Source organism: Elaeis guineensis, chromosome 2 (genome assembly GCF_000442705.2).
Source record: "Elaeis guineensis isolate ETL-2024a chromosome 2, EG11, whole genome shotgun sequence".
Classification (NCBI taxonomy): Eukaryota; Viridiplantae; Streptophyta; class Magnoliopsida; order Arecales; family Arecaceae; genus Elaeis; species Elaeis guineensis.
In genome coordinates this window covers 14254799-14322541 of record NC_025994.2, presented here as the reverse complement: position 1 = coordinate 14322541, position 67743 = coordinate 14254799, and the positions used below count along the sequence as shown (strand labels likewise).

At 39.2% G+C, this 67743-nt stretch overlaps 3 protein-coding genes across 3 annotated transcripts; 2 read left to right on the top strand and 1 right to left on the bottom strand.

Annotated features, from left to right (window-relative positions):
• Positions 1 to 10804: 10804 nt before the first annotated feature.
• Positions 10805 to 24496, top strand: LOC140855414 (metal transporter Nramp7.2-like). Its single transcript, XM_073251306.1, has 13 exons — positions 10805 to 10964; positions 12975 to 13053; positions 13158 to 13198; positions 13360 to 13438; positions 13551 to 13655; positions 13745 to 13854; positions 14408 to 14589; positions 14676 to 14745; positions 15130 to 15303; positions 15841 to 15945; positions 16166 to 16297; positions 16487 to 16582; positions 24112 to 24496. The coding sequence occupies exons 1-13, from the start codon at positions 10812 to 10814 to the stop codon at positions 24439 to 24441; spliced, it is 1656 nt and encodes a 551-aa protein (XP_073107407.1). The 5' UTR covers positions 10805 to 10811; the 3' UTR covers positions 24442 to 24496.
• A 9631-nt stretch (positions 24497 to 34127) lies between these two features.
• LOC140855220 (uncharacterized) lies at positions 34128 to 36091 on the top strand. The gene is made up of 3 exons (XM_073251098.1): positions 34128 to 34199; positions 34637 to 35185; positions 35273 to 36091. The coding sequence occupies exons 1-3, from the start codon at positions 34128 to 34130 to the stop codon at positions 36089 to 36091; spliced, it is 1440 nt and encodes a 479-aa protein (XP_073107199.1).
• A 29456-nt stretch (positions 36092 to 65547) lies between these two features.
• Positions 65548 to 66191, bottom strand: LOC140855219 (uncharacterized). The gene is made up of 2 exons (XM_073251096.1): positions 65890 to 66191; positions 65548 to 65833 (listed from the first exon to the last, which is right to left on the bottom strand). Exons 1-2 carry the CDS (start codon positions 66189 to 66191, stop codon positions 65548 to 65550), a joined length of 588 nt encoding a protein of 195 aa, XP_073107197.1.
• Positions 66192 to 67743: the final 1552 nt, after the last annotated feature.

Genomic DNA, 67743 nt, shown 5'->3' with positions numbered 1-67743 from the left:
TGAGGATGGAGCAGATCTGCCAGAGTTTTTTGTGGGGGTGCGCATGGTGGTGGACGTGGGTGCACTTGTAAGTATGGAGTTTGATTTGCCAACCAATGAGATGAGGATGCCGGGATATCCGGTTGTTGCCGGTCATGATAGCGGCTTTGATTGTTATATATGCTGCTAGAATTTTGTTAGAACTTGAGAGCTTGTGGAGCACGACGATGAGAGCTAAATATGGACCAAGGACTTCGGTGGCAGATATCCAGCTTAGTTGACACTATTTGTTTATCTGGAGGAAGATTTGTGCGCACACTCCATTAGTGATGATGAATATGCATTGGTTGATTGGTGATGGATGAAGTGTAGATGTGATGATGGATGCTTGGGTGGGTGATAGGGGTGGCAATCGGTTCAGGTTGATGTAGATCGAGTTAAAAAATCGTCAACCCGAATATGACATGTTTATTAAACAGGTCAAAAATTCAGATCTGAACCCAACTTGTTTATTAAACAAGTAACCTGATCCAATCCGTTTAACCTATTTATTAAATGGATCAAGTTAGGTCAAATGGATAAAATAGGTTAAATGAATTTTTAACAGATTAAACGGATTAAGCAAGTCAGGTTAAACGACTCAGAAACAGTTAAACAAGTCTTAAACGAGTTAAATCGATTAAACGGATTATCTGACTCAACTCGATCTAAATATTAAATAGTTAAATCGGTTAAATGGTCAAATATCCAAAATCTAAATCTGATCAAATATTAAATAGGTTAAATGGATTAGCTTGTTTATAACTCAAACCTGTTTAGCCTAAATCCAAACCTACTTATGGTGGGTTGAATACGGATCAGATTGACAGGTCGAGTCATATTTTGCCAGTTTTAGTAGGTGACCTCCCATTGAGCTAGTGGCTAACTACGGTTGATGTAGGGATTGTGGATAGTTTGCGGGTCAATAATCTCCTGCTTCCCGATAGGAGATGGAACACTACTTTGATTACTCGGCTTTTTGGGGAGCAATTGGCCGAGTAAATCTGAGTTGTTGTTGTCCGACAAAATGTCACCCTCGATGTGTGGATTTGGAGATCCAATTCTAGATCAAGGGTGAGGACCAGGGATCTGCATGACCTCTTCAAAGGTAGGCCGGCGCAGGGACGAGATGCTGCATAGATTTGGAGGCTAGGTACCCATCCGATGGTGTCTTTATTTATCTGGAAGGTGGCCAGGGATTGCTTTCCAACCAAGGAGATTTTGAGTAGGAGGGGGATGGACATTCCCTCGACATGCCCATGAGCTATGACCTAAAGGAGTCTTTGAGCATACCCTCTTTCAATGTGAGAGGGCAGTGCGGGTGTAGAGATTGACAGATGCCTTCTAGGAGATTCTTTGCTCGGCCACTCCCATGGGTATGTTCCTAGTACATATACAGTTGAGGAGTAATGTAGCCAAGACACGGTCCAGGATGATAACCATCAGGGGTGCTTTTATTACTTATCATATTTGGCTAGCCAAGAATACCTGGATCTTTAAGGGTAGCACTCAACCGCCGAGGTTCACAGTGGAGAAAGCCTTGATTTAGGCCGCAGTGATTGCCTATTCACATGACATTGGAGAGCTTTTGATAGCTTTGGATTTTTGGGATTCCCTTACTACTTGTATGGCACCCCACATGATCTTCTTCACCTTAAGGTTAACTTTGATGGTAGCATTATTGATAGAGATAGCAAAAGTGGAGCAGGATTTGTGATCAAAAGTTTAGATTCTAAAATTTTGGCAGTGGGAGGGACTCCGATCTATAGCACTTCGATTTCAAGGATGGAATTGAGGGCTACCTGGGTGGGTGTTTACTATGCTCGATGAATTTTGCAAGTGGATTCCATCTTTTTGGAGAGAGACTACTATTGTGATTAGATGGGTGCAGAGTCAATGTAGGAGGACTAGTGATCACCCCCTCTTACAGGATATCTAGCATTTAGCAAGGGAGTGCACGGCTTTCACTACGAGGCATATTTACCAAAAAGTGAATGGGATGGCAGACTAGGTGACTTCTTTCATCGCCGACTATTATGGAAAGATATTGTGGACGGCTTGTGATTCTGCTCTGAGAGCATATCGAGATATTTTATTTTCCAATTACTTTGGATGTATTCATATTAGAACTATGTGAAACACCTGGCTTAGCCAAAAAAAAAGAAAGTGATATAGAAAATGGAAGTTATTATTTTTGTATATTATGATAAATAATAGTTAGGCTACATTTGGTTCATTAATAAGTAAAAGTGGAATAGGAATGGTTATGCTTATCAAATAGTTGGTCAGTGAGGTATTCATACTTTTTTTGGCTAGCTACAATTTGTGGAATAACTCTAGAGTAAAAATGTTTTTATCTATTAAAACAAACTGAAACATGGATAATGAATATTTATATTGTTGGTGCAGAATTCTGCCGACGTCGGAGAAGCTGGAGTCGAGGGGATGCATCCGCCATCGGGACCTGCAAGGAAAGTCTAAACCGGAGTTGGGGGTGCTCCGGCAAGATCCTCCGATGCTCAAGTCAGTACTCTGCATCAACAGAAATGGAGCACTCGAATAAAAATTTTAGCAGAGTTTTGAAATAAAGTTTAGAGCTTAGAGAAGAACGTATCTGGGGGTCCCCTTTAATAGACGGAGAGCGTAACTGATTGACAGCGACGTCTGTAACTGTCTGGTAGTGGGCCGTTCGGGGCCACGCGGAGTTTGTTACGGAGAGTAGTGGCGTCAGGGGGCCGTTCAGGGCCACGTGGAGTTTGTTATGGAGAGTGGAGTGGTGTCCGTTGTCGTGACTTGCCGGAGAGTGGTGGAGCCACGTAGAATCTGTTACAGAGAGTGGAGTAGGGTAGTAGCCATTGTTGTGACTTGTCAGAGAGTTCGGGTCTGATGGCTGAAGGTCGGTCGGGACGTCTGACAGAGCGAAATGGCTCTCTGTCTCAGCAATCTGGGAGAAGCTCGGATGTTTCTAAGATTGCTGATGAGTCTACTGTTGTCAGATGCCTTGGATGCTGACACTACAGGCGGGAGTCATCTGTTGTACAAGCTCGGACGGAGACTTTCTGTTGGTGAAGTCTGGTAGAAGTCCGATTGCCAGAGAAGTCTGTCTGGGATTTGCCTGATGTAGAAGCTCGTCTGAAGATTATCCATCGAAGAGGTCCAGTTTCATGAAGAATCCGACAGGGGGTCGTCCGACAGTGGAGTTCGGGTGGCGTTGTGGAGGTTTGTCCGTTGGAGGAGTCTTGAGGGCATTGTGGAAGGTCGAACGTTGGAGGAGTCTGGGATTCAATTCTGTTGTAGAAGTTCGGACGAAGTTCGACTCTTGTAGGAGTCCGGATGAAGTCCGCTTATTGTAGAAGCTCGGACGAAGATCGATTGTCGTGGAAGCTCGGATGGAGACTTCTTATTATGGAAGTCCCACTGCTGGAGAAGCTCGATCATTAATGAAGTTCGGAAGAAGTTCGGAGTAGAGATCCGACTAGTGAAGCCTGTCCGTTGTAGAAGTTCGTCTGGAATCCATCTGCTGTAGAAGTTCGGCTGGGATCCGACTCTTGTAGAAGCTCGGATGAAATCTGGAGGACGGTCGACCACCGTAGAAACTTGGATGGAGTCTGGTTACTGCAGAAGTCTTGCTGTTGGAGAAGTCTGGAAGAAGTTTGGAGTAAAGATCTGGCTGGTGAAGCCTGTCCGTTTTAGAAGTTCGTCTGGGATCCATCTGTTGTAGAAGTTCGGTTGGGATCCGACTCTCGTAGGAGCTCGGATGAAATCTGGAAGGTGGTCGACCGTCGTAGAAATTTGAATGGAGTTTGGTTACTGTAGAAGTCCTGCTGTTGGAGAAGCTCGGACATTGACGAAGTCCGAAAGAAGTTTGGAGTAAAGTCGCTCGTGGCAGGAAGAAGTCTGGAAGAGATTCAGAGGATAGCCAATCGCTGTAGAAAGTCGGCTGATAATGAAGCCCAGAGAGCATTTGGGGCAGTCCAGTAGATGAATGGAGGAGCTCATTATCGGAGAAGTCCGGATGGTATTATGGAAGCTTGGACAGTCAGGAGAGTTCAAAAAGACATCGCACAAGATCGGAAGCCGGAAGAGCTCATGGAGGGTCAGCCTTTTATGAACTTCGACTGGGGGTATTTTATTCCCAACACCAGTCCCCTCACTTTCAAGTTCGGTTCCGAATGAAGGAAGTACAGAGAAACTTTTACAGTCGAAGTTGCCTCCCTCGATTTCTGTACTCGATTGTTTTCAGATATTTTGGTGTTTGGCGCACTGGTGCTGGAGTCTTTTCAAATCGAGGTGATCCGAAAAAGTTTTTTCAAAATTTCTGCTGGAGCGTTGCTTTAGGTACGGCGCAATAATGACTACAATGGTTCGGACAGTGGAAGAGTTCAAAACCTCCTCCGAGATGAGGGATCTGAAGGTCGAGTTCGGCCAGGCTGCCTTCATCAAGGGCTTTGAGCTCTGCCAAGAGAAGATGGTCGGAAAGTTTCTCGAGCTGAACCTTGGCTTCCTGGATGAGGCGTCCGATGATGAAGTCGGACCTTTTGAAGCCGCTGCCGGTCTTCCTCCAGTCGGAGCTTCTTTGACTGCCGTGGCTGCCGCGACCGACCTTGTGGGAGCGCCGAGCTCCTCCACTTCTGCCATAGAGGTCCGAAACCTCTAATTTTGTATTTTTTTTTCTTTGTTACGACTTTTCCTCATTCTCTTGTACTTAAGAACTATTTAATCAATGAAATCAGATTCTTCTTTACAGAGAGTTTTTTTTCTTATTCTGCATCCTTTTTTTTCTCTTTTATTTTCTTGCACTGATTCGTGTCGTAACGCTCTTGTCTCCCAACAACAGTGCCCTGCTGAAGCTCTTCTCCGACTGAGGAAGAGCCATTCGGAAGCCACTGCGGAGGTTACTTGCTTTCGAGACCTCCACAGAAAGGGCTTCATGGATCACACCCGGAGGAAGGCTGACTTCGTGAAGGAGCTTGAGGAACTCTGAAAATGCGCCAGCGATCGATCTTGGACTTAGGCTTTCAAGATCAGCTCCCTTGAGGGGGACCATGGAAGAACTGTCCATGGCCCTTGGGCAGGAGAAGGTCGAACTGCGGTGGCTGAAGATTCAGCTGGCCTATGAGCAGTAGGCGATCAAGGATGCCGAGGCAGAGTCCGAAGTTCTGAGGAAGAGGCTTCGGGAGTCGGAGGGCGAGAGTCGGCGGTTCCACCAAATGTATCGGGGATGCTGTTAAGAAAGAAAGAATTGAAAGAAGAAGTCGAAAATTTAAAGCAATCCTCGATGATGGCCGGAACCGAGAGTTCGAAGTCTGAAGAAGCCGAGCTTAGATCTTCTTTACCTTTTATTCTATGTATTCTTTCCTTTTCTTATTGTTTTTCTTTTTTGGCCTTCAAAGGCTTTGTAATGTACACTTCACTAATAAAATGAAAAAAAAATTTTTCATTACCTTGTCCATTCTTGTATTAAGTTGTCGTTTACCGAACTTCTTTTGTCTTGTTCGATGTCGACGTTGTTTGAAGGTTCCTGGTCATCGCCGTGTTGATTTGCCCCTTTTATTTATGATCGAAGGTCTTTTCGAGGCCACTCGAGTTTGACGCTTTCTCTCGATGCTCGAGCTTGGGGGCCCGAACTTCTCGTTACCTTGAGGAAGTCGATTTTCTCCTATCAGTGTTGGGTTCCCTCTTAGAGACTGAGGGTTTTTGACAAGAGTCTCCTTCCTCGTTGAGACGAGGTTCCTTGTGTCTTTGATGTAGTTTATTTTTTCTTTATCACTGGCGTGGCTCGTTGCTTTTTCTTTTTCTCTCTCCTTTTTTTTTGTGTTCGAGTGAGGGTTTTCCCTCTGCTCTTAATGGGATCGTAGGGGTGTAGAGGAGCCATTGAGGAGGCTTTCTTCCTCGTCCAATTTTGAACGATCGGATCTTCATTTGTGTCAAGATGAGGTTCTCCTCTTGTTTCTGGCACAGTCAGTTAGGACGAGATTCTCCTCCTGTTCCTAACATGGCTGCGGTGGCACGTAAGGGCCGTTGCAAGGGCCTCTCCCCCCATCCAATTTCTAAATAATCGGGCCTTCGACTTTGCTCATGGGCTGTGGGGGCACGTAAGGGCCGTTGCAAGGGCCTCTCCTCCCATCCGGTCTCTAAATAATCAGACCTTCGATTTTGCTCATGTTAGGGCGAGATTCTCCTCCTGTTCCTAACATGGCTGTGGGGGCACATAAGGGCCATTGCAAGGGCCTCTCTCCCCATCCGGTCTTTAAATAATCGGACCTTCGACTTTGCCCATATTAGGACGAGGTTCTCCTCCTATTCCTAACATGGCTATGGGGGCGCATAAGGGTGTTGCAAGGGCCTCTCCCCCCATCCGGTCTGTAAATAATCGGGCCTTCGACTTTGCTCATATTAGAACGAGGTTCTCCTCCTATTCCTAACATGGCTGTGGGGGCACATAAGGGCCGTTGCAAGGGCATCTCTCCCCATTCGATCTTTAAATAACCGGACCTTCGACTTTGCTCATGTTAGGATGAGGTTCTCCTCCTGTTCCTAACATGGCTGTGTGGGCACATAAGGGCCGTTGCAAGGGTCTCTCCCCCCATCCGGTCTGCAAATAATCGGACCTTCGTTTGTGTCGGGACGAGGTTCTCCTCTTGTTCCTGACACGCTTAATTTCGATTGTCTGAAGGACCTACTCCCTGTCATTACAAGCTTATGCAAATATGAAAGAAACTTTTATTTAAGACAAAGTTATTGGTAATACATTCATAGATTTTTCGAATCCTATAGTCGCAGAAGGTCTGCTCCCCATCAGGGTCTTCCAGAGATGGTGTTGATGATCCTGATTGGAGGCTGATCTTCAGGCTGCTCCTCCCTCCTTGACAGCTTCGGTTGTGGTAGGGCTCTCGGTTGATCTTCCTTACCTTTAGACCGGCGTCGAATAAATCTATCGAGTCGATCTCATCTGATAAGCTCCTCGATCTCATCTCGGAGCTGAATACACTCCTTCGTGTCGTGGCCGTGGTCACGATGATAGAGGCAGAACTTGTTAGGGTTGCGCTTCCCGGGGTGTGTACGCATCCTTTTTGGCCTTGGCAGCTGCTCCCTGACCTCCATCAGCACTTGAGCTTTTGGAGCATTGAGGAGGGCGTAGCTGTGGAATCTTCCTGGGGGAGCGCTCCACCGAACCCTGCGGTCTGGGCTCCTTTGCCTACGAGCTCGGGGAGGAGTGCGGACACGCTTGTGTCTGGGGGGAGTTAGGGAACGTGGCCGAGCTTCACTCAGCCCTTTTTCAACTGCGAACTTGCTGGAGTCACTCGCCTACCGCTCCTTCGCGGCCTCCTCGTCCTTCAGCTTGAAGCTTCCTCTGCTTGGGCATATCCTTCGGCTCGAGCCAGCAGATCAGCGAAGTCCCTGAGATACTTCTTTTTCAGGGAGAACAGAAGATCGTTCTTTTAAAGACCGCTCTTCAGGGTGGCCATTGTAATCGATTGATCCAAGTTTCGGACCTCCAACACAGCGGCGTTAAAATGGTTGACGTAAGTTCGGATGGATTCTTCCTCCTTTTGCTTGATGTTGATGAGGGACTCCGAATCTCTCCGGGGATGCTGGCTGCTGACGAAATGAGCAACAAACTGGTGGCTCATTTGATCAAAGGAGAAGATAGTACCCGACTTCAGTGCTGAGTACCAATTTCTTGCTGCTCCCTTCAAGGTAGATGGAAAAGCTCGGCACAAGATGGCGTCTGGCACGCCATGGAGCAGCATCATTGTCCGGAAGACCTCCAGATGGTCAACCAGATCCGAGGTCCCGTCGTAGCTCTCGAATTGGGGGAGCTTGAAGTTCGACGGGATTGGTTCCTGCATAATCATTTGAGAGAAAGAGGGGTCAGTGCAGATGTCCTCATCGTAAGCAGTGGGAGCATGACGGAGCTCTTCGATCCGCCGATTCATCTCCTGGAATCTTTGATTCAGGAGGTCCTCTCGACTGCAAGTCTCGAGGGTCTTCTGGTGGAATGGAGGTAGGGACCCTTCAGGGGTGGAATCGTGATCGGACGGAGGGTTCTCCGCCTTCTGCTTCCCTTTTTCGGGGAAGACAGGGCGACTGGCCCAAGTGGCCCGCCCGATCGCCAGATTCTGGAACTCCGACGATGCTCTTTCCAGTCGCACTAATGCCTGCGGCTGCTGCGGCTGCTGCTGCATGGCCTGCACTACTTCAGTAAGGCCCCTGACCTGCTGAACCAGCAAGTCGAACTGCTCCATGCCGACTGCCGTTGTCGGAGGAGGAGGAGCCTGAAAAATTGGAGACGAGGCCGGAGCTTGTGGGGCTCACTGAGATCTGGCCGCAGAGGCTGTGGATCGCCTGGTGGATGCCTTTCGGAGAGGCATCAGGTGGAGATCTGGCAGGAGAAGAAGGAGAAAGTGTCGAAGAAGATGATCGAAGACAGTCCCGTTGAGTACTCCTTTAAGAATAAGGGTATTGTGAAGACACAGGCCCCTTCCTCTAGCGCCAATTCTGTTGGTGCAGAATTCCACCGACGTCGGAGAAGCTGGAGTCGAGGGGATCGCGTCCGCCATCGGGACCTGCAAGGAAAGTCTAAATCAGAGTTGGGGGTGCTCCGGCAAGACCCTCCGACGCTCAAATCAGTACTCTGCCTCAACAGAAATGGAGCATTCGAATGAGAATTTTAGCAGAGTTTCGAGATAGAGTTTAGAGCTTAGAGAAGAACGTATCTAGGGGTCTCCTTTTATAGACGGAGAGCGTAACTGATTGACAGAGATGTTTGTAACTGTCTGGTAGTGGGCCGTTCGGGGCCACGCGAAGTTTGTTACAGAGAGTAGTGGCGTCAGGAGCTCGTTCAGGGCCATGTGGAGTTTGTTATGGAGAGTGGAGTGGTGTCCATTGTCGTGACTTGCCAGAGAGTGGTGGAGCCACGTGGAATCCGTTACAGAGAGTATAGTAGGGTAGTGGCCATTGTCGTGACTTGTCGAGAGTTCGGGTCTGATGGCTGAAGCTCGATCGGGACGTCTGATGGAGCGGAATTGCTCTCTGTCTCAGCAATTCAGGAGAAGCTCGGATGTTTTCGAGGTTGCTGATGAGTCTACTATTGTCGGATGCCTTGGGCGCTGATGCTACAGGCGGGAGTTATCTGCTGTAAAAGCTCGGACAGGAACTTTCTGTTGGTGAAGTCCGGTAGAAGTCCGATTGCCAGAGAAGTCCGTTTGGGATTTGCCTGATGTGGAAGCTCGTCTGAAGATTGTCCGTCAGAGAGGTCCAGTTTCATGAAGAATTCGACAGGGGGTCGTCCGACAGTGGAGTTCGGATGGCATTGTGGAGGTTTGTCTGCTGGAGGAGTCTTGAGGGCAATGTGGAAGGTCGAACGTTGGAGGAGTCTGGGATTCAATTCTGTTGTAGAAGTTCAGACGGAGTCCGACTCTTGTAGGAGTCCGGATGAAGTCCGCTTATTGTAGAAGCTCGGATGAAGATCGATTACCGTGGAAGCTCGGATGGAGACTTCTTATTGTGGAAGTCTAGCTTCTGGAGAAGCTCGGTCATTAACGAAGTCCGGAAGAAGTTCGGAGTAGAGATCCGGCTGGTGAAGCCTGTCCGTTGTAGAAGTTCGTCTGGAATCCATCCACTGTAGAAGTTCGGCTGGGATCCGGCTCTTGTAGAAGCTCGGATGGAATCCGGAAGGCGGTCGACCGCCGTAGAAACTTGGATGGAGTCTGGTTACTGCAGAAGCCCTGCTGTTGGAGAAGTCCGAAAGAAATTCAGAGTAGAGATCCTGCTGGTGAAGCCTGTCCGTTGTAGAAGTTCGTCTGGGATCCATCTGCTGTAGAAGTTCGGCTGGGATCCGGCTCTCGTAGGAGCTCGGATGAAATCCGGAAGGCGATCGACCGCTGTAGAAACTTGGATGGAGTCTGGTTACTGTAGAAGTCCTGCTGTTGGAGAAGCTCAGACATTGACGAAGTCCGAAAGAAGTTCGGAGTAAAGTCGCTCGTGGCAGGTTGGAAGAGATTCAGAGGGTAGCCAATCACTGTAGAAAGTCGGCTGATAATGAAGCCCAGAGAGTATTTGGGGCAGTCCGGTAGATGAATAGGGGAGCTCATTATCGGAGAAGTCCGGATGGTATTATGGAAGTTCGGACAGTCGGAGGAGTTCAAAAAGATATCGCACAAGGTTGGAAGCCGGAAGAGCCCATGGAGGGTTGGCCTTTTACGAACTTCGGCTGGGGGTATTTTATACCCAACATATATGAAAAAAATTTTATGATCACCTTTCCTCGAGATGGAGGTTTAAATGGAGTAACATTCCTTTTGGGTCTTGTGCATGCTTCTACAAAGTTGTTTGGCAGCTATATGCATATGTTTTTTTTTTTTAAAAAAAAAAGAGATAGAAAGGGAGAGAGACTCGTGGAGAAGAATCTCAGGGAGTGTAACTACCAAGGCAACTCCAATTCGGGTGCGGTTGTATCTTTGACGCAAAAGAAGGATTCCCCTAAATTTTTAAACTTTATAACAACGTAGAATTAGCAGCACATTTTGTGCCACCTCCGGTCAAGATTTTGGAGGTGCACGTAGAGCAGGTTTAACTAGAGATGTTCAATTGTCTCACATCACTCCAGGACAAAATATTGAAGAAGAAAATCTCTGGTTAGTTTTTGCATTTCTTTTTTGGATAAGGAATGCCAAGTATATTTTAGCACATTTTTTTAAGCTTACAAGGCCTATATAAACAAAGGGAAGTTGCTTATCAGAAGTCATCTCTTGTTAGTTTTTGCATTTCGTGGAGACAGAGTCAGGGAGATGGAGGTGGGTAGTGAGGGGAGAGAGATCAGAAGAGACGGTGCACAAGGAAGAGGGAGTAACAGAGTTGCTGCTGCTGAAGTAACAGAGCAGACGCCCACAGCCACAGCAATAACACTGGTTGGTGGTGACAGTGGTGATGCCAAGGAGCAGGTTTCTCTAGAGCTTTCCCACCCCTCTTCCTTTGATCACTCCCCACACCCTCCTTTTATATGTCTTCTTCCCCGCCAATAGCTTGTCCATCTCACTAACATTTCCTTTGTTTTACTTTTCTTTGCTTTCTTTTGTGATGCTTCTGCATAAAATTCTTGCCTAAACAGAAAATATAAGCAAAGAATTTTACCTAGGAGCTAGGACACACTGTAATTCCTCTAATAGAAAACACAAGGAGAAAAAAATATTAAGTTACAATATCGGCCACCAAACACAACAAGTTTGCTGTAAATCTATCCTGCCACAATTTGATTATCTCTAGTTCCACCTACTTCTCCTATAACCTTACTCTAGTAATGTTAGCACGATTTTAGAGATTCATATATCAACCTATAATAATTTTTTTTATTAACGCAATCCTATAATATTTTTCTTTGTTAGTGTGATTCTATATCATTTTTCTTTATTAGCATGATTATGTATCAATTGTTATTATTTTTCTCTGTTAGTAAAATTTTATATCTTGTTATTATTTTCCTTTGTAAGCATGATTCTGTATCAGTTATTATTATTTTTCATGTATTGAGTTTGTACACTATTATAAATAATCCCTAAGATGAATCGAATGAAATTAAAATAGAGATAATAAAATTCTTTATCTCTCTCTGATTTTCTTTTATTTCTATAATTATTTTAATATAGTATTAGAGCTACTGATCATTGTCAATCTATCAGTCTCTGTTTTCCTGTAGATCCTCTATTTTCAATGAATCTGTAGATCATCCATTTTTTGATAGATGACTAGAAGATCTTTTGTTTTTAGATAAATCCGTAACTGTTCTTCGCCGCCTTTTCCTTTATTTTTGATATTTTTCTATCTTAAACTTCTTCATCATCCAGTTTTAGCCATTTTCCTTTTTTTGGATATTTTGCTATCCAGTTTTAAATATTTTCCTTTTTTTTGGATGTTTTGCTACCCAATTTGAAATATTTTCTTTTTTTTGGATATTTTTCTGATTCTAGCTCGTTCTACACCCAATTTAAGGTCTTTTCCTTCTTTTTGGATATTTTTTTTGTCTTTGGCTCCTTTGCCACCAAGTTTGAGGCCTTTTCCTATTTTTGGAACATTTTTCTATCTTACCGCCTAGTTTGAGGTATTTTTCTTGTTTTCTATGGTATTTTTGTCTACAAACATTATCGATTTTCAGCTGTCTTCTATTTAAGTGCTAGCCTTCTCTTATGTGGTGTTTTTGTCTATAAGGATCATCGATTTTTGATTGTTTTTACTTTGAGTGCCGGTCTTCTTTTTTGTGATATTTTTATCCGCGAGGATTATCAGTTTTCAATTGCCTTCTCTTTGAGTACCGATCTTTTCTTCTATGATATTTTTATCTATAAAAAAAAAAATAATTTTCAAACTCAAGTTGGCACCTACAGTACCACCTTGAGTTTGAGGAGAAGTATTAGCACAATTTTAGAGATCACATATCAATTTATAATAATTTTTTTTGTTAATGTGATATTATAATATTTTTCTTTGTTGCGTGATTATGTATCATTTTTTTTTTGTTAGCACAGTTGTTATTATTTTTCTTTGTTTTATCAGTTGTTATTTTTTTTTTTTTTGTATGAAGTCTATACGCTAGTACGTATAAATAATTCCTAAGATGTATCGAATAAAATTAAAATAGATTAATCTCAAATGTATGGAATGAAATTATTTTAACCAGTGATCTTGTAGATTAAAATACACAAGAAAATCAGATTACATTCAAATTAATTATCTTGAAATTTCATTGAATCACTTGAGTTGGTCCATCCTTTTACTACAATGATTTCTGTTACATGACTATCATTAGCTGGACAACTGGGCAATGCACAAAATGTTTTCCTGTGAAAGAGCTGGCTCTCTATATGCATTTGAGCAAAAACACTTGGCTCTATATACCTAGTATGCTTCAATCTGTATAACTATCTTCTTTTCTCTATTAAATAACCATTTTGTGACAGGAACCCGAATGGAAAAAGTTTCTAGCACATGTTGGACCTGGATTTCTTGCGTCCCTAGCTTACATGGATCCTGGGAATTGTATCTCTCTCTCTCTCTCTCTCTCTCTCTCTCTCTCTCTCTTTCACTCTCTCTCTCTCATAGTCATTCATGTCTATGAATCTAATGCTGGAATTATGGAACAGTGGAAACCGACTTGCAAGCTGGAGCTAATCACAGATACGAGGTAAACTTTAAAACAGAGAATGACAGCCATGGTCTAGACTAGCCAATTTATCGGACCACTGTTCTAGTCTTTGCCATTATTTCTTCAATTAGTTATTTACTTCCTATCTCAAATTTAAACTGATATTATTTCACCAATTCTTGGAAAACTTACGACAACAGCTCCTCTGGGTCCTCTTAATTGCACTTGTTTTCGCACTAATTATACAGTCCTTGGCAGCAAATCTTGGAGTAACAACAGGTATCACATCTGTAATAATGCATGCCAATCTCTAAGCTTCACACTACCAGAAAGTCTGTATTGCAATCAAATTAAGCCTATATTTTGATATTGATCATTAAATTTAAAACAGGGAAGCACCTCGCCGAGCTGTGTAAAGCTGAGTACCCAAAGTATATCAAATTCTGCTTGTGGTTGCTTGCAGAGGTGGCAGTCATCGCGGCTGATATCCCTGAAGGTTGATTTGGAGCTCAACCTTTTATGGGATTTTCTTTCTTTAATCAATTCTGCTCATGGGCATATATCTGTTTCTTTGGCTTGGTGCAGTGATTGGAACAGCCTTTGCACTCAATATACTGTTCCACATCCCTGTGTGGACGGGAGTCCTTATCACAGGATTGAACACTCTTTTACTTCTCGGACTACAGAGATACGGGGTAATTAACGAAAATTATACCTTTATTTTTGTTAAAAAAAGGGATAAGGATAGGGTGATTGGCTGATTGCTCCACTAATGAAGCTGCTAATGAGCTGGTTACCTCATTATTACATAGTAACTTCGACCAGCAGTTATATTTTTACATACCATACCAGAGTAGAAGCATGGTACTACCACACTTGGATAATTCATTCAATTGTTTATTGTGATACATGATGTATACCATCCTTAAATTATTCAATTGAAACTGTTGCAATTGACATCTTAAATTAAAACTTTTTTTTTTTGAAGGGAACAGGGAGAAGCCAAGGCTTCCCCCCCATTTTTATTAGCTATTATTTACAAATATACATCAAGAGTATTTACTAAAATTAAAACTTTTTATCATAGCCATAAACCCATTTGACAAGATTGAGATCCTCAAAAGACATGGATTCATCTTAAACCTCGCCAAGGACAAACCATAGAATCGCAGACAAATAATAATTAAGAAATCAATTTGCCTATAATATATTATAATAAACAAGTTGCTAAACTATATGCTTGTGCAGGTTCGGAAACTTGAGATTCTTATATCTATGTTGGTGTCCGTCTTGGCGGCCTGCTACTTTGCAGAATTGGGCTATGTGAAACCCCCTGCATCTGAGGTGTTAAAGGGATTATTTGTGCCCAGGCTCAAGGGCAGTGGAGCCCTTGCAGATTCCATTGCTATGTTGGGACAAAATGTCCCACCGTAAGCAACTCATCTTAAATTACTACAGCTTTGTGGTTGCTAAGTCACTCTGTTGATCGCTTCGAAATAACTTTTTTTGCTTGCAGGCATAATTTATTTTTGCATTCAGCTCTCGTGCTTTCAAGGAAGACACCACGGTCCGCTAAAGGAATCAATGTAAGACCCATGCATCTTGGCCAAATTAAAACAATTACACCATCATTCCCTATCAATCATCCCAAATTATTGGAACAAAAAAGTCAATGGCTCATAGCTTTTACTTTATGTTTGTGTTGATGGATTTGAAAGTAGAACATTTCTCATTCCTATTATGATTCAAAATTGATGCAGCAAGACCTGTCACTTGTTCTTCATTCCTATACTTTTGTGACTCCACTTCTTGGCATCATGTAAGCCGTTGTTTGTAACAAATTGAACAAGTATTGCCATGCACGTTCGATGTTTATATGATTGTCATATGTAACAAACTACCATTCTCCAAGTTACTAAATTAATTAATTCCTTATGTCGATTGTTTATATGGTGACATCTTTGTATTAGAATGCCTGTCGTTACTTCCTATTGGAGACCGCATTTGCAATGTTCGTTGCGTTGCTCATCAACGTCGCTGTTGTGTCCGTCTCCGGCACCGTGTGCGCTGCTGATAGCCTATCGCAAGAGAACTCGGACAGATGCAACGATCTCAATCTCGACTCAGCATCTTTTTTGTTCAAGGTCTGCCCTCATGCTACAAACTCATACAGGATACAGCTAGTTCATTATCTCTTCTCAGAAATTATGGATAGAATTTTCAGGAAATAAGGCCATTTTCTTAAAAATTACAAAATACTTAAATTCCTTTTTTACTTTTGATAATACAACTATGCAAGTTGGTAAAGTCTTTAATAATTATATCAAATGACCCGGATTCATATCTTGCTTTATCAGAATTTGAAAGGTTAGGGGTGATTAGAAGAGCTATCTATCTGAATTGCAGGAATATAAAAAAATAGATAAACATCAAAATATTTTTTTAATGAATTAGTAGCATACTTTTATGTTTGTTAATATTTTCAAAGCACATTTTCTCCCAAAAAAACATTTTCAAAGATATACAATAAAAGGAATATAAATCTTGACCATATTGTATAAACAATGAACAAAAAAGATCATGTGAATGAGAAGTTTTTAAAAAATTTGTATATGTACAATATTCAAAAAAAATGTAATCTATATGATATTGAAAATTGATTCATCATGTGTTTCTCATAGAATGTCTTGGGGAAATCAAGCTTTGTAGTATATGCAATTGCATTGCTAGCTTCTGGACAAAGCTCCGCCATTAGCTGTACATCTGCTGGTCAATACATCATGCAGGTAGAAGTCTAAATCTTATTGTAATCTTTTCCTCCTTTTTGCATTAACTCTCAGTTTTCTATTTTTTTTCCTGAATATTGCTTTCGAGAACCTTTATTAATTCCATCAATCGTGTAGGTGGCAGGCAGAAGGGACACGTAGGATTCTTTTGTTTTAGGAACCATCTTAGATACCAACTTGCGATTGAAAGCTCTTCTTGATCTATTGTTAAATAATGCAGGGATTCTTGGACATCAAGACGAGGAAATGGTTGAGGAACCTCGTGACACGGTGCATCGCTATCGTTCCCAGTCTTATTGTCGCAATCATTGGGGGCTCTTCTGGAGCTGGACGGCTCATCATTATAGCATCGGTACCCTTCATTAACCATTTTAAACTCTTCCCTCCAAAAAAAAAAAAGTTAGGAGAACATCATGCACCTCTATCTGAGAGGTGCCACACTCAATAGGGTGTTAATTTTTGTAGTCATGTTTATCCTTCCCAAAGAGTGCTCATTACCATTTTAAAGATGATCTCTCTAACTAATAATTAAATTGTACAGATGATTCTCTCTTTCGAGCTGCCATTTGCTCTGATCCCCCTTCTCAAATTCAGCAGCGGCGGTACGAAGATGGGACCTCACAAGAACTCAATCTTCGTGAGTATTTCAGCTTAACCAATTTGTCTTGTGACATTTATTAAACACCATTCAACCGGCCAACAGTTCGAGTCTATCTACCATATCAATAGCATACTCATGAGGTGCGTGTCAGTGCTGAAGTCCAGTCACGTATGCAACACAAACTTCGGAGCATTGACTTTTCAGATCTTATATATATTTTGTGTCAACTATGAGGTAGGATTTTTTTTGTCAGAGAGTTAGGGGGAAAACTTAAAATTCTCTTTTCCTTGGAAGTTCTTTAAAAATTTTGACATAAATTTAATCTCATATTAAATTTTCTTTTTTTTTTTGATATTTATCTATCTCTTTTCTTGCCCCACCTTTGCTTAGACTAAAAAGAGAATTGGATTTTATACCACACGCACACGCATCGGCACGGCTCGCATGTGCATGATAGTACAATGGCATATCTTCCAGATAGACGTATATCTCTTTGACCAGTTGCTTTTCAATGTGATCAATCAGTCAAAGCATCCTTTTGTTCGTGTCTTCCCATAGTCTATATAAGACGACGAGTTCGAATGGCATGGTGCACACTCTTACTTCCTCTCTTTGGTGTTTAAATACTCTTATACGTCTATTCTCTTTGCTTTGAAAAATCTATTAACCCTTTCCATGATCATGCTTCAAGAGAGGGCATCTCAGTCGTATCTTGAGACAGAATTTCTCATAAACATGAAGATCAGAAATTTATTTTAGGATAGCGATCGTACACTTCCATGTTTTCTCTTTCATCTGCATTGTAAATTAACAAGCCAATCCAATCAGACTCTCGGTAAATCAATTTCTTATTCTTAATGTTATAAATAGTTTTAAATAGAATTTAAGCTCTTTCGATTTTATCAATAACACTACTTTACTAAAACTCTTATCTGACTAAAATCCTTTCACAAAGAAGAATTTCTATATAACATTCTAAGGCAAAGTTTTCTTTGATTACTTTGTTCCGATTTTCATTAAACTATTAATAAAAAATCATTTTCAGTATTCTAATTCATTTGAAACATTGAATTACTAAAATAGCATTTGTTCTTTTATTATTCTAAAGGCCGACTACTAACATCTGCTTATGGGTTTCCTATGTCTGCTCTAACGGTCCCAATATTTTATAAACTCTATTTGCAGCTCTATTCAAATCCTCCAAAATTAAATTACTTGTAATCTTAATTGTACATCAATGGGTACCGAGGAAGTTTTGATCCATAAGCCTGAAAAGTTTAATGGCCATGGGTTTCTTAGATGGCAAGAATAGCTTGAAGCTTGGTTAATCACATTAGGCCTCGTAACTATCATTAAAAAAAGGTTACCATATGATGTGTCCTCTTCCTCATCTAGATCAAGATCTTTTACCAAATCATCTGATTCCTCAGACACCTCTAGAATTGATAAGTCACCTAAAGAAATTGAGTTTCATTGTAGGGTTAAAATTCTTAATTTTCTATCAGATGACCTATATGAGATTTATAGAAAATATAAAACTGTTAAGAAACTTTGGATTGCCCTAAAAGATACCTATAGTAGAGACAATGAAGAGGCCATGAGATTTATCATTAGTGATTTTAGCAGCTTTAAGATGGTAGACAATATTCCTATTAATGACCAAATCCATTATTTTCAAAATTTGGTCCAAGAGATTCATAAAGGGGGCTCGATATTACATGAAAACTATCAAGTCTCTTGTTTAATTAACAAGCTCCCACCATTATGAACTAATTTTGGATATGTTTTTAGAAGAACCCAAGGCAACCTTACCCTTAGATCAATGATCCAAGGCATTAGAATAGAAGACCAATACCGAATTAGAAAATTGAAGAAAAACCAAATGAAAGCCAAAGTAAACCTGATCGATTCTTAAAATCTAGAACAAAAATCTAAGGGTCATAACCATTATGATTTAAACCAGATCTTTAAACCTAAGAACTTCAAAACCAAGGGTAAGAAAAAAAGGGACAGATTCTAGAACCAGCCTAAATACAATTCTCAAACTATAGAAATCAAGAAACTTGTTGATGGGAGGTTTTACTTTGTTTGTAGCCATGACAACCATCTTGCACATTAATACTTCTACTGAAAGAAGGAAATGGTTGTGACCTAGAAGTAGAAAAATCAATCTCAAACTAAACCTTCGTTCAATATGGTTGAAGGAGAACCATCCAACTTTAGGTCAGTAATCTTTATCCCATTAGTTAACTTTACCTATAAAACCACTGATTGGTGGTTAGACTTCGGTGCCAATATCCATGTTTGCACTGATAGAGCATCTTTTTCTTCTTATAAGAACTCAAGTGGAGGAAGTGTGATCATGGTAAATGGAATAGCTATCAATATTTTGGACAGAGAAAATATCAACCTAAAGTTTACCTTAGGAAATAAGCATTATCCTTTAAGACGTACAGCATGTTCTTTACATTAGAAGAAATCTCATCAGTAGGTCCTTATTAGTACAATTAGAATATAAAATTGTATTAGAGTCCAATAAGATTGTAATTTCTAAATATGATATATCTATTAGGAAAGAAATTATATCTGAGGGATTGTTCAAACTCAATGTAATTTCTCCTTCAGTTAATGAAAATTCTTCTTCAAATCCTTCTCAATCAATCTTATTAAATTTAAATCTTATGATATTTGACATAGTAGACTAGGACATATAAATTTCAAATCCATTCAAAAGATGTTTCATCTTAATTTTATTCCTAAATTTAAGATTAATCATAAATCTAAGTATGAGATCTGTGCTCAATTCAAACAAACTAGAAAACTTTTCAAATCCATCTCTCATCAACATACTCAACTCATTGAACTAATTCATAGTGATGTTTGTGACTCTTGTAGAAATCTAACCCTTGGAGGTAGTCAATATTTTTTAACCTTAATTAATAGATGATTTCTCCAAATACTGTTATTCCTATCTCTTGAAAATCAAGGATGAAATCTTTAATAAGTTTAAGATTTTTAAAGCTGAGGCTGAAAACCAAATTATAAAAAGATCAAAATCCTAAGGTTTGATCATGGAGGAGAGTATACTTCAAATAAATTTGCTAATTCTATAAAGAACATGGTATAATTTATGAAGTTACTGCTCCTTACTCTCCTCAATCCAATGGTGTTGCTAAATGGAAGCGTAAAACTCTTTTGGACATGGTTAATGCCATTATTATTAGTTCTGGTGTTCCAAAAAAACTTATGGAGAGAAGCTCTTTTGACTTCTATTTTCATTCTTAATAGAATTCCATCAAAGAATAAAGAAAAGACTCCCTATGAGTGTTGCAAGGGACATACACCAAAGTTGAGTTACTTCTGAGTCTAGGAGTGTTTAGCTAAGGTTGTTGTTCTTGAATCTAAAAAAAATAAAATTGATTCTAAAACTATTGATTCTATCTTGATTATTTTCTTGATAGTAATACCTATCGTTTCATTGTTAGTTATTTTAATTTTATTGATATATCCATTAATACCATAATCGAATCTAGAGATATAATTTTTTTTGAAAATATATTTTCTTTCAAGAGTCAAATTCCTAGAATTACACTTGATTATAACTCTTGTTCCTTACCTAGTTCATCTTCAATTTCTAGTCCTCTGATCACTATGGATCCTACTTCAAATCAACCTAATCTTCCTTCTAATCCTAGAAGGAGCAAAAGGGTTAGGATCAAAAAGAACTTGGGTGAAGGTTTCTTTACCTTCTTAGTTGAGGATATACTTATCTTATACTAGGAAGCTATGAGATCTCCTGATGCTCTACTCCAGAAGGAGACAATCAATAGTGAGATTGAATCGATTATTGAAAACTTGTTTCTTACTAATTTATCTCTTAGAACCAAACCTTTAGGTTATCAATGAATCTTTAGAAAGAAATTTAAGTTTAACAGATTAGTGAAAAAATATAAGGCACAGCTTGTAGTCCAAGGATTTGAGCAAAAAGTTGATATTGATTTCTTTGATACTTATATACTTGTTGCTAGTATTACGACTATCTATATCCTTCTTGCTCTCACTTTCATCCATAAAATCTTTGTGCATCAAATAGATGCGAAGACAACCTTTCTTCGTGAAGATCTTGATGAAGAAATCTATATAATTCAACCTAAGAGCTTTATAGTATCTAGTCAAGAGCATAAAGTGTGCAAGCTTATCAGATCTTTATATAGATTAGAGCAAGCACCTAAACAATGGCATAAAAAATTTGATAGTATTATTATTTCTTATGGTTTTTAAATCAATGAATCAGATAATTATCTCTATCATAAAAGATTTGATGATCGATATGTCCTTCTTTGTCTCTATGTTGATGATATCTTGATTTTATCTTCTAATCTTGATTTAATTAATGATGTCAAGATATTTCTTTCCCAACACTTTGATTTGAAAGATCTAGGTGAAGTTGATCTAATGCTTGGAATGAAGATCATTTGATCCCCTAATTCTATTTCTTTATCTCAATCTCATTACATCCAATTGTTGATCGATAAATTTGGTTACTCTGATTCTTCACCTGTTTCTACTCCCTTTGATCCTTCTATCTATCCAACTCTTAAAGAACTCTAATCAACCTATAAATCAAGAAAGATATGCTTAAATAATTGGATCTCTAATGTATCTCTCCAATTGAACTAGACCTGACATTGTTCATGCTATTTCTAGACTTAGTTGATATACTAATAATTCTAGTAGGATTCATTGGATTGCTTTTGAAAGAATCTTTAGGTATCTTGGAGGTACTATTCCATATTGTTTTTGATTTGTTGGCTATCTAGCTATATTGGAGGGATACAATGATGCCAACTGAATTTTCGATTCATCTGATGTTAAATCTACTTCTGGCTATGTATTCCTTCTTGGTGATAGTGTTATTTCTTGAAAATCAGTCAGCAAACTATTCTAGCTAGAAGTACAATAAAATTTGAACTTACTGCTCCTAATTCTATCTGCTCCAAAGTCGAATGGCTTAAAAATCTTTTATCTGAAATTCCTTTAATTTCATCTCCTATTCTCCCTATTTCAATCCATTATGATTTTAGAGCTGTAATAGAGTTTTGCAGAAAGAAACTTATAAGTTCAAAGATTAGTAGACATATAAAAATAAGACAAAAGCCTATAAGAAAACAAAAAATCCGTGTTATTATTTCTTTGTCTTTTGTAAAAACTAACTATAATCTTGTAGATTGCCTTACTAAAGGCCTAAATAGGACTAAGGTCTTAGAGTTATCGAGGAAGATGGGACTTAGCATATAATGGGTCCTTCAATAGTGAAACCTAATATCTGTGATAGGTGACCCCTTGAAAGAGGTTCAATGTGATAATAACAAGCTGATTGGTTCATCAGGGAGTACATATTCTTATGTATCTATAAGAGTCTTCACTTTACCCCATCCTTATGATGATTAGTGCTCCTGTGTAGATGTTAAGGAAGAGAATAGCTTTGAATGAGTTTTGAAGAGATAATCTTCTCAAGATATGACTCTACACATATCCCTAGAGGGCTCATCTATATAACAGCTTCCACATACGACTACGGCTAGAGGACATGGACAAACCCTAAGTGCTCTCACAAACAACAAGATACTTATGCATGGTCAATAAAGCACAACCTCACGATAGATCTTTCTGTACTACGTATGATAGTTGAAGTCTAGATCAAAGGAATATAGTTCAAGATCTAGTTCACTCCGATTCTTTTAAATCAACACTATCTATACTAAGTAAGGTTAAAGCACTTCGCCTATTGCATAGTCTAAATAATTAACAATAAAATTTAATTATATTAATATTAAATAATCAGTATTATTTATTTTAAAATTTTAAAATTTGAGTTTTGAGAGAGATTGTTCGGGAGTTGGAGGGAAAGCTCAAAATTTTTCTTCCCTCTAAAGTTTCCTAAAAGTTTTGGAATGAGTTTAGTCCCATATTAGAAAGGGACAATCTTTTTTGATGTTGACCTTCTTTTCTTGCCCACCTTTGCTCGGACTAAGGAGGAAAATGGGTTTTACACCACACACGCATGTGCCGACTCGACTCGGCCTGACTTGCATGCGTGCAAAAATGTGGCACGATGTGGCATGGCACACACCATGATGGTACAATAATTTTATATTTTAGATTATCATATTTTATTTTTTTATTTTTTATTTTATTTTATTTTAAATTATATTTTAAATCGTCGTTGCCATATGCGATCAAACGGTCAATTATTGACCAGATGGACATATCTCCCAAATAGACATATATTTTTTTAACTAGTCGCTTCCCATCATGGTCAACCAGTCAAAGCATCCCTTTGTTCATATCTTTCTATGGTCTATATAAGACCATGAGTTCGAATGGCATGGCATACTGAAAAACAATGATCGTATTTCTCTTCTCAAGTCTTTGTTCTCTCTCCTACTTTCTCTCTTTAGTATTTAAATACTCTTCTATTTCTATTCTTTTAGCTAAGTTTTGAAAGATTTGTCAACCCTCTCCATGATCATGCTCTAAGAGAAGGCATCCCGATCATATCTTGGAATAAAATTGCTAATAAACATTGGCATGAGGGTCGAAAATTTATCTTAGGATAGTGATCACACATTTCCAGATTTTCCCTTTCATCTGCATTGTAAATCATCGAGCTAATCCAACGATGCTCTCAATAAGTTAATTTCTTATTCTTAATCTTATAAGTAGTATTTAAATAGAATTTAAATTCTTTCAATTTTATCAAAAATACTACTTTATTGAAACTCTTGTTTGACTAAAATACTTTTACAAAGAAGAATTTCTACGTAACATTTTTAACTGAAAATGTTCTAAACTCTATCTTCTGGATACATATATGCATGTATACCATGCATGTATATATATATATATATATATATATATATATATATATATATATATATATATATATATATATATATATATATATATATATATATATGCATACATGCAAACATGCATATATATATATATATATATATATATATATATATATATATATATATATATATGCATGTTTGCATGTTTGCATATATGTATGTGTATGAGTGTGTTTGCATATATATATACCCATACATATACATACATACATACATACATACGTACATATATATATATATATATATATATATATATATATATATATATATATATATATATATATATATATATATATATATATATATATATATGTACGTATGTATGTATGTATGTATGTATGTATGTATGTATGTATGCATGTATGTATGTATGTTTGTTTGTTTGTATGTATATGTATGTATGTATGTATGTCTATGTATGTGTATATGCATATGAAGCAAGAAGACTATATATTTGTATATTTGTGTATGTACTTATGTATGTATACATACAGATATGTAATACATATTGTACACATACATATGGATATGTATTATGCGCACACACACACTAAATCCTTGTCAGGTAAAAATCCACAATTATCTTTCATATACAATAGGCATCACATTTTATACTAACTTAAATTATGTTTACATTCATTGATGCAGATCATTGTCGTCTCATGGATCCTCTGTTCATGCATGACTGGAATTAACATCTACTTTCTAAGCTCCCAATTTGTTAAATGGCTGATCCATAGTAGCCTGCCAAAGGTTGCCAATGTTTTTATTGGCATCATTGTCTTCCCTCTCATGGCCATTTATATCATCACGGTTATCTACCTAATCTTTAGGAAGGATACAGTTGTGACATTTATCGAGACACCTGATTCGCAACAGATTGAGATAGAGAAGGGAATGCACTGTGCTAAAGGCGACAACGGGATTGGAGCTATACCATATAGAGAGGACCTGTCTGATATCTCTCTTCCTAATTAAACAAGAGTACTCATCTTCGAACATATGCTACAAAAGAAAAAAACTATCATGTAATAGTCTAGTTGTACCATGCATGATATATATATATATATATATATATATATATATATATATATATATATATATATATATATATATATATATATATATATATATATATATATATATATATTTCTTTATGTATTTGGAGGGAGAAATGATTTGTATTCATAGACGAGCATCCCCATCAATTGTGTGTTCCGAAAATGAAAAAAAAGCAATAAAAAAGAAAATATAAGAGGTGGATTGGAACGTTAAGGATCTATTTGGTTGCGCAAAGTTATTCTAAAACATCCTTCTTTGTAAAACAAGTTTTATGAAAAATATGACCTCTTGTTTTTCACTCCTAGTAGTTAGGGATGGAATCCTAAATTACCTTCCTATGTAGGCTGATAGACCTTGTCCAAAGAAATCATATGCACCCTCTTTACATCCCTCTAGCAGTACCAGGCCCATAAGAATCTATTGAACATCTCTCCAGCTTATGAATGATATATTTTGGAATAATAGTACTGGCGATGAGGTAGACTCGTATAGCACAGCATGGTCTTAATAAGGGTAACCTGTTCATTATGGAAAGAGATTTTGATTTCCATCCCTCCAATCTATCATGGATACTCTATTCCAATGAACTACATGCTACCCTGGTCAATCTTCTTCTAGAAATGGGAACTCCAAAAAGTTTTCGTGGGCTGCAAGGTTCCTAGATTTTCAAGGTTTCCTTGATCACATGCTTCATGAGTGTATTAATCCCATGGCTGAATCGGATAGCCAACTATACTGGTTCATGCGCTGGCAGGATGCATAGCTCTAGTCCTCCAAAATCTGCTTAAGTATATCTACATTAGATTTTGTTGCACAAGCGAGGATGAGACAATCATCATCAAAAAAATAGATGAGAAACTGTTGGAGCATCAGGGGTTGATTGGTAGACCGAGCCTAATCTAGTGGTAGATTTGAACACAATCTAGTTCATATGTGAGCTTAATTCAGAAATTTAAGATTTAATTAGATTACAAACTAGTTTGCTAATTGATTCCATGAACAAATCTGATCCAATCTGTTTACTCAACTCTACTTCTAGGTAAGTCCTATCATGCCCTGAACATGTCACCTGGGTCGACCATATAATACGGCTATATGAATCATAGGGCAAGTCTTGAAGATCATGCAAGGCCTATAAGATGACTCCATCGCTCACACTCTATGCTTAAACCTACCAAAACTATATATTCTGCAACTATCTACCAATTTCAGACTCAAGTATAGTAATTGATCAATCCCTTAATCTACGTACTCAAGGACCAGATATTCTCTTTGAAAAGGCAAGTCTAGCTTAAAAAGGCTTCTCAACAAGTTAAATTGTTTAAAAATTAATTTTAAGAAGGTAAGTCTAACCTAGAATATCTTTTAATAAGAAAAGCTAGTCCAAAATTAAGCTTGGAATGAAGGAAAATCATTTCTGGCATGTTGCTCCTTAGATTGATTTTGATGATTACAAAGCAGTTGAAGGAGTACTAATGATTTTCACTTGAAAAAGACTTATTACTTTTCAGGAGCAAAATTATAATTTTATCAAAACCCTGATTTGAAAGCATCAAATGATAGAATAAAAGATTTGTGATCCATTGATGAAAATTTCATTGTTTTTGAACTTGTATTTTGAAAGATATGCATGTTTGAAAATCATGAGTCGACCCATGAGTCAACTCATAGCACAATGAGCTGTTTGGCACGCAGATTTTTTGACTTGGCACAACCTGTGAGTCGACCCATAAGTCGACCCCCAAGTCATGAGTCGACCCATGAGTCGACCCCTGCTGTTTTTAGGCCAAAAATCACAGAACCTTATCTTCTGGTTATTTTCTGTTATTCTTCCACAGAGGTCGACCCATGAGTCGACCTCCAGGCATGAGTCGACCCATGAGTCGACCCCTGTGATGGAATTTTTCCACAACGGTTAGTTTTTAACCCATTTTAAGTACTTTTAATGCTCATTTATTGTGGTCTAACGGCTCTTTTTCAGTCTAAAATATTTTCCACTATTTTTTAAAGCTATAAAAGGAACAAAAAGGTGGAAATCAATAAGAAGAATATAAAGAAGAAAAGAAGAAGAATCAAGAAGAGAGATTTTGAAAAAGGGATTTCAAGCAAACTTTTCAGCCCTAAGCAGAAGCTCACTCAAAGCATTCAAGAAGCCTTTAATCCAAGCTCACCAACTCCTTAAGTGCACATTCAAGTCTCCATCCACCTTGAGGAAATCCAAAAAGGGTCTTCTTCTCTTGAGTAAAGTGTATTTAAAGTTATATTCGCTCATTGAAGGAGCTTTCTTTGTACTTATTTGTGCTATAAATTGTTATACTCAGTTTGAGTGATTGATTTTATTTTGGAAGGGTTCCAAAACAAGGGAAGGTTGATCCAAACCTAGAATCGGAGTGTATTGGGTTGGCTTGTACCCATGAAACAAGTGGTCTAGATTGAGATAGCTAGAGTCGGAGTTTCCGATGTTTGTATTCAGGTTGAATACAAGATTAGTGGATTGAAATTTCCAAGTAGGAGCTTGGGGAGTGGATGTAGGTGTAAGGTTGGCACCGAACCACTATAAATCTTTGTGTTTGGTGTGTGTCTAATTGCTCTTCTTTATCTCTTCATTATTTTCTTGCATTCTTGCTCTTGCTATCAGCCTTGAATTAATTCTACTCACTCTATCTATTTAGCTTTGTCAAACATTTCTCATAAGTCATTAGTTAAGCTTAAAATTTTTAGAAACCTAATTCACCTCCCCTCTTGGGTTGCATAGCTGGACAACAAGTGGTATCAGAGCCCGGTGCTCTAGCCCTTCTTTGATCTAAACAATCAAAGAGCAAAAGATCTATGGCAACTCATGTCAGCACTTCTCTAGCCGAGGGGTAATCCACCAACCGACCTCCACTTTTCAATGGGTCTAATTACACCTATTGGAAAGCTCGGATGAAAATATTTATTCAAGCACTCAACTATGATATGTGGAGTATCATAGTGAACGATCCTCACACACCCATTAAAATTATAGATGGTGAGGAATCAACCAAACTCGAGAAAGAATGGGATGAGGTTGATAAGAAGATGGCCCAATTAAATGCTAAAGCAATGAATGTTCTTTATTGTGCTCTTGATGCAAATGAATTTAATCACATTTCTACTTGCTCATCTGCTAAAGAAATATGGGATAGGTTAGAAGTAACCCATGAGGGAACCAATCAAGTAAAGGAGTCTAAAATCAACATGCTTGTGCATAAATATGAATTGTTTAAAATGGAGCATGATGAGTCCATAACCGGAATGTTTACTCGCTTTACTGATATTATTAATGGTTTAAAGAGTCTTGGTATGTCCTATACTAATAGTGAGCTTGTAAGAAAGATTCTCAGGTCCCTACCAAGAACTTGGGAAGCCAAAGTGACTGCCATCCAAGAAGCTAAGGACTTGAACATTCTACCCTTGGAAGAGCTTCTAGGATCATTGATGACTCATGAGCTGAGCATGAAGCAACATCAAGAGGAAGAAGTCAAAAAGAAAAGAACCATTGCCCTCAAATCCACAGCTCCACCAGATGAAGAAACTGATGACACTGAAGATGAAGAACATGATGAAGAGATGGCACTCATTACCCGAAGATTCAAAAAATTTTTGAGAAAAAGAAAATAGGGGATGAGGAAGAGGTCATTCACAAAAGGAGAACAGAGCAAAGAAAAAGAAAAAGACCAACCCCTTATCTGCTACGAATGCAAGAAACCGGGACACTTCAAATCCGAATGCCCACAACTGAAGAAAGGTCCCAAAAAGTACAAGAAGAAAGCCATGATGGCCACTTGGAGTGCGAGTGATGACTCAAGCTCCGATGAGAAAAACTCAACCGAACAAACCAACCTGTGCCTTATGGCACACGAAAATGAGGTAATTTCTGAAACTCCTAGTGACTTTACATTTGAAGAATTACATGAAGCTTTCTATGATTTAGTTGATGAATTAAAGAAACTAGGAATGAAGAACAAAGAGCTAAAATTGAAAAATCAATCTTTATTGAAACAAACTGAAAACATTTCAATTGAGAAATCCACCCTGCTTCAAGAAAATCAAAGCTTAAAGAATGAAATTGCCAAGCTAAAACCAATAGTAGAAAAGTTCACCTTGAGTTCAAATAAACTCAATATGATTCTTGATAATCAAAAAATCGTGTATGATAAGGCTGGACTTGGCTATAACCCCTTGAAGAAATAAAAATATCTGAAAAATATTTATGTAAACTCTTTAAATAACAAGTCTTCTAATATTACTTGATTTAAATGTGGTAGAGTAGGACATAAGTCATACACTTGCTTCTCTAACAAGTCTGCAAACTCAACTATAAAGAAAATATGGGTTCCAAAAGGAACCATTATGACTAACCAAAAAGGACCCAAGAAAGCTTAGGTACCTAAAACAAAAACTTGACTTTTACTTGCAGGTGTATCTAGCATCCCAAGAAGGAAACAGGAAATGGTATCTTGACAGTGGATGCTCGAGACACATGACTGGTGATGAATCCCAATTCATCACTGTTGATGCTAAGGATGGAGGGATGGTCACCTTTGGAGATAATGGCAAAAGAAAGATCATCGGTATAGGTAACATTGGTATCACTCCCTCCAAATACATTGAAAATATTTTGTTAGTTGATGGTTTAAAGCATAATTTACTAAGTATTAGTCAATTTTGTGATAAAGGATATAAAGTTATTTTTGAATCGTCTGTTTGCATTGTAACTAGTCCTATTAATGATGGCATTAAATTTATTGGACATAGACATGGTAATGTTTATATGGTAGATTTAAATGATTTAGCCAAAATAAACATGCAATGCCTAGTATCCTTGAATGCTAAAGTTAATGAGACTAGTTGGATTTGGCATCGCAGACTTGCACACATTAGCATGCATTCTCTTTCAAAATTAATTAAGAAAGAATTAGTTCTCGGTTTGCCAAAACTAAATTTTGAAAAGGATAGAATTTGTGATGCATGTCAACTAGGTAAACAAACAAGAATTTCATTTAAATCCAAAAATATTATTTCAACCTCTAGACCTTTGGAGCTTTTGCATATGGACTTATTTGGACCTACTAGAACCACTAGTCTAGGAGGAAAACGATATGATTTTGTAATTATAGATGATTACTCTCGTTTTACTTAGATTTTTTTTTTTAGCACACAAAGATGAAACTTTTCATGTTTTCACTAAATTTTATCGAAAAGTCACTAATGAGAAAGGATTTTCAATTCAAAACATTCGAAGCGATCATGGAACTGAATTTGAAAATCAAGACTTTGAAAACTTTTGTGATGAAAAGGGAATTAGCCATAACTTCTCTGCTCCTAGGACACCCCAACAAAATGGGGTAGTAGAAAGGAAAAATAGAACCTTAGAAGAAATGACCCGTACCATGCTTTGTGAAAGCAACCTTCCAAGATATTTTTGGGTGGAAGCAATCAACACAGCATGTTACATTTTAAATCGTGCTTTGATTAGACAAATTTTAAAGAAAACCTCCTATGAGCTTTGGAAACAAAGAAAACCTAATATTGCTTATTTTCATATTTTTGGTTGCCGATGTTTTGTGTTAAATAATGGTAAAGAAAGACTTGAAAAATTTGATGCAAAATCGGATGAAGCAATCTTTCTTGATTACTCCTCCACTAGTAAAGCTTTTAGAGTTTTTAACAAAAGAACTTTAGTAGTAGAGGAGTCCATACATGTTGTCTTTGATGAATCTAACGATCTTTCTTCAAGGAAGAATGAAGGTGTTGATGATGCAGATCCTCTTATAGAAGGAATGAAGGAGATCACTCTGAAAGATTCAACAATTCAAGAGGATAAGGAACATGAAGACAAACAGGATGAGGGAGGTGAAGAACATCAAGAACAACCTCAAGGTACAAATGACCTACCCAAAGAATGGAGGTATGTTCACAATCACCCTAAAGAGATAATTATTGGTGATCCTATGTATGGGGTAAAAACTCGTTCTTCACTTAGAGAAGTATTTAATCATTGTGCTTTTGTATCTCATCTTGAACCAAAAATTATTGAAGAAGCTGAAAATGATTATAATTGGATTAATGCAATGCAAGAGGAACTTAATCAATTTGAAAGAAATAATGTATAGACTTTAGTTTCAAGACCTAAAAATTATTCAATAATTGGCACAAAATAGGTCTTTAGGAATAAATTAGATGAACATAGAAATGTAATAAGAAATAAAGCAAGATTGGTTGCTAAAGGTTATAATCAAGAAGAAGGAATTGATTTTGATGAGATCTTTGCACCTGTTGCTAGATTAGAGGCCATTAGACTTCTACTTGCATATGCTTGCTTTATGAAATTCAAATTATTTCAAATAGATGTCAAAAGTACATTTTTGAATGGATATATTGCTGAAGAAGTCTATGTAGAACAACCCCCAGGATTTGAAAATCATGCTTTTCCTAATCATGTTTTTAAATTAAATAAAGCTCTATATGGATTAAAACAAGCACCTAGGGCTTGGTATGATAGGCTAAGCAAATTCTTACTAAATAATGGTTTTTCAAGAGGTAATGTAGACACAACCCTCTTTATTAAAAGAAATCAAAATGATATGTTAATTATACAAATTTATGTTGATGACATAATTTTTGGGTCTACTAATAAATCTCTTTGTCAAGACTTTGCTAAGCTCATGCAGGGGGAGTTCGAGATGAGCATGATGGAAGAACTTACTTTCTTCCTCGGACTTCAAATCAAACAAACAAAAGAGAGAATCTTCATCACCCAAAGCAAGTACACCAAGGAATTACTCAAAAGATTTGGAATGGAGAACTCCAAACCAATTGGCACACCTATGAGCCCCTCATGTAAGCTTGACAAGGATGATGAAGGTAAATGTGTAGACTTAAAGTATTATAGAGGTATGATTAGCTCTCTATTATATTTAACTGCAAGTAGGCCTGATATCATATTTAGTGTTTGTTTGTGTGCTAGATTTCAATCTAATCCTAAAGAGTCTCACTTGAATGCTGTTAAAAGAATCCTTAGATATTTAAATGGTACTCAAACTCTAGAATTATGGTACTCTAAGGACTCACTAATTGATTTATTAGGATATTCAGATGCTGATTTTGCAGGATGTAGATTAGACAGAAAGAGCACTAGTGAAACTTGCCAATTTCTTGAAGTTAACCTAATCTCCTGGTTTAGCAAGAAATAAAATTCGGTAGCACTGTCTACAGCTGAGGCCGAATACATTGCAGCCGAAAGTTGTTGTGCTCAAATCTTGTGGATTAAGCAGCAACTCGAAGACTTTGGTATCAAACTTAATGAAACACCCATAAGATGTGACAACACTAGTGCCATAAATCTAACTAAAAATCCAATTCAACATTCAAGGTTAAACATATTGAAATAAGACATCATTTTATAAGAGAACATGTTCAAAACAAAAATATAATTCTTGAATTTATTTGCACTGAAAATCAATTAGCTGATATCTTTACAAAGGCCCTTAGTGAGGATAGATTCTGTAAAATTAGAAGAAATCTAGGAATTCTTGATCCTTTTGCCTAAATGTTTCTTCAATTTCAAGAAATCGATGTCAAAATTTCTTTGAGCTCAATTTTCATCATCTCTCTTGGACCTAAAAGCTCAAGATTATTATTCTCACAACTTGTCATTGAGCAAAATTTTTTCTCCCAAAATGTTAAATTTTTTCGAAATTTATTCATATTTTTTCTGAATTTTTGTGATTCATGAGTCGACCCCTTAGGGTCGACGCAATGGCATACTTGAAATTCTTGGCAAACTTCCCGCAGGCTCTTTTCTTTTTAACTTAAAGCCCGTTCATGAGCCGACCCCTTCTTCTTCTTCATCTTCCTCCCTCCAAGACTCGTCGTCCTCATTTTCGTTCTCTCTAAAACCAAGGATTTAGCCCAAAGATCATTCTCCCTTCACATCTCCACCTCAAATCACCCCTTGGGAAAGGAGCTTCTCGCATCTTTCTCCCTTGATTGAAGTGGTTGGAGCGTGCCCTAGCTTCCACCATTCTTCTCAAAATCATCATTTCTCTCCGCCAAAATCTCTTTCCATCCTCTAGTAACCTTCCTTCTCCTCACCCATTTGATCTTCCGAGTCTCCCTGCCTGCTTTTGTGGTGAGAATGGCCCCAAAGATGAAACTCCCTCAAAGAAGGAAATCAGTCCGTGCGCTGGAAGAAGGCGTCCGCAGAAAAAGACAAGCTTCTCTGACCTCCTCTGCTCCCATTCCAGCTTCAGCGTCTGCACCAGGTCCCTCTCAGTCTTCTCTTAGCCCTAGCAAAATTTCTCTCTCTGACAGAAAGGTAGAAACCGGCAAGAATGTGGACTTCAGGTTTTTTGAAAAAGAGGGTTTCTCCTTTGGTTCAAAGATAAAAAATCAGGGTTGGGGATTTTACTGTTCTCTCAAGGAAGTTACATATGTAGACTTGGTTAGAGAGTTTTATCTAAATCTGCACTATGGCAATGGAACAGTAACTTCTACTGTTAAGGGAATTGATATCTGCTTAGATCTTATTATTTTGGGAGAGATTCTGCATTTGCCCTGTGAGGGATATTCTAACATGGAACTCCCAGTGAAGGAAGAAGTGATGTGCACCATCATGAAAAAAGAGATGATCACATGCCATATATGGATCCAAGAGCCAAATTAATGATTTTACTCACGTGCGTAGAAGGATGATATGGTGCGAATCAGATTTGGCAGGAATTTGAAAAAAATTATTGCTTGAAAAAAGAGCCGAGTTTAGAAGCTTGTTATGTTCTTCCTAATTCACTATGATCTCCAGCCACCATCATTTTCATAATAGCAAGACGCAATCAAGGTTGTTTTGTTCTTCCTAATTCACCATGATCTCTAGCCACCATCATTTCTATAGTAGCAGGATGCAGCCAAAGTTATTTTGTTCTTCCTAATTCACCATGATCTCCAGCCACCATCATTTTCATAGTAGCAAGATACGGCCACTATTATTTTCTTTGTAGCAAGATATAGCCATCATCATTTCTATGATAGTCAAATTCTGTTATTTCCTTCCATTTACTGAATGTCTTATGTTCCCTCTCTTATCTATATAAAGGGAGGCGATCTATGTATTCAATTCAGATTTCAATGAATGAAAATGAGTGTTGCTGATTTCTCTTATCTAACCCCTGTGTGTTAGTGGCGAGTTATAAACCTTAGAACTTATCACTCATATTCTTCTTTTCTTGAGTGTGGCGTTCTACCCCTTTGTGATCTGATTGTGGCAATTTTCTTATCAATCAGATTTCAAAGGTTTCTTTTATTTTTTTTCTCTTTTTCTTATGCTCCAATCTTTATTCTTACCTACACAAGATAGTTATTTAGGCCTGGGCACATCAGTTTGGTATTAGAGCCTGAGGGAGTGTTTGACATCCAAATCATGTCTGGAGGAGATGAGGCCCATGTCATTCCTAGAGGCATGAGTTTGGAACAAGCTCAGATTATGGGGCTCCAACGGCGTCAAGAAGAGATGATGGAGCAACTCAATCATCTAACACAAGCGTTTGAGCGGTTGGCAACACTTCCCCCACCACCACAGCGGCATGGCCATCCAGCACCACGATGAGTTGATCGCAATGATGAAGAGGAGTATGATGAACTCAGAGATGATGATGGTGTGGAGGAACATCCATGGCAAAGGCGGCAGCAAAGGAGTTTGGGAGACAATATTAAGATGAGGATCCCATCCTTTAAAGGAACCAGCTCACCCGAAGAATATCTGGAATGGGTGCAACGTGTGGAGAAGGTCTTTGAATGTCAAGATTATTCTGAGGTAAAAAAATGTAAACTTGCTGCCCTTGAATTCACTGATTATGTTAATCTTTGGTGGGAGAATGTGAAAGCTCAGCGTAGGAGGGATGGAGAAGAGGAGATCCGGAACTGGAGGCTTATGAAGTGGATCATGGAGAAGCGATTTGTTCTTCAATATTATAAGCAGGAGCTGTACATCAAGTTACAAAGCTTGAGACAAGGGGGGATGTGTGTTGAGGATTATGTCAAAGAATTTGAGATGCTGATGATGAGATGCGATTTATGAGAACCTCAAGAACAGACCATTGCAAGGTTCTTAGGAGGCTTGAATAAGGAGATTGCTGATACGGTGGAGTTACAATCTTATGTGTTCCTTGACGATGTGATCAAACTTGCTGTTAAGGTGGAGAGACAGCGCAAGCGTGGTGCAAGTAAGCCAAGTAAGACTACCAACTCATCTTCCTTATCACCATGGTCCGTCCCTAAGACGGTGCCAAAACAAGTAGAAAAAGGTGATTCTAGCAAGCGAGTCACAGATACGGCCAAAGAAAAAGAGGTGAAAAATTCACAACCTTCCAGACGAAGTCGAGATATCAAATATTTCAAATGTCTTGGTTACGGTCATATAGCCTCTGAATGTCCAAACAAGAGGGTGATGTTCATTCGAGAGTCACAAGAAGAAATTGAAAGTGAAGATGAGGCTATTTTGGAAGAGGTAAAAGAAGATTATGTGGAGTTTGCAGATGAAGGAGAGCTGGTGGTTATTCGTCGCAACCTGAACCTACAAGCCAAAGTAGATGATGAGCAGCACGAAAATATCTTCCATACCAGGTGCACCATCCATGATAAGGTATGTGGTGTTATCATTGATGGAGGTAGCTGTACCAATGTGGCTTCTACTATTTTGGTAGAAAAACTTAATTTTATGACTATGAAGCATCCCCGTCCTTATAGATTGCAATGGCTTACTGACGATGGTGATGTGAAGGTTACAAAGCAGGTTGTAGTACCTTTCTCTATTGGCAAGTCCTACAAAGATGAGGTTGTTTGTGATGTGGTTCCTATGAAAGCCAGCCATCTTCTTTTGGGAAGGCCTTGGCAGTACGATCGGAGAGCTATTCATGACGGCTTCAAAAATACCTATTCATTTTCCAAGAATGGGAAGAACATAGTGTTGGCACCACTTAGCCCGCAACAGGTCCAGAAGGATCAGCTTGTGATTGAAAAGGGCAAGAAAGAGAATCTATTTGCCAACAAGGGGGAAGTGAAGCGAGTTTTGACTAACCATGAACTTATTTTTGTTCTTGTAGCTAAGCAGGTTCCAAGTGAAGAAGTCTCCCTTCCACCGCAAATGAAGGAGATCTTGAAGGAATTTATAGATGTGTTTCCGGAAGAATTACCAAAAGGATTGCCACCAATCAGAGGGATCGAGCATCAGATTGATCTCATTCCAGGGTTTGCCCTACCAAATAGACCAGCCTATAGATGCAATCCCGAGGAGGCCAAGGAGTTGCAGCGGCAAGTTGCGGATTTTTTGGAGAAGGGTTATGTGAGGGAGTCTATGAGCCCATGTTCAGTACCAGCTCTGTTGGTACCAAAGAAGGATGGATCTATGCGGATGTGCGTGGATAGTAGGGCGATAAACAAGATCACAATAAAATATCGCTATCCAATCCCGCGACTGGATGATATGCTTGATCAGTTGCATGGAGCTAAGGTCTTCTCAAAAATAGACCTTAGGAGCGGATACCATTAGATTCGCATGAAGGAAGGTGATGAATGGAAAACCGCATTCAAGACCAAGTTCGGATTGTATGAGTGGACGGTCATGCCATTTGGCTTGTCCAACGCACCTAGCATATTCATGAGATTGATGAATCATGTGCTGCGTAAGTTTATTGGTGATTTTGTGGTTGTATATTTTGATGATATTCTAATTTTTAGCAGAAATCAGGAAGAGCATATGGAGCACCTCAGGAGTGTTTTTGAGGTTCTGCGACAAGAGAAGCTATATGGCAACCTCAAAAAGTGTCATTTTTGTCAGGATCGCATAGTCTTTCTTGGCTATGTTGTGTCACAACATGGAGTGGAAGTTGATGAGGAAAAGGTGAAAGCGATCAAGGAGTGGCCTGTTCCTACTAATGTATCTGAAGTGAGGAGTTTTCATGGTCTAGCATCCTTTTATCGGAGGTTTGTGAGGAACTTCAGTACTATTCTTGCTCCTATCACTGAATGCATCAAGAAAGGAGGAGAATTCAAATGGACTGAAGCAGCCCAAAGGAGCTTCGAGTTGATCAAGGAGAAGTTGAGTTCAGCACCCATTCTAGCTCTACCCGATTTTTTCAAGACTTTTGAGGTAGAATGTGATGCCTCCGGTGTGGGCATTGGAGCTGTTCTGATGCAAGAAGGGCGTCCCATAGCATATTTCAGTGAGAAGTTGAATGGTGCAAGCTTGAGCTACTCTGTCTATGACAAGGAGTTCTACGCTCTGATTCGGGCTTTGGAGACTTGGCAACATTATTTATTGCCAAAGGAGTTCGTCATCCATACTGATCATGAGTCTTTGAAACACTTAAAAGGACAAAGCAAGCTGAATCGTAGACATGCCAAGTGGATGGAATTCTTGGAAACCTTTCCTTATGTGATCAAATACAAAAAAAGAAATGTCAATATCGTGGCTGATGCACTTTCCAGGAGGTATGCTTTGATTTCATTGCTTAATGCTAAACTAATGGGATTTGAGTTGATTATAGATCGATACAAGGACGATCCAAAATTTGCAAATATTTATGAAGAGTGCGAGAAAGGAGCTGTAAATGGCTATTACAGGCATGACGGATACTTGTTTAAGTCAGGTCGGCTGTGCATTCCTAACAGTTCTATTCGAGAGCTTTTGGTGAGAGAAGCTCATGGTGGCGGATTGGCGGGTCATTTTGGAGAGAAGAAAACATTAGAGATGGTGAAAGAGCACTTTTATTGGCCAGCTATGATTCGTGATGTGCATCACGTCATTGAGAGGTGCGTTACCTGTAAAAAGGCAAAGAGCAAAGAGACTTCACAAGGGTTGTATATGCCGCTACCTGTACCAGATCAACCATGGGTAGATTTGAGTATGGATTTTGTGCTTGGGCTGCCAAGAACACAAAGGGGGAAGGATTCGATTTTGGTGGTTGTGGATCGATTCTCAAAAATGTCTCATTTCGTGCCATGCCACAGAACCGATGATGCTTCACATGTTGCAGAATTATTTTTCAAAGAGATAGTACGTCTGCATGGTGTACCAAAGAGCATTGTGTCTGATCGAGATGTCAAGTTCTTGAGTTACTTTTGGAAGACCTTGTGGAAGAAGCTTGGTACTAGATTGCTCTTCAGCACGACTTGTCATCCGCAAACCGATGGTCAGACCGAAGTGGTAAATCGTACCCTCTCTTCTTTGCTTCGCACTGTTGTTAACAAGAATATGAAGAATTGGGATGAGTGTTTGGCTTATGTTGAGTTTGCTTACAATCGTAGTATTCATAGCACTACTAAGCATTCTCCTTTTGAAGTGGTTTATGGGTTTAATCCTATCACCCCACTTGATTTGGCACCACTTCCAATCAGCGAAAGAGTTTGTATGGATGGAAAGAAGAAAGCTGAGTTGGTTAAGTCCATGCATAAGAACATCAAGGAGCAGATTGAGAGGAAGAATGCGGCTTATGAGAAGACAGCCAACAGAGGAAGAAAACAAGTTCGCTTGGCTCCAGGTGATCTTGTTTGGATACATCTTCGCAAAGAACAATTTCCAAACCAAAGAAAATCTAAGCTCATGCCGCGTGCTGATGGTCCATTTTGAGTTGTTGAGAAAGTGAATGACAATGCTTACAAGATTGAATTGCCTGATGACTACCATGTGTCCGCTACATTCAATGTTCGAGATCTTTCTCCTTACTTGGAGGATAGTTTGGATGATGAGGAAGACTTGGATTTGAGGACAAATCCTACTCAACAAGGGAGAAATGATATGCACCATCATGAAAAAAGAGATGATCACATGCCATATATGGATCCAAGAGCCAAATTAATGATTTTACTCACGTGCGTAGAAGGATGATATGGTGCGAATCAGATTTGGCAGGAATTTGAAAAAAATTATTGCTTGGAAAAAGAGCCGAGTTTAGAAGCTTGTTATGTTCTTCCTAATTCATCATGATCTCCAGCCACCATCATTTCCATAATAGCAAGACGCAATCAAGGTTGTTTTGTTCTTCCTAATTCACCATGATCTCTAGCCACCATCATTTCTATAGTAGCAGGATGCAGCCAAAGTTATTTTGTTCTTCCTAATTCACCATGATCTCCAGCCACCATCATTTCCATAGTAGCAAGATACGGCCACTATTATTTCCTTTGTAGCAAGATATAGCCATCATCATTTCTATGATAGTCAAATTCTGTTATTTCCTTCCATTTACTGAATGTCTCATGTTCCCTCTCTTATCTATATAAAGGGAGGCGATCTATGTATTCAATTCAGATTTCAATGAATGAAAATGAGTGTTGCTGATTTCTCTTATCTAACCCCTGTGTGTTAGTGGCGAGTTATGAACCCTAGAACTTATCACTCACATTCTTCTTTTCTTGAGTGTGGCGTTCTACCCCTTTGTGATCTGATTGTGGCGATTTTCTTATCAATCAGATTTCAAAGGTTTCTTTTATTTTTTTTCTCTTTTTTTTATGCTCCAATCTTTATTCTTACTTACACAAGATAGTTATTTAGGCCTGGGCACATCAAGAAGGGATCAATGTAATTTTAGGAGGAACCTACTCGGAAAGTCTAAATAAATTAGAAGCCAAAATCTTATCAATTGAAATGAGAATTCTACATCAATTAGTGACAAAGCTTTTCTTTCCGAGGAGTGGTAGGCATGATCTCATTTCTGGTCGAGACATTTGTATAATGTTTCATGTGATCACTCAAACCCCCTTAAACCTCCCTGCTTTAATGATTGAGGCCATGAGAGAAACACTGAATAGATCCAAGGCACATCTGCCTTTTGGTATGGTCCTCACACTGGTTTTCAGGAGGTTTGGAGTCAGTTTTGAGGGGGAGGCATCTGCTAAGCTTTCTCACGCAGACACCATCAACTAACACACTCTGCACCGCATGAGATTCACTAGAATTGATGGTGGTTGGATCAAAGGTACAGAAAAAAGAGCTGAGGAGAGAGCTGAGGATAGAGTTGCAGACAGAGTTGAGGAAGAAGGTCCCTCATCACCTCTTCATGACTTCAGGGCAGCATCTCCAGACATCCAGTTTGTTTCAGATCCAGAGGCTGGCCCTTCAGAGTCCACCAGGAGGTACACACCAGTTCAGCAGCCAGACAGCAGAGCACCTCCCTCAGAGTACAGATTGGCTGATGATCAGATTGAGCAGATTTCTCAACGTGTGGCTTCCTTGCTTTCTCGTCAGTGGAGCACTTCTACATTTGCACCGGGATCCACATCATTAGATACATCTGATCAGACCTTGATCCCCCATATCTTCACTGTATTTCAGATGATCTCAGATCAGTCTGTTCGGATTCAGCAGCTCGAGGATTGAATTTTGAGACTGACTGGGAGAGTACTTGACTTGCAGGGGCAAGTCTTAGCTTTGGCCCATCCTCAGCCACAGGAGTGCACTATTGAGGTCACAGACCTAACTGCGGAGGCTGGCAGACTCAGAGGTATTTTGGAGGGTGGTTTTGATTTCTTGAGGAGAGAGATCAGAGGCTCAAGTGAGCATGCTTCTACACAGTTCACTGTACTGCTTCAGTCTGTTTCGAGAGCTTTGAACGTTCTTGATTCTATCAGGCTCTCTCTTGCAGTCCAGTCTTTGATCTCTGAACGTTCTCAGCCTTCAGGATCATCTCGCCCACCTACTCGTGCCAGCACCTCCACTCGTGGCAGAGGCAGACGGGGTAGAGGACGAGCTCTTGGTCGTGATCCATCATCTCTCCACCCCATCTCTGATACATCTGATTCTGATCCATAGAGTCATGTGTTCTACTAGATCCTTGTTGTTAGTCATGTCTGTTGTTCTTTCTAGGATCTATCATTTGGGCCATGTAATGATGTTAACTAGTTGACTTTTATATTATGAAATATGTATTGAAACAACTATGGTTTTAATCATCTTTTTATTATATATCTACTCTTTGTAATGGTATCAATCATCTCTTGATTATATATCTTCTCTTTGTTGCTAATTCATATTTATGGTACTCAATGGCATATTTTGTTTTATGATTACTGTATTCAGAGGGAGCAAACATTAATGATAAGCACAAGAAGTTTGAAGAAACACTAGAGAGAAAATGTATTCAAAAAAAGAGAGGGAGTTAACAATGTTTGATGATGTCAAAAAGGGAGAGAAATTAAAGAAAAATATCAAAAGCAAGATTATTAAATGACTTAAAAATACAATGAGTGAATTGGGAGGCAAGATTATTAAATGACTTAAAAATACAATGAGTGAATTGCTAAGCAAAAGTATCAAAAGAAAGATAAATAAAAGACTTAAAAATAAAATGAGTGAATTGGGAGAAATTAAAATATCAAAAACAAGATTGCTAACAAAATGAATGAATTGCTAAGCACAAAGCAAATGAGCAACCTTTAAAATAAGACATGCTTTGATATGCTTTAAAATTAGACATGCTCTGATACATCTTAAAATTTGACATGCTCTGATATACTTTACAATTAATTCTTAGACATGCATTGATACACTTAATTGTTAAACTTGCTCTGATACTAAAACTAAATAATCAAATGAGAATGAGCAAATTTTCAAGATGCAACTTGCTCTGATACTAAAACTAAATAATCAAATGAGAATGAGCAAATTTTCAAGATGCTAACAAATTTGAAAAATAAGCAAATGAGCAAATGAGATATTTTCAAACACGCAATTTTCAAATCATAAGGTAAATTCTGCTTTGCTCTGATAACAAAAATAAATTTTTTACTCTGATACCAAAATCACATAATCAAATGAGCAAATTTTCAAATCATTAAGCAATAGGCAAATTACTTATGCAAATGGGTACATGTATCACATGCCAAAAGAATCAATCTTCTTTTCAAGCAAATGCACTTATAAGTAATTTTCAAGTTGGTAGTAAATTTCCTATTTATCTTCATACTACCTATAATGCATTTCATTCCTTTAAAATTCATGATCATTGATTCACATAGATGCTTTTGTTCAAGTGTTTTGTCATTATCAAAAAGGAGGAGATTGTTGCTCTTTAGATTGATTTTGATGATTACAAAGCAGTTGAAGGAGTACTAATGATTTTCACTTGAAAAAGACTTATTGCTTTTCAGGGATAAAATTATAATTTTATCAAAATCCTGATTTGAAAGTATCAAATGATAGAATAAAAGATTTGTGATCCATTGGTGAAAATTTCATTATTTTTGGACTTGTATTTTGAAAGATATGCATGTTTGAAAATCTTGAGTCGACCCATGAGTCAACTCATAGCACAATGAGCTGTTTGGCACGCAGATTTTTTGGCTTGGCACAACCTGTGAGTCGACCCATGAGTCGACCCCCAAGGTATGAGTCGACCCATGAGTCGACCCCTGCTGTTTTTAGGTCAAAAATCATAGAACCTTGTCTTCTGGTTGTTTTCTGTTGTTCTTCCACAGAGGTCGACCCATGAGTCGACCCCCAGGCATGAGTCGACCCATGAGTCGACCCCTGTGATGGGATTTTTTCGCAACGGCTAGTTTTTAACCTATTTTAAGTGCTTTTAATGCTCATTTATTGTGGTCTAACGGTTCTTTTTCAGCCTAGAATATTTTTCACTATTTCTTAAAGCTATAAAAGGGACAAAAAGGTAAAAATCAATAAGAAGAATATAAAGAAGAAAAGAAGAAGAATCAAGAAGAGAGATTTTGAAAAAGGAATTTCAAGCAAACTTTTCAGCCCTAAGCAGAAGCTCACTCAAAGCATTCAAGAAGCCTTTAATCCAAGCTCACCAACTCCTCAAGTGCACATTCAAGTCTCCATCCACCTTGAGAAAATCCAAAAAGGGTCTTCTTCTCTTGAGTAAAGTGTATTTAAAGTTATATTCGCTCATTGAAGGAGCTTTCTTTATACTTATTTGTGCTATAAATTGTTATACTCAGTTTGAGTGATTGGTTTTGTTTTGGAAGGGTTCCAAAACAAGGGAAGGTTGATCCGAACCTAGAATCGGAGTGTATTGGGTTGGCTTGTACCCGTGAAATAAGTGGTCTAGCTTGGGATAGCTAGAGTCGGAGTTTCCGACGTTTATATTCGGGTTGAATACAAGATTAGTGGATTGAAATTCCCAAGTAGGAGCTTGGAGAGTGGATGTAGGTGCAAGGTTGGCACCGAACTACTATAAATTCTTGTGTTTGGTGTGTGTCTAATTGCTCTTCTTTATCTCTTCATTATTTTCTTGCATTCTTGCTCTTGCTATTAGCCTTGAATTAATTCTACTCACTCTATCTATTTAGCTTTGTCAAACATTTCTCATAAGTCATTAGTTAAGCTTAAAATTTTTAGAAACCCAATTCACCCCCCCTCTTGGGTTGCATAGCTGGGCAACATGGCACATTCTTATGCACATAAGCATTTCTGCAATCTATAGTCTTCGAGCCGACTCTAAAAGCCTCTCGAGTCAACACCATTTTATATCGAGCCGATGCTAATATCTTCTCGAGTCGACCCTTAAATAGAGCCGACCCTAATATTTCAAGAGCCAACTCGATTGTGGTCTTAGAATGCTAGACAGAGAGCTATATTTTGGAGTCCTATTATCTCGAGCTGACTCCAGAAGTCTCACGAGTCAACCCTGAAAGTTAGCCGACCCCAAATATTCAAGAGTGGACCCTGATGGTGTCTCTGAGTAAAAAAATAGAGACCTATAAAATTTGAAGTTTTTAGTTAGAGCCGACCCCTGAGTTTTCATGAGTCGATCTTGAAATTGAGTAACCCTAGATATTCAAGAGTCGACCTTACTAATATCTCAGGATACCAAACAAAAAGCAGTATTGAAGATAAACAGTGAACTCGAGTCGACTCCAAAGTTTTCATGAGTCAATCCTTGAATCGAGTTGATTTCAGAAGAAGCCGAGTCGACCCTACTGAGTTCTGACAGTTTAAATACCTAATTTATTAGCTTTTCTTTTAACAGCTATAAGTGGCTAATTCATGGCTTTTAACGATCATTTCAAGTTTTCTAGCCATCTATGGACTTATTTAAGCTTGAAAAATAATTTAAAAATAAAATCTTTTAGATTATTCTATTAAAAATCATCTGAGAAAGAGAAGAAGAAGATAGAGTACTTAAAGAGAGTATTCATTGCCTTCATAATTGAGAGTTAAGAGCTTGAGTGCATTAAAAGAGCATACCTACTATAGAGAATCTTCATCAAGACTATTTTCCAGCCTTCACTCAAAGCATTAAAGGAGGAGATCTTTGTTATTGAGCTGTAACTTCATCAACCTCCTTGAGTTTCAAGACTTTTATATTTATTGTGCTTTAAATTTATTATCTCTTGTACTCATTTGTTGTAACAAGTTTTTTGGAATAAGAAAATTGAACAAAAAGCATAACCAAGCCAGTAATTGGTTGATTGTATTGAACTAAGTCGAGATGACTTAGTGTGGAAAAGGTTTCATTTGGTGAGCCTGTGAAAACCAACTGGTTTGGATTGTAAGCCCGAAAAAATAATCCGACTATAATCTTAGAAAGATTATGGTAAAAATTTTTAAGGATAAGTTTGGAAAGTAGATGTAGGTGCAAGGGCTGGCATCGAACCATTATAAATCTGCTATATCTATACTTTTGTGCTAATTACTTTCTTACTTTTTTTCTTTTTAGTTTTATTTATTTTGATTACTTTCATTATTATACTTGTCATTCTGACTTTTCTGAATTATCTGTTGCATTCATCTTGTCACAGTTCCTGTAAGATTGTTAAAAATTTTAATTTTTCTCATTACTCGGATTTGACTATCATTTTGTCTGCACACACTATTTCATTATTTTTCAAACATAGCCAAAGTTTTCTAAAAATCAAAAAATATTTTAACAATCTAATTCACCCCTTCTCTTGGGTTGCTATCTCTAGACAATATTTTACAACTTTCTACTGATTTCAAACTCAAGCAGAGCAATCGATCAACCCCTCGATCTATGAACTAAAAGACCAGATGTTCCACTCCACACCTTATCCCGACAATTGCTCACCTCATCTCTAGCGAGGTATTCGAGGTGACTCACTTAGAGATCTTGACGGAAAATTAAGAGAAGCATAAGGGATTTTGCTGGTAGTGGATCGAGATGAGTGGTGAGATGCTTAGAGGGGAAGGGAGGGCTTGTTTATAGTGTCTAGAGTTTCGATGGGCCCTAGTCTCCCGATCCCAATCGAACTCAAAAAGAGGAGACGGACTCCATCGGGAGTCCTCCTCTTCCATCTCATGAGCCTAGAACATGAGGTTCTAATTTTTTTTTCTTCTTCTTTTCCTTTTCCGCTCTTGCTTTAAAAGTCATGTGGCTTCTTTTGGGCTAGCACAAGTTCTTGGGCCAGTCAATGGACCCTTACAACCCATGTCTAGAATTATTATTGCAATCTGGTTTTAGGTGCAATCATTTAATGTTAAAACTAGTCCATTCTAAGTTATGAGCCCATGTAATTTTGTTTATAGTTTGCTTAAATGTCTTATAGGTTGTTATATATATGGACTATATCGGTTACATCCAAGATATATGAAAATATTTTGACAAGTGTTGGACCTAAGATTCACATAAATTATGTTGAGCATGTTATCAATTTGGTTTGATATTTTACCTATGTGGATAAAAGTGCTAATTTATGCATTCTTTAGACTAGCAATTGCCTCATGATATTCTAAGAGTTTCTATCTATATATCATGGCATAATATTTAATATTGCTTATACATGTATCAATTAGTTTTGGAATATTTATAGCATTGCTTACATATTTATTTGATTATTTTAATAGCATTATGTATTAGATTAATTATATTTGGGATGTTTATGGGTGAATTTTAATATGCATCTAAGGTGATATATTTATTATGATTATCAAAATGATGTTGTGAAAGAGATCACTTCTTGAACTTTATCATGGAGATAAATATGTTGTTATTTTGACTAGTTTAGTTACCATTGAAGTTTCTTCCAAAGAAGTTGCTTTCTTTGTTTAATTGACACAAGCCTGATGATGCTTTGATGCATGTTATAAATTTACTTTGAATGTATGTAGTACCCAAAGACATTTTACAAGTTATCAATTCAATGTAGAAAATGGTGCTGAACCACTGGTTGTTTCTGTACCATTAATTCAATGTAGTACCCAAAGATACTTCTACATTGTTTCTGTTAGTTTCTGTGCCATTAATTTCAATTGCATGAATTTTGTTTGCAGCACTTTAAATCTCAATTGCATGAATTTGTTTGCAGCATTTTTATTAATAGTAGGGGTGAAAATGGATCAGATAATATTTGTCTGAATATATTTTCGTAATCAAATCTATTCAAATATGGATAAAAATTTGAGCATCCGACTAATATCCATATCCATACATGTCAAAAAAATATGGATATAGATATGGATAAATAACTATTTGATCTGTATCTAAATATCTAATTTTATTTATAATTTTATTTAATTTGATATAATACTCATGAAATTTTAAGAAAAATATATAACCACATTAACGTACTATTAATTTGATTTACCATTTATTTTGTAATAGCTTTAATTTTATGATCGTAAAGTTTAGCCATCTGTCCTATATCCATATTTTTGATATCTAACTTACATTCATATTCGTTTAAAATAAATATAGATATAAATTTTTATATCTAACTAATATCTACATTCATATCTATATTTATTAAATAAAATAAATATAAATATAAATATACTGGGTTTCAATCCTAATCAATAGTGAATGAATGCTATAATAATCACTTGTTCCATGGATAAGCCCAAGTTGAATTGAGGACTCTATGGCAGTCTCCATTGCCCAGCTTCATTCTATGGCCTCTTTTAATTGCACAGGCCTTGCTGTTAGCGGCTGTCCGGGCCCACAAAATGTCCTTTATCTGAACCGGACCACATGGGTCCAAGTTGCTGTACGCATGTCCCGACCAACATAATGTAGCACCCATTTTCTTCTCCGAAAACCATGCATACAAGATTATTAATCTAACTTTTATTTTCTTTCTTTGCAAGTGCATGTCAGGTATTGTTGCGGTCAACTCCCTCGTCATCTATCATCGAGAATGAGTATCTACAAAATAGCATCCGTACTGATTAGAGTTATCTCCGACGAAAACTCTCCGATGTTTAAGTCAGATAGAGAGACTGGACAACAGTATTTTTAATAAGAAAGATGGTAAAGCTCAGCATCGAAGAGGCTTACGATACTGTTTCCTTATCCCCTTTTTATAGATAAGATGGTTGTAATCGTCGGATATAGTCCCATATTTTATGGCGTAGAATCATTGGGCTATAATCTCGTAGCGGGTTATTAATCTCCAAGGATTACGCTGTGATATTTGAGGGATAACCGTCCGTGATGGTTATGGTAAGTTGAGCGAATCGGTTGACCATGCGTTGGGAGTTGTCCGTCGATTAGTAACTCTGAAATACCGATGGTTGAAGTAGTCCACTGTCTGTTGTTTCCGAACATCGGCTGCTTACCGATCTTGAATCGGTGCGGTGTGTTCGGTTGGATGATTGAAAGTAGTGTCGGTCTGCATGTTCGGTCGGTAGTCACTTTCAAGATCATCTGTTTGTGGGGCTAGAGTCAGATGTCGGTCAGTCTGTGCTGGAGATTGATCGGTTTATGGAGGTTGGTCAATTTATGGAGGTCGGTCTGTTTATCCCAACAGTTGCCCCCCACTCCTGAGTCCAATAGTGAGTTGCCGTGTGCATCGCCATGTGGTCTATTGTTTTGGATGAAAGGAGTTGTTGTCCGTCATGTCAAATCCCGACTCTGCCGCCACATTCTCTAGAGTACGGCCGATCAACCACTTTGTCATTTTTGAGTTGTCATATCAGCAAGAAGATCTGGTGTCAGGCGTCATTTGTGGAAGGTGAGCCGGCGCCAGGCGTTATATCGGGAAGGCGAACCGACGTCGTGCGATTTAATTCTGGCATGTAGATTTTCGCCACGTGTCGAGGTGTCATTAGATCAGAGCTGTGTATGCGGATGGAGGTGACGTGGTTTAATCTGGTGTAGGTGCGTTGAATTGTCGGGTTGATGATGGGTCCGAATGCTACCACATGTCATCATCCGATGTTGTCTCAATCTGGCTGCTTTCATGTAGGCTGTTGGGTGTTCCTCTATATAAAGGGCTGCTGTCAGCCAGGTATTTATCTTTCATTTTATCTCTTCTGGTGGGAGAGCCCTGTCAGAGAGCTGCTCTCGTGCGAAAATATTTTTTGTCGTTTTCTTTTTTAAGTTCCCTTTGATCTTTGACGGTTCTTCCGAAGGGTGAGATTTTTGTAGGGGGTGGTTGGTTGAAGATTCAGGCCAACGACTCCCTGTCGGGCCTGAAAGTTCTCTTATTCTCGGGTCCGATTGTTGGTCGGTTTCGGAAGCGGTATTATGCTTAGAGCTGACGTTAGCTTTTCACTCCTGATGTCGATGGTGGGGTCAACGACCCATTACCGTATATCCCGCGTCTCTGTCTCAGCTGCACGATCAAGGTCATATTTAACGGTGGATGAAAATCTGAAGCTCTGCTCTAGCTCTTCTATGAGAAAGGTACGGTCGTCGATTGGATGAGACCCTCTCTGTTTCCATACGAGTGGGTCAAGCTGTTGATGTGGTTGGCTGAGCAATGTGATCGATCAATCATCTTCATTGCTCAACTCGAGTTGTATCATCCCCGAGGTGGAAGGTGGAGTTTGTCAGAGAAATCGATCCAAGGTGGGCCTGCCGATTCTTCAGTGGAATGAAGAGCGGCGACGAAGATTAGTTGGTGTTTTTGATTTTTCTTTTTGTAAAGAAAGATGTGTAGTCGGACTTCAGTCTAATTTTGTAATCTTTCTTTTTTGATAATGAAAGAAGTATTTTTCTTCTGAAATATTTTTCTGCATCGTCGAGTCTGCAATGTCTGTTTGTAGAATATTCTCTAAATGTAGATCGTAGATCTGACCATTTCGCAGACTTTGTAGAATCTGCTAGTCGTGTAGTTTTTGATATATTTAGTTAGGATAACAATGGTAAGTCGAATATCCATCACTCGAAGCTTGATCGAGATTATACGTCATATTGTTTGATAATCGATGGAAAGCCGAATATCTCTCGACTGACCGTGGCCATATCGGTATAATTCCAATCCGATCTTGGTTGTCTTGGCATTTTGCCTTTCTTAGTTGACACTAAGTCGGCAAATTAGCCAGCTGCTTTAATGGAGAGCTAACTATGAGGGCAGTACGGCTTTTGTGGAGAAAGTCTGCATCGCCGGTGCTGGCCTCTAGTTGAAATCGATAAGTCGGTTCTACAAGGGAACTGGAATGTAGTCGGTGGTTTGGCCGTTGGTTTCTGATTTCTTCAGAAAGTCAGATCCCAAGTTGCAAGATCGATGATCCAGCCTCCTCAATGAGGACTGACGTTTCATTAGAAGATAGGTGTTGACTAAGCTTTGTGATTCTGAAGCCGACTCACATTCTAGGTGTGTACAAAGATTATTGATAGTACAGCTTCAGATTGTCGGCATTCCATATTCGAAGAATAGCCAACCCTTTTAGAGTCTCGAGCTGATAAGCGCCCGGTCTGAGTGTCTCCGATATCTTGTAGGGTCCTTCCCAGTTTGGAGATAGCTTTCCTTGATCTAGGAGTTTTGAGATTTCTGCCTTCCTCAGAACTAAGTCTCCCGGTCGAAAAATCTTCGATTTAACTTTGGCATTATAGTATCGAGCTATCCTCTATCGATATGTGGCCTGCAAAGTTGAGCTTGGTGTCGGAGTTCTGGTAGGAGATCTAAGTCGGCTCTCCGACACTCAGAGTTATTCGGTTCACGATATTGCTTAACTCTTGTCGATGATAGCCCAATCTTAAGTGGGATCATTGCTTCCGTCCTGTAGGCTAAGTTGAAAGGAGACTTTTCAGTCGGTACATGGAGAGTTGTCCGATATACTCATAAGACTGGATATAACTCTTCGACCCAAAGGTCCTTAGCTTCGTTCAGTCGGATCCTCAGCCCATGCAGGATTGTTCGGTTGGTTACTTTAACCTACCAAGTATGTCGATTCTTCACTAAGCGAAAGGCCAGGGTGCGACAATGGATGTCAGCTGACTGACGGGCTGATGTTGTATGTTGGCATACCTTTGGCATGGTTCGCACCTCCGAACCAACTCGGTCGCATCATTTTTCATGGTGGGCCAGTAGTAGCCCTGTCGCAAGACTTTATAAGCCAAGGACTTGCCCCCCAAATGGTTTCTGCAAATTTCTTCATGCACTTTCTTAAGTGCATAGTCGGCATCTGTCGGTCCCAAGCACTTCAGCAAGGGAAGGGAGAATGATTTCTTGAAGAGACGATCATTCATCATCACATACTGAGAAGCTGTCCATCGGAGTCATTTTGCTTTTGTGGGATCCTCAGGGAGGACCCCGTCTGTAAGATACAGGATGATCGGATCTATCCAGCTTGGTTCGGTTGCCAGCTGCAACACTTCTTCGACTTTATCGATGCTAGGCTGTTCGAGACATTCCACGAACGTTCGGCCCAGTGAGTTACAAGCGATCGTTGTTAGTCGAGAGAGTGTGTCGGCTCGAGCATTCTCGATCCTGAGAATGTGAAAGATCTCAAAGTATTTTATGTTCGTCACGAGATCTCTCACTTTTTGAAGATATTTCACCATGATCGGATCCCGAGCTTCGAATTCACCTTTGACTTATCCCACGATCAGTTGAGAGTCGGTGAAGATCTTTAGATTGTCGATCTCGAGCTCCTTGGCTATTCTCAAGCCGGCTAGAAGAGCTTCATATTTGGCTTGATTATTAGAAACTTTGAAGTCAAACTGCAGGGCGTATTCAGTGACTACCCCTTTTGAGTTTGTAAGTATGAGACCGGCTCCACCGCCTTGTGTGTTTGATGCCCTGTTGATGTGCAGCACCCAAGTCGACTTGGAGTCGGGTTCAGGAGTCGCAGCCTCCTTCATATCTACATCTTCCAACTTATCGTCGGCTATTGTGCATTCCGCGATGAAGTTGGCTAGAACTTGCACCTTCATGGACGGTCGTGGTCGGTATTGTATGTTGAATTCGCCTAGCTTCACTGTCCACTTTGCCATTCGTCCTGATGTATCAGGACGGTGCAAGATTGCTTTCAACGGCTGATCGATGAGGACCACAATGGTATATACCTGGAAGTACAGATGAAGTCATTGTGCTAATATGATCAGAGCATAGATCATTTTCTCCGCTCTTGAGTATCGAATTTCGACGTTGTGGAGTACTTTGCTGGTGTTGTAGATGGGTAGGTGAATTCAACTTTCATCTTTCCGAACGAGTACCGAACTAACCGTCTCTGTCGAAGTCGCCAAGTAGAGATATAGTGTTTCTCTGACCTCTAGTTTTGTAAGCAAAGGTGGAGAAATCAAGTACTTCTTTAGATCCTCCACTTCCCATTGGCCTTTTTCACCATCACTACGTTGGCGAGCCAGTCGGGATATGCGGCTTCTCTGATGAAGCCTGCTGCGAGTAGCTTGTTGACTTCTTCATCGATGGCCTTTTATCTCTCTGAAGCAAAGGATCACTTTTTCTATCTCACTAGCTTAACATTTGGGTTGATGTTGAGTCGGTGAGTCATTATTTTTGAGAGAATGCCGGGTATGTCTATGGCCGATCAAGCAAAAACATCGACGTTGGCTTTGAGCAGTTTAATTAATTATTGTCATCCTGAGTCGAACAGTTACGACCCAATTTGGACCGTCTATTCGGAATTTTCTATTATCGGGATGGAAGTCAGCTGTTTGGCTGGCTCACCCCTCTTCTGGTTCTCTCTTTGGTCTAATTTATCGACCGACAGGGAGTCTTCAGGTTTATTATTTAGGATGGAGATCAGAAAGCAGTGTCGGACAAGTTGTTGATCTCCGCATATTTCTCTGACCCCATTCTTAGTTAGAAATCAGACCAACAAGTGGTAAGTCAAGACTATTGCTCTTAGAGTGTTTAGTCCGAGACTTTTGAGTATGGCGTTGTAAGCTGAGGGTACTTAGACGACTGTGAATGTTATGAAGATGATGCTCTGCTGTGGTTCGATCTTAGTGGTTAAGGGGAGAGTGATTTCTCCTTCCACTATGACTGCATCTCCGGTGAAGCCAACTAACGATGTCGAGACTCTCCTGAGTCGGTCAGTCGGTAGTTGCATTCAGGAGAAGGTCGAGTAAAACAGAACATCGGTTGAACTTCCATTATCAACAAGTATTCTTTTTATATTATAATTTGCTATTATTGCCGATACAATAACAGCATCATCATGGAGAGTTTGGATTCTCTGAGCATCTTCTTTCGAGAAAGTTATTACATCTTGGAGCCGCAGTTGTTTCGTCCACTCCTCATCAGAAGTTGCCCCCCGATCCAGTCATCGGGAGATCAAGTTGATGACTCCTATAGTTGGCTGGTTATTAATAGCTTCCTCAGTCGGTTGGGGTCGTCGATCGAGAGGAGGTTGAGTCGGTGGATCTCTCTAATATTTTTTGAGGTAGCTTCATCATATCAGGGCCTCTATTTCATCCCTGAGCCGGATGCATTGTTCGGTGTCATGGCCGTGGTCATGGTGAAACCGACAATACTTCCTTCGATCGTAGTTCCTCATTTTCATTGGTGGAGGGTGCTGTAGATATTCCACCCCTTTGATCTCCATGAGGATCTGTGCATGAGGAGCCGAAAGAAGGGTATAGGAGTCATACTTGTTATACGTCGGCCTTAGATTCTGTCGTCGGGGTAAGGCTCACTTATTAGTCGGGGGCCTACTTGATTCGGACGGAGCCCCACTCTTCTTCTATTTCTTCTTCTGACCTTTGCTTTCGGTTTGGTGCCGGTCAGAGGCTCCTTCATCTGCATGCATGTACTTGTACGCACACTTCAAGAGTTCAACATACGTCTGAGGGAGAGTCTTGTCCAGTGAGTACGTAAATCGAGACCCTCTCAGACCTCTTTTCATGATCGATATGGTCATGTCTTCATTGAGGTCCCTGATCTCGAGTGTGGCCGTGTTGAATCAGGCTATAAAATCTTGAAGTATTTCGGTCTCTCCTTGTTTGATCGAGAAGAGACAATCCGAGGTTCATGGCGGCCACCGACTTGTGCTGAAATGGGCCACAAAGGAATATTTCAGTTGCCCGAAAGAGTGGATGCTTCTCGACTGAAGCCTGGAGTACCACACTCGAGCAATTTTCCGAAGTGTGGTTGGGAAGCTGATGCATAGAAGAGCGTCGGTTGTTTCTTGAATTATCATGAGAGCCTTGTAGCTCTCAAGGTGATCAACTAGGTCAGTGAAACCGTCATAGGGTTCCACATGCGGCATCTTGAACCGAGTCGGGATCGGTTCGTCCAAGACATGTTGAGATTTCTGATCGAGATTGGGTGGTATGGAAATCAAAATCGTTTGAAGATTTTTGACCGTCCACTTGTAGTTAGGCAAGTCGGCGGTCGATTTTTTCAAACTTACGTTCGTAGTCTTCGAGTCGCTGGTGATGGAAAACTCCAGGGGTTGAACCTCCCGATGAGTTAAAGGGAGAAGCAGATGGTGTTCACGGTCGCTTTCCCTTCCTTGCCTGATCCAACTGAGAAGGAGAGGGGCACCATGAATGGTGGGTGGCGCATCGAGAGCACTGCGAGCACTGCTACTCATCCCGATGAGAGAGCCGAGACGGCCGCTCTGGAGGAAGAGATGGAGATTGCCGTGGATGACGACGGCTGTGCCTGGATGGCACTGAATATGCTGCCGGTTGCTCCGCCGACGGCTATGGTGGCTGGATCTACTGCTGCTGGAGGTTTCTAACCACCTCCGTAAGAACGTTCATTTGCTTCACGATCACAGCAATTTGGACATCCGTGGTGACCTTGGGTTTCGGAGAACTGGACTCTGCTACCGGAGGTAGGGGAGGAGCCTCTTCTCGATGGAAAGAGTGCCTCGCCACTCGCCGGTCCGGTTGCTGTTGATCGTTGAGCTTTGGTTTTCATCATCGCGAGTTGTTGTCCCCCTACTTGGCGTGCCAATCTGTTGCGGCTAGCTCTCTCATCGTCTGTCGTCGGGAGCGAGTACTTGTAAAACAGCATCTGTATTGATCAGAGTTATCTCCGATGGAGATCCTCCGATGCTTAAGTCAGAGAGAAAGACTGGGCAATAGTATTTTTAATGAGAAAGGTGGCAGAGCTCAGCATCGAAAAGGCTTACGATGCTGTTGCTTTACCCTTTTTTTATAAATAAGATGGTTGTAACCGTCGGATATGGTCCCATATTTCATGACGTAGAATCATTGGACTGTAATCTCGTAGTGGGTTATTAATCTCTAAGGATTACACCGCGATATTTGAGGGATAATCGTCCATGACAGTTATGATAAGTTGAGTGAATCGGCCGACCACGCATCGGGAGTCGTCCGTCGGTTAGTAACTCTGAAATACCGACAGTTGAAGTAGTCCGCTGTCTGTGGTTCCTGAATATCAGCCGCTTGCTGATCTTGAATCGGTGCGGTGTGTTTGGTTGAACGGTTGAAAGTAGTGTCGGCCTGCGTGTTCGGTCGGTAGTCGCTTTCAAGGTCGTCTGTTTGTGGGGCCAGAGTCGGATGTCGGTCGGTCTGCACTGGAGATTGATCGATTTATAGAGATCGATCGGTTTATCCCAACAGGTATAAATATATCCACGAGAGTTAGCACCTATAAAATTTTCAGAAAAGAAGCTAGAAGAATAGAGTCAGGATCCTCTAAGGTAACGCTAGTGTGGTTGGCCATGTAACATGCGACCCAACCTGTTGCACCATTTATCTCTGAAGGTGTCAGCTACCATGAGGGAATCGAGAGAGTTCAACATTCGCCTATAGTCCATGGTCCTGGAACTAAGGTGAATCTAAGCTCTTTTCCCTTCTCTTTATTCTTTTTATATGTAATCGCAACACGCACTAGGATGATTTCATCCTAGGCCACTAGTGGATCTGGTCATCTAATAATTTCTCCAAGTGAGCCAAGTCCCTATGGCAGCTAAGAAAAAGGGAGGACACCATCATAAAAAAAATTTTACAGGAGATAAAGACTACAGGGAAGGGTCCTTGCTCTGGTAAATTAAACATTTGCTTCTAGGTACTCCTTAAGATAAATTGCTGACTGATGGATATTCTTTTTTTTTTTTTTCTTTTTCTAGTTGTTGTGGCGGAGCCAAAGAATCTGACAACCATTTACTTCTAAGATGTAGTTACGTTTCCTCAATATAGAATCACTTTCTTCACAACATGGTCATTCGCAGAGCCAATTTTGATGGAGGCAGCCTGGAATATTGGAGGAATGACAAAATTTACAAGTTATCAATTCAATGTAGAAAATGGTAACCTTGTGTCCTTTAGGCTGAACCACTGGTTGTTAGATGGGCCGCTTAGAGACCTCTTTTCGGATCTTTTCATCTTATCTTTGAACGCAACACTTTCAGTTGCAGATTTCATTTGTACAGCGAACCCTAGAGGGCATTTTAGACAGGTGATGAGCGACAAAGGACAACAATATTTTCAGCTTCTCTCCAACCTTCTACAAAATTTTACATTACTTGGCAATGCTAACCAGGTCATTTGGAAATGGGATAGAAATGGTATCTTCTCAACAAAAAATTGGTATAACTTCCTCACTCACGGAGGCATCATTTCCTGCACTGTACCTTTAATTTGATCTCTGCCTGTCCCCTCAAAAATGAAGGTTTTTGCTTGGCTTCATCATCAAAATAGAATACTCACCGGTGAGAACCTGATTAATGAAACTTTTATGCCCGGATCGTGCTTTCATATTCATGCAAAATCAAAATCAAGAAGATCATACCTTGCACCATCGCTGTCCAATATGCTAATCAACCATGGGGTGCCTGGCTTCAGGTCCCTGGTCTTCTCTCTCCTCACCCTCCTCCTTAACATGAACGATTAATGAAAAATCATTGCACACCTTTTAAGACTTGGAGATAAGGACCAGGGCATCTCTATTTATACCTGCACATGCCTCTCCCATCACAAGACTAAAACCTAATGAGAGTTTAACTACAGTTCTACTTGTTTAGGAATAGGACTCTTTAATTAATTGGGCTTACCTTAATTGATTCAGTACATGTGGTTGAGCCAACGAGTTAAACCCGACTAAGTGCTAATTAGGCCATCTAAAAGAGTCAAATCCAACATTCTCTCACTTGGCCTATATATTATCACTTAAAAATAACTCTTTGGTTCTCCCAAAACTTTTCGCTTGAAACAACAAAATATTTTAATTTTTCAAAAAAAAACAAAAATAGCAATAACAATACTGAATCAAAATTTTGAAATTGACCCGACGAGTATGCACTCATTTTAAAAATTTATCCAATTATCTATTTCTTGAGTAAACCCTTTATATTTTGATAAAGCAAAAACCATTAATGCAGATCATCGCGGTTATATATCTTAATTAACATACTCTCTTCCATATATCATGACATCAATAATTCTCACTTAACCCAGTCTTATATACTGGAGTACATAGGCTATAAAATCATAATATCTATGATAATAGTCCCACTATTATATCATACTTTTGTTTACTTTAATTTGGATAAAAGTCAACCATAATGTATACAAAACAATGATTAAAAAGAAGTAATAGGAGTCAATAAACCATTAAGAGATCTCAAAATAAATATTTATTACAAATTAAATATTTTAATAACAAATGCCCATAACTTTTATATGCTCTTTGATAATTTGGGCACTAAACCTTCAGTCAAAGGATTAGTTATCATACAAACAATACCAATAAATTCAATAAACACTTGATGACTACTAATTCTCTCATTTATAGCAAGATACTTAACATCAATGTACTTATTTGTATTGGTAATCTTGCCACTATTTGAAAAAAAAACTGTAGTAGAATTATCATAATAAATTTTCAGCAGCTTGGAAATAGAATCCATAACCTCGAGCCCTGAGATAAATTGTTTTAGCCATAAAGCATTTGAAGAAGCCTCGTAATAACTTAAATATTTAACTTTCATAGTAGAGCAAGCAATAATGTGTTATTTTGCACTCCTCCATGAAATTGCTCCACCAGCCAACAGAAAAATATAGCTTGTTGTGGACTTTCTACTGTCGAGGCAACTGGCATAATTTGCATCTGGATAACCAATCATCTCAATTGATTGGTTATCCTATAAGTAAGTATGTAGTCCTTAGTCCCCTAAAAATAGTGTATCACTTTCTTGATAGCTTTCCAATGGTTCATATCTGGATCACTCTGATATCTACCAAGCATTTTCAAAGCAAAACTGATATCAAGATGAGTACATACTTGAGTATACATCAGATTACCCACTGCAGATGCATAGGGTATATCCCTCGTCTGATTTCTCTCAATCTCATTTTTGGGATACTGAAGTTTACTGAATTTATCTTCTTTAACAATTGACACCTTACTTGATGAGTAGCTCGACATTCCAAACCTTTCTAAGATCCTAGTAATATAATTCCTCTGAGACAAACTAAGTAACTTTTTACTCCTATCACGATGGATTTCTATACCAAGAATATAAGAAGCGTCTTTCATATCTTTCATATCAAAATGTTCAAAAAGAAAATTTTTAGTTTCATACAAGAGACCTAAATTACTGCTGGCTAGTAAGATATCATTCACATATAGAATCAAAAATATAAACTTACTTTCACTCACCTTCAGATATATACATTGATCAACAATATTTTCTTTAAATCTGAAGGAAACAATGATATGATATAACTTTAAGTACCATTGTTTGAAAGCTTGTTTAAGACCACATATGGATTTCTTTCATTTATATATCAATCTTTTATTTTCTTGCACTGAAAACCCTTCAGGCTGTTCCATATACACCTCTTCCTCTAAAATTTTATTCAAGAATGCAGCCCTGACATCCATTTGATGTAGCTTTAAATCAAAATAAGCTACTAATGTCATAATGATTCTGGATGAATCTTTTTCAGAAATAGGAGAAAATGTTTTAAAATAATCGATGCCCTCTTTTTGAGTGAATCCATTTGCAACAAGTCTAGCCTTATACCTTTTGATATTGCCTTTGGAGTCTCGTTTGGTTTTTAAAATCCACTTACAACCAATAGGCTTAGATCCTTCTAACAATTCGATAAGTTTTCAGACTTAATTTTTACTTATAGATTCCATCTCATCTTTCATGGCATCTAGCCAAAGTTCAGAATTATCTCAATTCATGGCATCCTTAAATGAGACTGGATTATCCTTTATCCTAATATCATAATCACATTCTTATAAGTAGACAATATAATCATCTAAAATGGCTGATCTTCTAATTCTAGTAGATCTCTCCAAAACTCTAGATTTCATATCATTATTGTAATTATTTTCAATCGAGTCAAGTTCATTGACAAACTGTTCAGGAAGTGATATATCAACTACCTGTTAATATTCCACAATCTCAGGTTCATTTGGAACATCTCTAGGTGTTATTGTAATAGAAAAAGATTATCTTATTTTTTCTTATATCGCATTACATGATTTACTACTTCCATTGTTTTGTCCATCCTCAATGAACCTAGCAGTTCCAATTTCAACAATTCTAGTGGTGTGTGATAGACAATAAAATCTAAAATCATTTGACCTTTCTGGATATCCAATAAAATAATAACTAACAATTTTGAAATTCAATTTTTTTCTTGTGGTTTATATAATCGAGCCTCTACTGGACAATTTCAAATATATAAATGCACTAAATAGGGTTTCCTACCCATCCATGAGTTTTAGGAATGACTTTACTAGGTACCCGATTTAGGATATATATAGCGATTTTCAAGATTTCTCCTCATAAATTTAAGGATAATGAGAAATTACTAATCATACTCCTCACCATGTCCATCAAGTTTTGATTACACCTTTCAGCCACACTATTGTGTTGGAGATTTTCTGGCATAGTATACTATATTATAATGCCACACTGTTCAAAGAATTTGGCAAAAAATCTAGGATTATAGCCAGATTCATCATATTTACCATAGTATTCATGACCCCTATTAGATCTCATAACCTTAATTTTCTTGTCCAATTGATTTTCAACTTTAGCTTTATACACCTTAAAAGCTTCCAAAGCTTCAGACTTTTCATGCAATAGGAAAACATAATCATAACGTGAGAAATCATCAATGAAAGTGATGAAATATCTTTGCCTTCCAAAACAAAGTGAAAGATAGCTACAAATATCGACATGTATCAATTTTAAGAGTCCTTGACTTATAGTGTATGCTTTTTATAATTTATAATTTATTTTTTTTAATATAATTGATACACATACCAAAATTACTAAAATTTAGATCTAGTAAAATGCCTTTCTTAACCAATCTAATCATCCTTTCTTTTTATATATGATCTAATTGCCTATGCCATAGTATTTAAGAACTTTTATTCACAATACCATGTTTCATTCCAATATTAACATTCAAAATAAGTAAACATTGTGTAAAAGAAGAATCCAAATTAATTTTATATAATCCATTGCACAATGTTCCAGTACTAACCAAAATAGAATTTTTTTATCATTCTAAACCTTAAATTTACAAAAGTAAATGAAAAACCTTCTAAATTAAGTTTTACCAAAAAAACTAAATTTTTAGATACTGAAGGAACATAAAAGATATCATGTAGATCTAATTTAATTCCAGTGTCTATAATAAGCCTGTGGGTCCCAACTGAAATGATCTTAGACTTCATCCAATTTTTCATAAAGATCCACCACACTTTATCATTTGGCTTCCGGCTTGAAAGGAATCTCCTTCTTTTTGAACAATTTTTTTTTTCTCGCAATCCTTCTTGATATGTCTCTCCTTATTACAGAAAAAATATTTTAATTTATGAAAATTTTTTTGGGTGGATTGCTCAATCTTTTATTTTCTTTCTTTGCCTTCTTTCTTTTAAGATGCTCTCTCAGAAACCATATGAACAACTGGGATCTTTTTTTGTTTTAATCTCTCTTCCTCTTGCACACACTGAAAAATAAATTCATTCATTGACCATGATTTCTTGTATGTGTTTTAGTAAATTTTAAATTGGATAAACTATGATGGAAGAGAATTGAAAACAAACTGGACAAAAAAATTTTTAGATATTGTCATTCCTAAGTCATTCAATTTTTCAGCTATATCACATATTTTCATAATTTACTTTCGCACTCCAAAAATTTTATCATATTTCATAGAGGTTAACTTGTTCATTAGGATACCGACTAAAGCTTTATTTAATTTGATAAACTGTTGTTCTATAGAGGAAAGGTACTCAGAGCCTAACTAATTATTAGAAATAAATCCCTTAATATCTCTCACTATAGAGCTCTTAATAATCATGAGAGACAATCTATTAGAACGCTTTCACTTTTCATATAATTTCTTCTTATTAAGAGAGCTAGTGGGAGTAGGAGGATCAGACCGAGGCTTACGAAGGGCCAATCTAAGTCTAGGAATCCTAAGACAATGAGAAGCTACTCATGCCAATTAGGATTATTAGATCCATTCAATAAGAAAATGTTAAATAGATACGACAAAAGTAAAATAGGGGTTATAGCTGTAAATAAAAGAACATGCTCACAATCACTATCATGATGTAGATTCTAAAATATAATTCTGCTAATAACACTTATTATATAACGATAAAACACCTTTAGAAAAGAATCATAGCATATAATAAGTGTCAAAACTAATTTAATCATAGATCTAAACATAATAATCAATGCCAAAACTTGTATTACATAAATCACAAATATAAAAATTTTTAAAATCAATAATAATATAAAATATGTAAACAAGAATAATAATTATGGTATGAATACATAATTTATGTTTAATTATGACTCTATATATTAGTTGTAATTTCATTAGTTTAACTAACTATGATCATAAAAATTTGAGGTTATTCCTACCTTTGGATGTAGAACTCCTCGTCTTTGTGCAATTCATGTTAGTCAACCTATAGCTGTCCGTTTTGCATCAAATTATAGTCATCTTTGGATCAACTATAATAGATATATTTTTATATAATTTCAAATCATAATGAGAGAGAAGATCATTAGTCCTCAACTACTCAGCTACCCAAGATCCATAGAACACTCCGGACCCTTTGGGGCTACGCGAAAACACACTTGAACAATATAATAGTGAGTAAAATTATTAAATAAATAATTTAAAATAATTTAAATTATTTAAATATCTTACCATATATAAAAAACTCAACTATAATATTTTTCAAACCTTCATAAGTCCAACGGTTCAAAAATCACTCAAATTAGATGTAAAATGAGCGAGTTATAGTGATTTTATCAAAAAAATTAATAATAGAGGACTGAACCGTAAATAACACACAATATAGGGGGTTTTCTTAAAAACAACAGGGACTTTAATATAAAAACTTTATTACAGGGAGCTAAATGCAATTTTAAAAGGACCTTTATGTAATAAAAGGTTATACAGGGGGTTTTTTGTAAAATACCAAAACTGACCTTAATGGTAATGGGTTTCGGATCTGGGACCATTTGGATCCGAAACTCGAAACACAAAAGACCTCCTCCTTCCTTGTGAGAAAACCCTAGATGGGCTTTCTCTCCCACGCGCCACCATGGCCCCTTCCACAGGCTTTGCCTCCATCGTGCTGCCCCTACCTTCTCCAACGCCATCTCCATCGCTAGTGCCGTAGCGAGAGCCCCATGGCCTCCATCTTTGCAGTGAAGCTGAGCTTCATCAGGAAAAGATTGGCGGCACTTTAGATTGAATTCTGACTATTGGATCGTGCAGTTTTCTTCCTTAACACAGTTGGGGATGCTGACAGCCGTTGGATCAAAGGTCGGATGGAATCTGGGTCGTCGATCAGTGCATTTAATCTCCTATTCAAAATCAAAAACTACCACAACCATTGGATCGGATGATAGATTGAATTTTGACCATTCGATCGTGCAAAACCTTTTGCCTTGCCTGTGAACCGTGCCTGTGGACCGCGAAACTATTCTCGTGGACTGCACCCTAGCTTTGTGGACCGAGCGACCTGTCCACCGTGCACCGGAGGTTATTTTTAGGTTTTTTAGGATATTTTGGCTTCATTTTTACTTCGATTTTTATCTGAAAAATTGAAAAAAAATATGCGTTAAATTTTTCAATTTTTTTTTTCATTTTGATGCTTAAATTACTGAATTAAATCAATATCTTATTTTTCATAAATATATCTAATTTCATATATTTTTTTAAAATTACTTATTTTTCAAAAAAATTCAAAAAATTCATGAAATTAGGTTTTTAAGAAGATGTTAACATTAAAAATTATCAAAAATATCTTCAATAAATATAAAAATACACTACTTATCAAAACACGAGGCCCCGATCAAGACCTCCAAAATAAGAGCTCAACCTTAAAGATGAGCGAGACAAGGTACAAGCATTTCTAAAATTAATAACATTCATAATATTTGATCATGAATAGGTCAGTAAGCAGTCAAGGATGAAGTGGGAGATCGAGGCTAGGCCGAAGCCTCGAGACTGAGCTCGTAGGTCTCGCATTCGAAGCATCTAGGTCAAAGTCTCGAGATCGAGCTTCCAAGTCTCAAATCCAAAACATCCAGGTGGGCTAGGCCGAAGTCTCGAGATTGAACTCACAAATCTTGGATCCGATGTCATGGGCTTAACCTTTCACTAGACCAAACCTGTGCGGCACCTCAATGTCACCTGCACAAAGGAGCCAGCCAATGCATGCTAGCGATGGAAAACCAAAGTAGCAAACAAGGCAAATACGTAAAAGGCATAAGAAAGGCAAGACAACACACTCAGATATAGGACTGTAAAAATAGTACTTTCATTATGAAATGGAAAGATTACAAGCCAATCCAACTGCTGCTCAGACTACAATTAAGGGGGCCCAAGAGGCAGAGGAGGCAACAATAGACACCGCAAGAATCCACAAAAGAATCGGCCCACTGGATTGTTCTTGCCCACCCTCTTGATACTATACAAGCAGAGAATCCACCCAAATCCCATCTGGGGGGTTCCAAAGAATTGAGGAGCATTGCGTTTTGCTTGCTCATCGCTGGAAGCCCCGACACATGAAAAACACCCAAAAACTACTCCAAAACAAGAAAAAATGGCCTGGCGGTAGTTGCTCATGACATTTAGTTACAAGATATGTACAAGACAGTGTCAGGGGCCATGGCCAAGCAAAATGCTAGGCAAAATGCCCCTGACAGACTCCCCCACTTGATTAGGTCGATGTCGTCGTCGATGTGTTCTGCTTGTATGCTTTGACCCGATCCTCCTTGTGCCATAGCGAGTCCTCTAGTTCCCAACTTGCTTCTAACTGAGGAAGTCCTTTCCACTTCACCAGGTGCTGAATCACCTATGCGCCAGTGGATAGAACTTGGACTCTGTCCACCAAAATGCTGTCAACCCGTCTCTCCAAGGAGGTAGTAGTAGGGGTCAGATGGCTTGACATGTTCCTCATGGGATCCACTTGGTCGGCATGGTATGGCTTGAGGTAGCTTCCATGGAACACTGGATGTACCTTGAGCCATGCAGGAAGTTGCACTCAATAGGATATATTTTCTACTCTTTCAAGGATGGAGAACGGACCCTCGTACTTGCAAACCAATCCTTTATGTACTTTGCAAAAGAATCGGAGTTGGGCTGGTTGGAGCTTGACCAACACCATGTCGCCTTTCTTGAAGTTTAAAGGTCTCCCCTTTGTTAGCCCACTTCTTCATCTTCTTGGCAGCCTTCTCTAGGTATGCCCATGCAATCTCAGTATTGCAATGCCACTCCTTGGCCAGATGGTATGCAGACGGGCTATTCCCGGTGTACCCCACAACTATGGTATGCGGAGTGGAGGGTTGCTGTCCAGTGATGATCTCAAAGGGGCTTTTGCTCGATGCAAAGCTCCACTGCAGGTTGTACGAGAATTGGGCTATGTCGAGCAGTTTCATCCAATCCCTTTGGTTGGCACTCATAAAGTACCGTAAGTATTGCTTGAGAAGAGCATTTATTCTTTCAGTCTGATCGTCAGTCTGGGGGTGGATATTGGTGATAAAGTATAGCTTGGATCTAAGTAGATTGAAGAGCCCGATCCAAAACCATCCCGAGAACTTGGGATCCCTATCACTGACAATATTCTGAGGGATGCCCCAATACTTCACCATATGCTTCAAGAATAGTCGAACTGCCTCCTCTGTAGAACAATGCGAGGGTGTCGGGATAAAGATGTTGTACTTGGAGAATTGATCCACCACCACTATAATCAACCCATACTCCCCCACTTTTGGCAAGCTCAATATGAAGTCCATAGAGATGCTCTCCCATGGCCATTCTGGCACAGGCAAGGGTTCAAGAAGGCCACCAGGCCTACTTCGCTCCACTTTGTCCTGTTGGCATATGAGACACGTTCGGACAAACTCTTCCACATCCTCCCCTATCTTTGGCCAGTAGTATAATCTCTCCAAGAGGGCTAGAGTTCGGTGCATTCCCAGGTGGCTGGCCCAAAGAGTATCATGGCATTCTTCCAAGAGTTTCCTTCCAATGTTGTCCACTCGTGGAATGTACACTCGACGTCCTTTTGTCAAAATGAGTCCATCCTCGGACCAAAATTACCATGCCTTTCCTTCTTCAATGAGCTGCTTCAGGGTAATAGCCATGGGATCCTTCAACAATCCTTCTCGAATCTTTGGTAGAAGGGTTGCTTGAACTTGGCTAACTTGCCCCTGCTCCTACACCTTTAGAGCGACAAGCTTGGCCTAGTGGCTTAAGGCATGACCACTTGGTTCATATGCCCTGGCTTATATTCGAGGGTCACATCGAACTCCGCTAGGAAGTCCTACCAGTGGGCTTGTTTTGGAGACAACTTCTTTTGCATTTGAAAGTAGCTGAGGGCCATATTATCAGTTCGGACAACAAATCGTGATTTAAGGAGATAGTGCCTCCACACTCTTAGGTAATGAACCACTGCCATCATCTCCTTCTCATGGACGGTATATCGCCTCTCCATATCATTCAGCTTTTGACTTTCAAAAGCCACCAAATGGCCTTCTTGGACTAGGACCCCTCCAATAGCAAAGTCTGAGGCATCAGTGTGGACTTCAAATGGCAATTTGTGATCTGGGAGCTGCAGGATGGGGTCCTCCATCACTGCTGCTTTCAAGTCCTCAAAAGCTTCTGGACACATTAAAGACCAATCCCACAATCGATCCTTCCACAATAGCTCGATCAGGGGTGCAGCTCAGCAAGAGTAACCTGCAATGAACTACCTATAGTAGTTGACAAGTCCAAAGAAAAATCGCAACTCCATTACCTTGGTAGGGGCCTGCCACTCTTGTATAGCATGGACTTTCTCCTCGTCCATTCGGATCATGCTGCTGCCGACACGATGGCCCAAGAACAAAATCTCTTCCTGTGCAAAGTAGCATTTCTCCTTCTTTACAAGGAGGGAGTTCTCCCGTAGAATTGTAAGGATGGTCCGTAAGTGCTTCACATATTCCTTCAGTGTCCGACTGTATACGATGATATCATCTAGGTACACCACCATGAATTTGTTGAGATAGTTATGAAACAACTGGTTCATTAGTGTGCAAAACGTGGCTGGGGCATTGGTTAATCCGAAAGGCATCATCAAAAATTCAAATGCCCCATACCTCATCACACAAGTAGTCTTGCCTACATCCTCCTTTGCGATCTGGACTTGCCAATACCCGGATCAAAGATCCAGCTTGGAGATATATCATGCTCTACCAAGCTGATCGAACAAGTCCGCAATTAAAAGAATTGGATACTTATTCTTTATGGTCACCTTATTCAGGGCTCGATAATCGACACACAATCGAAGGCTCCCATTTTACTTCTTTTGAAAGAGCACCAAGGCTCCAAAAGGGGCCTTTGAGCTGTGAATGAGCCCTCCCTTTAGCAGCTTGTCAAGTTATTTTCAGAGTTCTGCAAGCTCTGGTGGGGCCATGTGATAAGATAGACGTGCAGGAGGCTTTGCCCCTAGCTCTAGCTTGATTTTGTGGTCCACCGCCCGTCTGGGCGGCAAAGTCTTAGGCAACTCGGGAGGCATCACATCCTCAAACTCCTGCAGAACTTTCAGCACCCCAGGAGGGAAGAGACCCATGTCCTTTGTTTCTGTTTCCAGCTTCAAGGCAGCACATAGGTTAGTTCCCCCCTCTTTATCCCTCTCTTTAGTTGGAGAGAAGAGATCTGCTGCATCCCCTCTTGAGTTTGCCGAGCAATAGGGACAACGCAAGGAGACTCATCTCCCATCATGCACAAGGCATCTAGGAATGGCATGGGAACCACCCTTGCCGCTTGGAGGAACTCCATGCCTAAGATGACTTGGAAGTCATCTAGTGGTACAGCCACGAAATTGGCCTTCCCACTCCAAGTTCCGACCCGCACTGGCACATCTTTTGCAAGTCCAACAATAGGCCGGGCTTCCGAGTTCACCGCCTTCATTCTGCTAGAGTCCCTCTCTAGCTTCAACCCTAGGTGGGTAGCTTCATAGTCGACAATAAAGTTGTGGGTTGCCCCTATGTCCACCATCACCCGGGTCACCCGACCATTGAGCTCCATTTGTACATACATGAGCTTGTTGGTCCATCGACTAGTTTGTTGGTGAGTCTGGGGTAGCTTCGACTGCTGCAGTTACGGCTTTGACTGTTGCTGCTTCGACTACTGATGTTGCTGTTGCTACTGCTTGGATGGCTTGAACTGCTCCCCCACTTGACTCTTGATGGCATTTAGCAGTCTGAGAGCACCCATATGAGGGCCCTCAACTTGCTCCTCCTCATCATCACTGCTGTGGTCATCATGGCTAGTTGGGCTCTTTTGCATGCTAGCTTGTAGGGCATTGAGAGCTTGCTTCTGGGGGCAGTTCTTCACCATGTGCAGCCCTCCACATAGAAAGCACCCAGACTTCGGGGTCCTTGCTGGCTCGGGCCCCTTAGCCTTGAAGTCTTTCTTCTTCTCATTCACCACACCCTTTCCCTTTGACAGCTGCTGATTCCTAGAGGTGCTTAGAATGGGCTTCTTCTTCTAGTGGTCAGAGGGGAGGTAGTCTGTGAAGTGCTCGACTACAGCTTGAGTAGATGCCAAGTCTGTGACACCCCTCCACTGCAATTCCTGCTGGGCCCATGGTTTCAAGCCCTCTAGAAAGTAGAATAGCTTGTCTTTCTCGGACATATCCCGAATGTCCAACATAAGTGCCGAGAATTGCTTCACATATTCTCGAACAATCCCAATTTGTTGGAGACGACTTAAGTTTTATCGAGCGATAAACTCTACATTCTCTGGCAAAAATTGGGCTTTAATCTCCCTCTTCAAGTCCTCCCAATTGGCAATGATGCAACACCCCGCCTGAATATCTTCATAATGAGTTTGCCACCATAGTTTGGCATCCCCGATCAAGTACATGGTAGCCAAGATCACCTTGGTCTCCTCTGAGTTAGGCCGCACCACTCGAAAGTACTACTCGATGTCGAACAGAAAGTTCTTAAACTCATTTGCATCACGAGCGCCACCGTAGCTTCGAGGCTTTGGTGCTCGCATTCGGCCTGCTCCACCTTCCCTAACACTTGGGGTCGGCATGGTACTAACTGCCCGAGTCAAGACTGCAACTCTGGTGGTCAAGTTATTAAATTGATCCCGCAAGAGCTTAATGGACTCTTGAGTATTGTTGCCTAGATTGTCCATCATTTCCACGAGCTATTCCCGACTCAACTCTAGGTTGGCAACACGATCAACCAAAGAGAATAAATGCACCATGTTCTTGTCGATCTAGGATAGTTGCATCTCCACTGTAGAGATCTGTTCCTTATGGCTTTGTGGTTTCTCAATCTCAGCTTATCCTTCCATCGGGACTGAGGAAGCAATCGTTGCCTCCTTATGCACCATCCCACTCGTCTCAACACCGTTCTTGCATCCCATTTGTGTCATGCCGATGTCCACGATCGTGCTGGCTCTGATACCACTTGTCACGGGCTTAATCTTTCACTAGACCAAACCCGTGCGGCACCCCAATGTCACCTGCACAAAGGAGCCAACCAATGCATGTTAGTGATGGAAAACCAAAGTGGCAAACAAGGCAAACATGTAAAAGGCACAAGAAAGGCAAGACAACACACTC

What these genes read in the sequence shown, in the direction of transcription:
- LOC140855414 (XM_073251306.1), top strand. Translation starts at nt 10,812, where the DNA reads ATGGAGGTGGGTAGTGAGGGGAGAGAGATCAGAAGAGACGGTGCACAA. An exon ending in CAGCATCTTTTTTGTTCAAG is followed by an intron (nt 15,304 to 15,840) that starts GTCTGCCCTCAT and finishes TGTTTCTCATAG; the next exon opens with AATGTCTTGGGGAAATCAAG. An exon ending in GGCTCATCATTATAGCATCG is followed by an intron (nt 16,298 to 16,486) that starts GTACCCTTCATT and finishes TAAATTGTACAG; the next exon opens with ATGATTCTCTCTTTCGAGCT.
- LOC140855220 (XM_073251098.1), top strand. Translation starts at nt 34,128, where the DNA reads ATGGCCATCCAGCACCACGATGAGTTGATCGCAATGATGAAGAGGAGT. An exon ending in TGAACTCAGAGATGATGATG is followed by an intron (nt 34,200 to 34,636) that starts GTGTGGAGGAAC and finishes CCTCAAGAACAG; the next exon opens with ACCATTGCAAGGTTCTTAGG. An exon ending in GGTGCACCATCCATGATAAG is followed by an intron (nt 35,186 to 35,272) that starts GTATGTGGTGTT and finishes ATGACTATGAAG; the next exon opens with CATCCCCGTCCTTATAGATT.
- LOC140855219 (XM_073251096.1), bottom strand. Translation starts at nt 66,191, where the DNA reads ATGGAGCTCAATGGTCGGGTGACCCGGGTGATGGTGGACATAGGGGCA. An exon ending in ATGCCATTCCTAGATGCCTT is followed by an intron (nt 65,834 to 65,889) that starts GTGCATGATGGG and finishes GGCAAACTCAAG; the next exon opens with AGGGGATGCAGCAGATCTCT.